Source organism: Syngnathoides biaculeatus, chromosome 1 (assembly GCF_019802595.1).
Source record: "Syngnathoides biaculeatus isolate LvHL_M chromosome 1, ASM1980259v1, whole genome shotgun sequence".
In the NCBI taxonomy this organism is placed as follows: domain Eukaryota; kingdom Metazoa; phylum Chordata; class Actinopteri; order Syngnathiformes; family Syngnathidae; genus Syngnathoides; species Syngnathoides biaculeatus.
Genome location: NC_084640.1, coordinates 2,735,644 through 2,797,546, shown reverse-complemented (window position 1 = coordinate 2,797,546; position 61,903 = coordinate 2,735,644). Strand labels below are relative to the sequence as shown.

General features: G+C 39.9%; 2 protein-coding genes across 6 annotated transcripts; both read left to right on the top strand.

The window, feature by feature from the left end:
- Positions 1-3,096: 3,096 nt before the first annotated feature.
- Positions 3,097-35,952, top strand: celf3a (cugbp, Elav-like family member 3a). Of its 2 annotated transcripts, none has more exons than XM_061825641.1 (14): positions 3,097-3,917; positions 4,624-4,775; positions 6,568-6,650; positions 19,987-20,035; positions 24,744-24,869; positions 25,379-25,458; positions 26,540-26,683; positions 27,569-27,713; positions 28,203-28,352; positions 28,547-28,606; positions 29,582-29,677; positions 30,031-30,174; positions 30,865-30,997; positions 35,806-35,952. In XM_061825641.1, the coding sequence occupies exons 2-13, from the start codon at positions 4,631-4,633 to the stop codon at positions 30,990-30,992; spliced, it is 1,350 nt and encodes a 449-aa protein (XP_061681625.1). In that variant the 5' UTR covers positions 3,097-3,917; positions 4,624-4,630; the 3' UTR covers positions 30,993-30,997; positions 35,806-35,952. The 2 variants fall into 2 exon arrangements, with proteins under 2 accessions (XP_061681625.1, XP_061681544.1); XM_061825560.1 differs by having other exon boundaries at positions 3,101-3,917; positions 24,741-24,869.
- Positions 35,953-40,528: 4,576 nt separating this feature from the next.
- On the top strand, positions 40,529-61,632 carry cers2a (ceramide synthase 2a). 4 transcript variants are annotated; one of them, XM_061825252.1, is made up of 12 exons: positions 40,529-40,904; positions 45,059-45,086; positions 51,769-51,939; positions 52,029-52,146; positions 53,863-53,981; positions 55,461-55,518; positions 55,670-55,720; positions 55,927-56,019; positions 58,480-58,608; positions 59,378-59,484; positions 60,026-60,179; positions 60,255-61,632. In XM_061825252.1, the coding sequence occupies exons 3-12, from the start codon at positions 51,770-51,772 to the stop codon at positions 60,411-60,413; spliced, it is 1,158 nt and encodes a 385-aa protein (XP_061681236.1). In that variant the 5' UTR covers positions 40,529-40,904; positions 45,059-45,086; position 51,769; the 3' UTR covers positions 60,414-61,632. The 4 variants fall into 4 exon arrangements, with proteins under 4 accessions (XP_061681236.1, XP_061681164.1, XP_061681099.1 ...); XM_061825180.1 differs by lacking the exon at positions 45,059-45,086; XM_061825115.1 differs by lacking the exons at positions 40,529-40,904; positions 45,059-45,086 and adding an exon at positions 49,657-49,963.
- The last annotated feature ends 271 nt before the right edge of the window (positions 61,633-61,903 follow it).

Sequence of the window (61,903 nt, the reverse complement as noted above, 5' to 3'; positions counted from 1 at the left end):
ATTGTGTGCAATGATTCTTTCTTTTGCATTAAAAATATCTGGACAAGCTTTTCGGAGAAAAAGAGCCCTGTTAAGAAACCACACTTTTTCATTGTGTCTTTGAGTGAAATAAACGTTACATAGCCTAAGGAAAACTACATGTACAAATTTGAATAAAACGTAGTCACAAACGACCAATCGTATGCACTTAGATAAAAACAAATTTGACCCTGCAGAAGTACCTGTAGTCTTCAAAATGAATTAAATTCTACATACAAAGTTACTCGACAGGAAAGAAGTTAAGTCAGGGTTTTAGTAAGTGTAGTGAGCTTTAGGAGCGCCTCCTTTTTTGATTATGCAAGAAAGACTTAGTGCTGTTTACAAGGCGATAATCTAAATCCTTTATCTTTCCCAATGATGTGATCAAGCAATATGTCTTCTACACTGTGTGAGGAATCAGTCTAAACATGATTCTGTGTTGCATTGCTCCATTTGATCCTGTTTCAATGGCGGTTTCCTATTTCATCACCCTCCCTCCCCTCCTGTTTTCATCCTCAGGCTCCCCACAGCCGCACTTCGAAGTGTCATATGTGATTGGAAGTTTTATCGGAGCATCTTCACTAACGCAGGTGTGTCAGTGGCACCACGGTGATTCCTCTCTTTGAATCCAAGGCCTGTAAGCCTCCATCTTATTGCATCACAGTCTTGTCAGGAGTTCAGTCGATGCCAATTGTTTGTTTACATGAATCGGGAGTGTGCAGTTTGCCCGCACATTTGTAAATTAAAAAAAATCTCAATCTAATCCACATTTTTTATTATTATTACCCTAAAATGGTTGTCAAAGTGTCTTCATTTTTAATAAATTACGTTTTGCAACCAGCTGTGTGCAAGAACTCCATATTTACTCCGTATTTAGGCTATATCTGATGTCATGCATCTCACTTAAATATCAGTCCTGAATATGATTTTTCCTCTGTCAGACCCGTTTATAGGCAATAATTTAAAAAAATGTAAAAAAAACATACAACATATGAAATAAAATCTATGTAGATTTAAAGAAACCAAACCTTATATACACATTTTACTGACCTCGTAATCAATAATACACAGTATAGGAAAGCATGTACGTGTATATACATACGTGACGATTTATAGGAATATTAATATATGAATAAACTGCATGTAATACTTTTGTATTATACGAGTTTTCATTGATAATATAAGAGAATAAAGTCCCATTTTTAATTTTATTGTAATAGTTGTAGATTTTCCGGCTGTATTATGTGACGAGGTGACGAACAGCATTTAGTCACCAGATGTCGTTGTATATCTTTCAAAGGGGGACAAGGGAGATGGGGGTGGGGTGGACTGGGGAGAGGGGGGCCAGCGTTTGTACAGCACGTATAGTACTTTATGTTCCGTCCGTCAACGTGGACGGCGATGACGTTCTGATAGATGCACTCAAGTGTTAGCCTGCCATGTAAGCCTCCCCGATACTCCGTGCAGGCTTATGGGGATTTAAGGAACAATGGCAGATGGCGGTCTTTATGTTAAAGCGCAACCGACGTGTTCCCCTGTGCTAAATAAAAAGCTCGTCTGTGGCTCCATAAAATAGTCGTAACGAAGCGAGCCCAAATCGTGACTCGGGTGCGAATTAAACGTATGCGCATGTCAGCCGTGTGCAGCCTTGTAGTCATGTGGCCTCTCTGTTTACATAGAGCCACTTTGCATTTAGGGCGTGTGTGCGACATGTGAAATCACAATTTTAGTGTTTTCACGATCACGCGGACGGATAGAAAGCGGTATTCGCTGTTACGCTGCATTGGGATGGTGAGGGCCAGAAGTTGTTGAAGCATTTCAGGACCACGGCCAGATCCACGACCAGAACAAAAGACGGATTTGCGTTGGTGGATGTCAGGGAGCGTCCATAAATGCCGTGTCAACGTGTAACGAAGATAAGAGCGAATTCTTAAACTCCCAAATAGGGCCTTTTGGGCTTTTTTGTACTAAAATTTTTATTTGTGGATACGAGATAGTCCAGATTTGGAAGACTGTTTAGGCATCAACTTTTTTCGGGGGGGGGGGGGGGAAATGTACATTTTGCGAAGATCCAATTGGCTAATCAAAGTAAAAAAGTTGGTGACTAGGATCAAAGGTGAAAAAAATAAAAGCCTGCTTTGATTAACCTGCAAAAGAGCAGCAGAAGATCTTTAAGGTTAATCCTTGGAATAGTACTTGTCTCCTCACCTTTAATTCTGGACACCCACTTCCTGACTGTGGTGTACCCTACTGTAGTTTCCTTGTCCACATTTTGCAACTGCTTTAAAATATTTCAAGATGGTTCCCCTTCCTATTCTTATATTAGACCAAATGTAAAATCTTAAATTGTTTGGTAATGTTATTCTGGCTTTTTGTATGTTAAAAATAAATTTTTTTGTCTAACATATGCACAAGCATGTAAGGGGTATTTTGTGTGTATAAATATCCTTGTATACTGTCAAACGACTTTCCAAAGTGCATTTTCAGGAAATTCAATGAATGCATCTTTTGGAAAACCCGTTTACATATGGTACAAAAAAATTCTGAAGAAATACAGCAGTGTGAAAGATGCTGCAACGTGTTTGGAAGGACCTGGACTACTGACTTAATGTGTGTTGTGTCTCAGGACGAGCGCATACAGTATTGAACATTTGTAAAGCTTTGTGAAATCAGCTAGAAAATCTGTCCACCTCACTATGTTCTTGGAGTATTGAGTATTAAATCTTTCACCATTTAACATGAAACCTCTTGAATTTAGTTTGGCCTTGTAGTTACTTCGCTATTTCTAAGCCAAATTACGTCATTTGTTTAGGTAGACCCTGTTTATTTTCTCCTCGTGGCCGAGACTTTACACCATTACTGCCCAGTAACTGTACATTAGGTTTAGTCGAATGATTTTGAAATTTTCATTTAATATCTGGCATTGATATTCTATAGTGCCTGTCATCATCACCAGTAAATCACACGGCACATAAAAAGGAACCATTGATACTCACATTCACATACTTGCGTCACTAATTTGTGTCTTTAGTTCCAAAATGCTTACTGAGTGTTGTTAAAAGGAAAGGTGATGTAAAACAGTTTTTGTAGGGGCAGGCATTAAATTAAAACTGACTAAATATTTGAAACAAAAAAACATCGGTGTGAGCATTAAAATTTAATTCGAGGTATTAGACGGAGGGCCAGGGAGAAGGAGATTTTTCAAAAGATCACTTCAATTATATTCTACTGTCAGGTCATACAGACAGTTTTAACTTGATTAAAAAGTGTGCTTGAAAAAAAAAGGAAAGTCTCCCTTTAAGACTGTGGAAATATTAGTAGGCGAGTGTGAATTGGGGGTGGGGGGGAGCACGTCTACTGAAAAAAAATAGAAAAGCAGTTTTATGTACATCGCTGAAACAATAAATGATAATAGTTTGGCGACGATCCCTGACGCTTGACTGGCTCCGCCCACTAGAAGGTTGGAGGGAGATGGACAGGGAGGGAGACACCGGTTTACGACGTCAAAGGAGTACACACACTGAACAAACGCTCAAGAGAGTCGCGCAGGAGAACCAACAGACTGCCACTTCCCTGCGGTCAACTGAAGGAAGCAGAAGTATTCGTGCCAGCATATTCAAGGTGCAACATTTTATTTTGGTCTTACATTTCACTCACAAGGGAAGGAAAAGACATTTCGGGAGCATCTCGTAAAGGAGGGAAAAACCAGCTCGAAAAGGAGGGGGGACTTGCTGATTCCCGAATGAAGGGTGGTCTTTAACGTTGTTTAAACTGGTTTAGAAAAATATCAACGAGCACTAGTCGTCAAATGAATTGAATCGTTGAGACTGAAGTCCGAGGCGCAAGATAGGAAGAGGTCCGCTGTTTTCATCGATTCTTTGCCAAGAGCAGCACCACAGGTAGGATTTCCAACTCTTTCTTTGTTGTTGTTGTTGGGTCTGTCACTTTAGTCCGAATGTGTGAAATGAAGTCGGTGTCATCGTTCGCTTCTTTTGACAGAGATTCTTGAGCCGCGGTGTCACACACGCTGTCACGTTTCTGTCAGGGATTAAATGTTGTCATTACAGGTTTTGTTTTCGCAGGCATCGTCATCTGTGAATATGGACGGTCCAATCACTAGGGTGGATCCAAAATGTGACATTTTAGTTTTACGCTTACATGTTCATGTAAACACCGTAAATAACAGGTGCAAATGTCACATTTACACGCAAACGTGTTCTTATTATCCTCTGCCATAACAAAGCCCCCCGTTTCCACATATTTGGTGATAATATATTAAATATGTATGTTGGCCATCACCGAGTTTATAGTCCTGTAATGTGCGTATGGTGGCTGTAATTTGAAATGCCATATTTTGGTTAAATCTCGTGTATTAAAGTCGACCCTTCAATCACATGTTGGTTGTTTTTGTTCAAATCTATCCATAAACTCATTCTCCAGGGCTGGTGGCATGAGGGTTTAGACTAGCTTTTGACTGAATTTTCCCATCTGCACCTCCCTGCCCAACCTCCTGTTTGCACCTCCTGTGCAGTGTGAAGTGAAGCCCGCAGGCATCTCCTTGCAGCCTCCACTCAGTGTGTTTATGTGTTTCTCGCTCCTCCACAGACTCTCAATGAAGGAGCCTGATGCAATCAAGCTCTTCATTGGGCAAATACCCCGAAACCTAGAGGAAAAGGACCTGAAGCCCATCTTTGAGCAATTTGGCAAGATTTACGAGCTGACGGTGATAAAAGACAAATACACAGGGATGCACAAAGGTAAGGGAGGTTTCCAGTTTGAAAGTACGATATTGAGTCCATAAAAGACTCAATTTGGTTCGGGTTTTTGCTTCCATGTTCTTTTAGATTTGCAGCTGCAACACAAGTCACAGTGTAAAAAAATAGATATTACTCACTTTTGATTGGCACTGTATTCGAATCCCGCTACATCATACTCTGGGGTGTTTACGAATGTTTTAGGTCCATCAGAAGGGCAAAATACAGCATTTAGAGACATCCACTAGGATGATTTACATCCCTAAAAACAATCATAATTAAATCAATTCGCTAAGTCTCTCAAAGCTGAACATGATCGTAAATGCAGAGATTTCAACAAGTTTATGAAATACTTGAACTCATCAGGTTCCTGGGATCGAGCCTAATGACTTGACAGTCACTCCACTACCTGAGTAGAAACCCATACAGCATATTACACACCCATTATGCTTGACAGAGTAGAAATGTAAGGTTAATAGTTATCCTCACTGTCATTTCAAATGCAAATCTCAGCGCGGGAAACAGAGGCGTCATATAAATTCACATAAAGCATCATTCACTTGAGAGACTCGTAGGCCAGGTGGTATTGGTCCTCCAACACCTATGACACCACCTCTGCATACATTTACATATTCATGATTGCTGGAACCCCTAAAAGGTTAATGAAGGCCGTTTTCCATTATGAGGGACGACATACATTTAGTTACAATGGCTTCACATTCATTACCTGTATGCAGATGAATCTTTTGAACTAATCACAGCTCGTTGTCATGTTTGTACTGTTATTTTTGTGTCAGCTGCAGCGGGTTGCTTTATTTTATATGGAGATAAGTGTTCAACACACTTCTCAATGTATTTATCAGTCAATTCAAGGGTTGAATAAAAAGTCTTAGTTCCTTTGAGTTAGGAAGGCTATTTCTATCTTTAAAAAAAGAAAAAAGAAAAAGCAAGGTCCAAAAAGCATGATTGGATGAGTTTGGGGGTGGAATAACAAGACTTGCCCATACAGAGATCCCTTTTCTCCAATAGGGTGACAATATTTTCAGTATTTTGGTTTTCTAAAACAAACACCTTCTGACAATATGTTTGACTTTTAACCGTACAGTAATCCTGGCCTTTAACAAGGCAAATTATCAGCAGCATGTTGCTCAGTCAATGACAGTTGGGCCCATCGAAATGCAAATCTCAGAACATTTTGAAATCACGGATGGATCGGAATTACAGGTCCCACAAGGGCTAGACACTTAGCCTCTTCACACCAGTGCTATTGTGAGCCACGGGCCCTTATCCACGTTACAGTTAGGGGGGGGGGGGATCCCTTTTTGTCAAAAAGGAAAGGGGGTATTCCACATTCGTACATTTTCACTTCCTGTTGGTGTAACGTCTGAGTTTCCCATTGCTATTTGTCTATAAAGTCTATGAGTAAGGATTGCTTGATGAAATGCCAATTTTTCCATTTCGTGCATTAAAGTTACCGCTAGTTTTACTGTTTTACAATTTCACATAGGAAACAATAATACTACTGTAGGAAATAGGAGGAAAATATTATTTCATTATTTGAGTATTTTCTGATTGTCTTTGTCTTGTAATAAAAACACTGGTCATAATTAAATTTTTGAAACAACAGCTCACCTGATGATGTTGACTTAGTCTCTTGTAAACCTCTATGTACTCTTACTTGGCTAAAAACCTCCCTCCATACAAGACTGCACGCCCAACACTGACATTACGCATTAAGTAGCACACAAATTTGACATTCAAATGACATGAGTTTAACATTTGTCCCCATTTTCAGGATGCGCCTTCCTGACGTACTGCGCACGTGAGTCAGCCCTCAAAGCCCAGAATGCACTGCACGAGCAGAAGACACTGCCAGGGGTGAGTGGGTCCTTTGTCTTTTTAAGGCCGTGCCAGCTCACATTAATGTAAAAGACAAACAAACAAAATACTCAGACAGTTTCAGAGTGACGCAAGGGAAAAAAACTAACCAAGTTTGACTTGTACGACCCAAATTACCCTTTAGCTGATATTCTCCAGTCGAAGGAAGCTGCTCTCCCTCTTATGCTTTCCAAAGGATGCAAGCAAAACACATCCATCCCCTTCTTTGCTGCGTGTTTGCGCCACGAGGCTTATGTTTCTCTCCCTTTTCATGTGCATCGCTTTCAACAGGCGGCACCTCCTTCTGAATTTGAATCAAAGACGCTATGCTGTATTAGCATAGCCAGGCAGCAGGTGTGCCAGCATTTCCGGAGCTAAATATGACATGACAGCCAAGTCTCTATAATAAGCCACAATATGAGAGATGAGGAGACAAGGCAAGGGATGACGTGACTGCGTGCACGCCCAACGTGCCTTCGCTTCCTCTTTTGCTAACACGACTTTATAACCAACCATTTCCTTTTTTTATTTATTTTGGTGGGAATTGACATCCTTTACTTCTATTTTCAAGCTTGTCTCCTCTTGAACGTCAGCCCAAAGACTTCTATTTTTTTTTTCAGTAGATGAGTAAGTTAATAAATATACAGTTCTATAGTTGAATGATTATCAGTTTTTGGTTGAGTAATTGTGACTATTCATGACCAATGTGTTTCTATATCCACCATGAGGCGGTGTTAATCACTGTTTGTTTAATTCCTTCTAGGATTACGCCCCCAAAAGACTTAAAAGATTCCCATTAATGGATGTTAAAAGTTGGTATGTGTCCCTGCAGATGCAATAATGGAAAATTTTATCCTGTGAATTTATCTTAAACATCTGACTGTACTTATTTTAAGGAAGTTTTATCCCCCCCCCTCCAAAAAAATATTCAACCAGACAAAAAGACTTGTTTTAAGACACATTGTTTTAGATTAAATTTTGTTTCAGATTGTGTTGGTGAAAACAATTTTTTTTTGTCCATAAAACAAGTGAACAAATCTACCAGTGGAAATGTTGCGAATTGACTCAATAAGATTCTTAAAATAAGATCTTATATCTTAAAAAAAGTCATTTTTCATCAGAACAAATAGATATATAATAAATAGATTCACGAAGGTAAGAGTTTGTGTTTTGCAGTGATTAAATGTGTGGGTTAGTTATTTCTCACTTAATTTTGCATGGATTTCGAGAGTACTGTACTCATCAAAATACTCGATCCCCTCCCGCCATTTCTAATAAATGTTTGCCTCAGTAGGGTCATGATTGACCTGGAGCATTTCCGAATTGACCGTGAGCAAGAGGCAGCTTACACCGCGGATTTTTCATCTGTCAGCGGCACAGCACATATCGACAAACTATTCTCACATGTTCACACTCACACCTACAGACAACTTGCAATTTTCAAATATCCAAACAGGCATGTTTTTGGAGTGTACTTACTTGTATGAGGAGCTGTAACATTTGTTGTATAAATCCCAAGTATTTCCTCGTATGGGATGATTTTGGACAGTTTACTTCCATTTTATATTGAATCCTAATTAGTTTTCCTATGGACAACTTTTAGGCATATACAAGCATTTGTATGTTTAAAGTAGCTTTAAATTAGGGCTTTTCCACATTATGATTGTTCAGTCTTGGTGGAGGTCTGCTGTTGCATTTACCTACATATTTATTTGTCACTTGAAGAGTTGCTGTTGTCAAGGCGGCCATTGCTTATTGTGGTATTTTTGGGACCGTTTGACATGGCAGGCTGCTAGTACAGTTGTGACCAAATTAATCCCATTGTTGGCGTGACAGTAGTGTGACCTTCCTGACCTCTCTTTGGGGATCAGCAGGTCCCACGGCTAAAGTTCCCCCTCCTCTTCTTTTTTACTTTACCAGCCTGTAATCTCTTACTTCTAAACCGCGTGTAACAAGGTTCTGTGTTCACTAACTCGCAACCCCCCCTTTTCTCTCTGCTGGTAAAAAAAAGACAAAAAAACATCTTATTAGTTCCACAGAAGCCAGACCTCCCCTGTCCTGCTCCCAGCTGTGGTGTAATTGTCATCTAATTGCAGCTCCACTGCCTAAAGAATAATGAATAATGGACTCCGGCACTTCATGACCAGCCCCGTAAAAAATAAAATAAAACGAAAACATGACTAAAATTAGAAAAAAGGTGCACCTTACAATATGCTAACTAGTACCCTTTTTGGACTTCATGGTGCATTATGTAAAGATGCTAGGATGGCATGAACAGGACTGTATCATTTACATTCCAGGGTGGGGTGGGGGTTTCCATTGTGAGTTGAACACTACTCCTCTCACAAAAGTGGAAAAAGTCATGCCGCGCAGTATTTTTGTTTGTTTGTATTTCCTGTTGGCCAATGGGCAGCGTATACTTCCTCGTTCCTGGCGAATGATTTGAGATGTTGGGAATTATACTGACAGGATTTTACCATTTGCATTCCGGAGTAGGAAAGAGGTTTTATAGTAAACTGGGAAAGTGTGTGTGTGTGTGTGTTGGGGGTGGTGGGGGTGGGTGGGGTGGGGTTGGTGGTGGCGTGTTTGGAGACAAAGTAAATTATTCTAGAGCTGCATTTTTGTTTTTCTGCCAATCCTGTTAATTGTATCATTGTTTGAAAATAATTTAAACTTCGCAACTGCATGAAGGAGTCTAAGAATAAAATAAACCACGCTCCTAATTATTCTTTACCCTGCTTTACCGCTAATTTAATTGCCCCACCACTGGTACTGTGTCTTACGCAGTTTTCATATGGAGGGTTATAACTATCCTGCTTCCAATACATGAGAGCGCCCCAACCAACCCCCAACCCCCACCACATGAGCACAATAAGAAGGCGGACGTTGACAGATGGCAAACAACAGCACCTGGCCTTGTGTTTAATTTCAGGTGAGAGTGTGTGAATCTATAAGTGAGATGAGAAAGGCTGAGAGTTTGGAGATGTGGATTGTTATTTTTATCCTTTCAGTCCTGAGCAATCATTTTGTAGCTTTTCACTATACAAATGTACATTTATCCTCCATTGAGAGTGGCCATTATTGAACAGTAACGCCATTTGTCGCTCTTGAGCGACGACACATCTTGCCTCATTTTTGTTCTATTAGAATGTCCTACATTGCCCTTCATGAAAAGTCACATAGTTGAATTAATATTCGCTATAAAGCCCCGCTCTGCATTTTTAATGCAATCACTATTTAATCACGTGACAAGTGGGAATGTGTGCGTTTGTGTGTGTGTGTGTAGGGGGATAGGAAATGTGAGCAGGTGTTCACACTCACACAGTTTAGTGAGGGATGTATTGCTTTTGTGTCTGTGTCTCTTTGCTTTTGTGTAGCGTGATGCATCCCGAGTGAAATGCAGACTCATTCATAAATAAGGGGAGATAGAGGTTGTATTATGGGATGTTCTTTCCTATGGCGCACTGGGAGTGTGTTTGAGCCGTTCATATGAGCGCAAAGAGTTGCCTCAGAGTGGAACATGTGACTAATTGTGACATCTAGTCAGCTATAAGGACTCAGACAGAGCAGGGTTGGGGCGTGGGGGTGTTATCAATAGTCTAAAATAAATTCCCCAATTATAGCACAGCCCTTTTATGCAGGGCATGGCGAGAAAGGAAATGGTTGGAGGCCGTAATTTGTACCCCTAAAGTTTCAAGCCGATAGGTTTGTTGTGATACGATCGTACTCTTATCATATGTAAGATTACAGAATTTGCAATCTAGCCAGGAAACAAACCTAAAACAACCCATGATGATGAATGTATCTGGAATCAAGCACACGTCCGCTCATTAGTATGAGTGAATATACAGATGCAAAGACAAGGCAGGGCTGTGACAACTAAAAAGGTCACTTGTCACTCTGCAGCCACTGTAAAGATGAATGCTGATTGGATTTTTGAAGGCTTTACATGGCTGAGAATAAAAGTCAAATTGCGCACACAGAAGCGGGTGGTGGGGGGTGGGCTACATGGTGGAAGTGATGAAACATTTGACAAAATGAACAGACGGTTGCAATACGAGGATGGCAGGGTTGTACGTACATTGAGGCAATGTGTTTATCAGCTTAAATGCAGACATCTGTTCCTGGGGAAATGTGTTTTGGAGTGTGGGGCGTTGTTTGACATGCAAGGGATTCACACAAAAGTTGAAGGGAGGGTTGTTGTGGTAGGCTCTTGGCACTTTGACCTTGGGCTGCTAATCTAAATTGTATGTGTTTAGACGTAGCACAATAGACTTATCGTGGCACAAGCGAGCTCAAACTGAAAATGAGTAAAGTTATCTTTACTCACATGCTGTACGACTGTGAGGGAAATCTGTCTAACACGCTTTTACGTTCCCTCTCTGCTCCACTGAGTCAAATCAAACAGCAGCTGACATGAATATTGAATTACTGGAAGAGATGAGAATTTTTTCGTTATTAAGTTTGTTTTTCAAATGGGTTTCAATTAATATGAAAACATACAAATGGCCTGTGCAAGTTCTCCTGAGTCAAAAAGTATGTCATATATGTGGGTGTAAAATCTAAAAATGGCAGGAACAATAAAACCCAAAATAAGATACAACTAGAATAACAGTCAGTTCTGCACAGACGTCCACAAACAACCCATCTTTATGAATTGTATGATTTAAAAATCACATTTAAGACCATATTTTTTTCCACTCCAGCCGTGTAGGTGCATCATGATCTGCTAAACCATAAATCTACCTTTATTCGATCCTTATCAAATGTTGATATTCTTTTGCTTGCCACATTTTACACTGAAATATATGAATAAACAAATGATGAAAATCATACCTTCTTCCATTGTGCTTGACAGAGGTGATTGCATACTTGGTTGCTGCATCAATCACATTTTATTGGGAACACATTCGACTGATTTCCACAAACATCTCCAGCTAGAAGGGCAAATACATTTTCGTGCATACCAGGAGAGAAGTGCAAACCATTGATTTTGTGCGTGTGCCTGTGTGTGTGTATAACCGTAACTTGTGCTGTCAAATGTGGTGGAATGGCTCAGGTAGTACAGTTGTCATCTCCAAACTCAAAAGCTAATGTATCGATCTTCAATCCACTCGTGACCATGTCAAAGTGTCCTTGAATGAGATACTGGATGCCTAATAGCTGTTGATATTGTGTCATCAGTAGGCAAATATGCACTTCAAGTACCTTAAAGGCAGAAAAGCGCTATACAAGTGAGAGCACAAGGTAATTTGGGCAGTCTTTTTTGTAATTTCTTAATTTTTGTTCAATAATGCATGAATCCTTAACATAAAAGTTGAAAATGAATAATGCTGAATTGGAACTGAGTCACTGATGGTGTAGTAGAACGCTTGCCTGACTTTGGTGTTCCCCCATTGTGGGTGCGAATGGTTGTCTGTGTCTATATGTGCTCTGCGACTGACTGGCAACCAGTCGGGGTGCAACCTGCCTCACGGCCAAATTTAGGTGGGATAGTTTAATCAGGATAAGTGGTGTTGAAAATGGATAGATGGGTGAATTGGGATTAACATTGTCAGAGAAGTATCCATGTAAATTAACATATATTGTTGTGGTTGTATTTTGAAGTGATGTACCACCACATCAAACTACAAGTATTTTCTAATATTTTGGAAATTCAGCTACATTAACAGCAAGAGCAATAATAGTAGTCATAATTAAGCACTGGGCGACACGGTGGAGCAGCTGGAAAGCATTGGCCTCACCGTTCTGATGACCCAGGTTCAATCCCAGCCCTCCCTGTGTGGAGTTTACATGTTCTGCCTGTGCCTGTGTGGGTTTTCTCCAGACACTCTGGTTTCCTTCCACATCCCAAACACATGCAACATTAATTGGACACTCTAAATTGCCCCTAGGTGTGATTGTGAGTCCGGCTATTTTTCTCAATGTACTCTGCGGTTGGCTGGCAACCAGTTCAGGGTGTACCCACCTCCTGCCTGTTGAAAGCTGGGATAGGCTCCAGCAATCCCCACGACCCTTGTGAGGATAAGCGGCTAAGAAAATGGATGGATGGATGGATGGATAATCAAACACTGGTCTGGTGGTGTACTGTATGTGCTCAAAACTTCTTGACATTAATTGAGATTCATTTTGACCCCAATGAAGCTTGATCTTTGCCGGTGGGTATGGCTTGAAAACCACAGGGCTTTGATTCAGATTTGATTTTGACTGGCAAGTTGACGGTGGTGTTCGTGCGACACAGAGGTGCAACGGCTTTAACGCTCTAGACTGAATCGAGTGATTGAATATTATTGAAGTGTGTCCTGATGAGCTGCCACTCTGCTTGATATCTGGGGTTTGTCTCGGAAGCCTGATTCATGTTACTGCTCATACTGCTGTGTGCTCGTGTGTGTGTCCATAGAACAATAAGAAAGCACTTCTGCGTTTATTGCTTTCAATCTGTGATGCTTTATTTGGACTCTAAGCAATCTTGCAATCACATTTATTTATCACCTTTATATTTGTATTTTCACATCTGAATATACACATTTCCACCTGTGCCTACTCTTTCCCCCTGGAGTGTGTCGACAAGGATGAAGACGGAAAAGTGGCAGCGACAGGGAGAGGAAGCTAGAAGGGAAGAAGGGGGAGGTGGCAGGTTGATTACGGTCGCGGGTCTCGTTGCCTGGAGACAGCTGGGACAAGGGATTCCAGGTTGCTAAGCGACCCAGCACGATGCAATGGCCAGCGCGCCTATGTGATGGAGCTAAGGAGAGATAGGGCTGGGAAGGAAAATTGTCTTTGTGCCCCACAGCCCCACCCCTCCAAACTCCCCCCCACCCACCCCCGATCCACCTCAAAGTCTCCCTCCGCGCTGTAAATGTTCTTGAAAGAGAAAAGGAGATCCACTGATATATTAGCCATTCAGAGTATTCAAAAGCAAAATTAAAGAGAATGGCGGTGAGAAAGATGCAACATGGGCGGAAAGAAGTGAGATTTACATCCTCTCTCCGCATAATAGGAAGGGAAGGAAAATGTCACCACTAATATAATCTTATGGACAGCATTTGGTGGGGGCTTGTATTATCAGAAACCTTTATTTGATTGTATATTCTATGAATTTACTCTGTAATAATCCCAGCAAAACCCCCTATAGTATCACAGAGCATGAAGATGTGAGAGAGTGTACTTCTAAGACGACGTCAAGAGAAGATCGATCATGTTTGTTTGGCCTCGTCATCGATGCATATATAACGTCGCTGTGTGTGTAGTGCACTGTTGTGGCGTTGATGAGGCATCTTTTGCTTGAGTGTTGTCTTTGCACAGTATTTTTGTAAACAAGCCGTACAGGGGAGGGGAGGGGAAATTAGAGTAGGGGAGGGGGAGGTAGTGACGGGGGAGGAGGGAAAAGGTTGTAAAATGTGTTTGAGATGAAGGCTCCGAGGGAAATCTGCTCTCAAGGCTAACATTCAACAGGCAAATCTGTCCCCTTTCCCGCCTGCAGTTTTTTTCTTCCTCACCATCCTTTTCTACATGTATCTAATCCTTCCATCTCCCGACTGCCGACCCATAAACACGCTTTGTCCTCTTTCATTTGTTTGTCTCTCATCTCTGCGTGCTGTTTACCTGATTTGCTGGTGGTCCCCGTTGCAGGTGTTGTCATGGCAATGGCCAATGCGAGCGAGGTAGTCATCCGAGCCCGGAGGCCGGTTGCCGTGCCGATCTGGAGTGGCTCAGCCTTGATGGCCTCCACTTCTCACTGTTGTCCCTCTTGTATATTTGGATTTGTATCTACCAGGGCCATCTGCTAGCCTGCCCTTATCTCTGCCATCGTGGCCCTCACTGTTTGCCTTTGTTGGCCACCACCACCGTTCAAACATCAAAGTGGAGATGATAATGATGTTCTACTCATCTGATTCCATTTCTTCATACTTTTGTTTATTTTTTCTTTTGTGTATATTATTCATATTAACTATGATGGTCGTAAAAATAACAAGATCCAATTCCCATTAATTTCTTCACTATATATAGATTTTGTGTTTCTGATTATTGGGTCTTTTTTTTTTTTTTTTTTTTTTTGTTTAAGAAAGTTTCTTGAAAAAATAAAAAAATATATATTGAGGAAATGTACCTGTCCAATGATTTGGAATTTCTATTTAAAGTACCAAACATGCGTCTTTCTCTTAAAAGCTGTGTAAAAGAGAATAAATCCACTGCTGTTTAAACAAAAAACAAAAGAAAAAACATTAGAATTAATCATTATTGAAAGCAGCATATTTTTTTAGAAAGAGCGATAAAAGATAAATACATTAGCACAGCAAACCTAGAAACAAAAGTATTGCCTAGTGCAGTGATAGTAAAAATACACAAGTGGGCTTCAGGTTTACGTTGAATGTTCGCATATGCCTGGTATGCTACTGTATCTTAATGTTAGTCTTGATGGTAGTACTTGGAGAGCTAAGTACTTTTTTGGGGATTGTGCTTGGTTTGAAATATTTGAAAATGACTACCCTAATGTAACATCAGAGGCCTGCTCTGAGCATAATACCATGCATAAAGGCAGTGTAATCTATGGTATTATAAGTATACAGGTACAGTCGGTATAAAAATGATAAGAACGATATAATAAAGCATCTTGTAGTTGGCGATTTTTCAGTGTAATCACATGGACATCCAAAGTACATAATATATAGCTTCATATATGTTTTGATTTTAATATCATACGATACATAATATATACAGTATATACTATTTCACATCCAGTACACACAGTTTAGGAAATATTTGTTTTGTCATCACTGAAAGTCTCCTGTTGGCAACAGAACTATACCAATAGACTGGCAAGTCTATTTATGCAAAGCAAACATCAGCTAATTAAATCTCCCCAGCAAAAAAATCCATTAGCTATATATTGCTCGAGTGATATTTAACTATAAATTCTCGTGCAATATGCTTCATAGAGCTTTCCATCTTCCAGTTAGTTATTTGTATGTCCGTCATACGCCAAATATAGTGAATGAATATAAAAGAATGTAATTTTAGTAAGAAATCAGGTCAGATGTTCAAAGATTGTATTTACAGTGCGAGTTTTGCCTCTTTAAAAGATCATCAAACAAATGTAAGTACCAGTCAAAGGTACAAAGAGAAAATTTAGTATTTAAAGTTTGATCTTATTCATAAACGAAATACAATTTTTAAAACTACCTAGCTCTATGTGGATAAAGTAATTGCCACATTTATTAAATCATGAATTAGCTTTGCCTAATCAATTATTTTCACTGACCACAGCCAAGTCCGAGTACCTCCAAACCCGTTCAGTCAAGAAATCACTTAAATTGAACGTGTCTGACAAAATTAAGTTGGCAAAAAAGATCTCAAAGATCTGATGCCACAATCCCAAGAAATTCAATTAACATGAGAAATAAAGGAATTGACATCTATCAGTCTGGAAAGAGTAAGAAAGCCATTTCTAAAGTTTTGGGCTCCAGCGAACCATGATGAGAGCCATTGTCTTCAAATGGAGAAGACATGAAACAGTGCAGGAGGTGTAGGGGGTGCAAAAATTAGTCCACAGTGCACAGGATAGACTCACCAGGAGGTCACTACAATACCCAAGACAACATCAAAAGAACTGTAGGCCTCCATTAAGAGGGAAAAGAACCTAAATGCAAAAATGCATTTGGGTTCTGCAGCAGGACAATGATCCAAATCCACCTGCAAGTGAACTTCTGAATGGCTTCAAAATCACCAAATGAAGGTTTTTCAAAGTATGGACTTGAATCAGACTGAAACACTGTGGCATGACCTTAAAAGGGCTCTTCATGCAAGAAAACCCTCCTATGTTGCTTAATTAAAACAGTTCTGATCGGAAGATAAATTTCTTTGATCTTAAACATTAAACTGAGGAAACTATTCCCCCCCCAAAAAAAAGAATATGACAAGGAGGTCAAATCTTTTATCATGGCACTGTAATTTATCTACCACTATCAACACGGTATGTAGCTTAATTCTAATTTACTATGTCCATATATGATTTTTTTTTCTTTTTTAGAAAGATATCAAATAAAATACCACTTACAATTACTTCTAAATATGATGCAGTGCTGTTACACTACAAATAATTCAGGTTGTTAATTGTCAAACAAAACACAATATCAGTCATCACCTACAGTATTTACCTAAATAAGGTAGCCAAAATACAGTAAAGGCAAATTATGTCTTTCATGAGATAGCCGAATAACGAAAAAGACTTTAGCAAATGTTTTGAGACTTCGGATCAACATAGTACATGTCAAAATGATTATTCCCACAAACTGGGATTTTTTTTGCATGTGTCTTTACAACCAGACATGAAAGTTATTGTATTGTATAGGAAACCGCTACACAAATCTATATCCTGGCTACAAAACTTGGTGAAATTCAATATTAGTAAAATGAGGGATTGTTTACTATCAGTACCTTCCTCAAGAGCGCCTACATTGTACTCACAATAGCTCATTGTGGACTGAGGTCCGATAAAGTGCCCACGTTGTGATAGCAAGGATGAACAATGATCACCAACATGAAATTCTGGTCATCAGTGTTTGCTTAACTGATTGCTGTATTATTTTGAGACTTTATCCCTACAGCAACTTTCCCCTTTCCCACTAATTGGTGCAATCAATGGGACCCCCCTCAGTGAGAGCCTCTTACAGCAGGTGTTGGTGTTATTTCAGATCTGAGTCAAGAGCAGTTGTGCATGCAGGTCCTGGAGGCCTAGAGCGATCAATAGTGTCTCCTAGTGACTGATCACGATGGATTAATCAGTGACACGAGATCACTGAGTATCTGAAATGTCACCAGCTCCATAATTAAGACCCTCATTAAGACACAGTTAACAGAGTGGCACTCTCCTCCTTGCGTGCCCCCACCCCTCAACACACACATTTCACACATCCATACATACACACCCCCATCCTCCATCCTTGTCTCCATATGTTCCATTATGTCTCTCAATCTGCACTTCTCCCTCTAAACCCCCCTCCTGTTTTTTTTTTTCTTTTCATTTTTCTCACTGCCCCCTTTCCTTTTTTTGGGCCTCTCCAAATGTGAAAATCACTTGTGTGTAACTTCATATATGGCTTGCTTAAATAAAAGAGCTGGCAATTTTCGAGAGAAAAAGTCATTTCAGAATCTTGTCACTTGCTGAAAAGGAAGTTTAATCCTGCTGTTGTGCTTAGCCACCTTTTCACTCAATCTTTCATTTCAATTTACTCCCCCCCCACCCCCCACCTTTTAACCCTCTACACCTCATCTCTGTCGGTCTTAGATTATCTTGGCTATAGTCTGATGCTGTATGCTCCTGTAATCCAGATTAGCTGGTGAGTGTTTTTAATCTCATCACTCGCCCAATCCCGTGTGGGTGGGTGTGCTTTTCCTGGTTTTGGAGCGATAAAGGCAGAAGGAACGAGTTGGGATTAGGGTGGATTCTGAGAGAGAGTCATGGAGAGAAGGTAAGGCGTAAGAGCCTTCAATTGTGGTAATGCACTCATGGGAACACTTCATTAAGTATAACTAATAACATCTAAAACCTGAGCTGTAGTACTCCATTTTGATTGAAACCATTTGAGTAGTAGTCATCAATCGATATGTTTATTGTGTCATTGTGCTAACGCTTTCTATTTACCTTTTTCATGTATGGATAAATAAGGTAATAATAAACCAGCTTCATCAATGCACACTATTGGATGGAACAAATGGATAAACTGAGAGACGAGGTTAGACAGGGATCCCCTTGGATTGATGTTCGCAGATGATAATGTGATCTGCAGTGAAAGCAGGGAGCAGGCGGAGGAACAATTTGAAAGATGGAGGGATGCACTGGAAAGGAGAGGAATGAAGATTAGCCGAAGTAAAATGGAATATATGTGCGTGAATGAGAGGGGCGGAGGAGGAAGAGTGAACCTCCAGGGGAGAAGAGATCGCGAGGCTGAATGACTTCATATACTTGGGGTCAACAATACAGAGCACTGGTGAGTGTGGTAAGGAAGTGAAGAAACTGGTACAAGCGGGATGGAACAGTGGGCAGAGGCGTCTGGTGTTCTATGTGACGGAAGAGTCTCCGCTAGGATGAAGGGCAAAGTTTATAAAACAGTGGTGAGGCCGGCCATGATGTACGGATTAGAGACGGTGCCACTGAAGAAACAACAGGAAGCAGAACTAGAGGTAGCAGAAATGAAGATGTTGAGGTTCTCCCTCAGAGTGAGCAGGTTGGATAGGATTAGAAATGAGCTAATCGGGACAAGTCGAATGGAAAAGAAGAAGAAGAAGAGGGACAGCCATAGTTGGATGTTTTGGAGACAAGGTTAGAGAGAGCAGACTTAGATGGTTTGGACATGTCCAGAGGCGAGAGAGTGAGTATATTGATAGAAGTGTGCTGAGGATGGAGCTGCCAGGCAAAAGAGCGAGAGGAAGACCAAAGAGATGGTTGATGGATGTTGTGAGGGAGGACATGAGGACAGTGGGTGTTAGAGAAGAGGATGCATGAGATAGGCTTAGATGGAAAAAGATGACACGCTGTAGCGACCCCTAATGGGACAAGCTGAAAGAAAAAGAAGAAAAGAAGATCAATGCAAACTATTGACACAATAACAAATACATGAAATATATCAAATAAATACATTTCTGAGTGTGGTAACTGCCTGATATGCTTTATTTGTAGTTACAAAATTGTTGACACAATCTATAGATGCGTTAATATTGGATTGGATGCAGGTGTACCTAATGTTGTGGCCAGAGTGACCCCTTGCCCATTCGTAGTTCACCGTTCACCAAATAGACAAGGCCCCACATTAGACATATGGCGCCTTACAATGTAGTGGACGTTATGTGCTCACTGAGTTCCAACATTTGCTAATCGTGTTCTGCAACTTGTCGAACAAAGTACACTTAAACACACTGGTTACACTATTAGCATACATGCTAGGAAGTGTTTTAGCGTGTATGTAAACTACCATGTGATGGCGCTCAGGAGGCAGTGAGGGACAATTGCATTTTATATCTGTAAAGAGAAGCTTCCATTGGCCCACACACTGCCTGTGTAGGTAGGTTGTTACTGACGATGATGTACACACTCATGGCGTCACATAGAAAACCAAAATATGGGAGACTGATGACAAAGATAACCGTTCACATTATAACCATTCACATGATCTAAAACTGGTTTTGGGGAAATAACAGCTTTCACAAGAAGACAGAAACATTTGCAGCATTTTTTTTTTTTTTTACCATTTTATGTCTGAACCTGTCTTATTTTTCTTGGACTCTCATAATGTTTGAGCATTGAAACTGACTGAGTTGCATGTTTATTTGTTTCTAGATGAACCGTCCTATCCAGGTGAAGCCAGCAGACAGTGAAAGCAGAGGGGGTAAGAGACACCTGTGCCCACCTCCAACACACACGCATACACATTGTAGACTCCATCTCCCTGTGACCCTGATCAGCGGTGAAGAAAAATGACAGATGGATAAAATGGGACTTTGTCTTCTTCTTTTCCTTTCGGCTTGTCCCGTTAGGGCTCGCCATAGCATGTCATCTTTTTCCATCGAACCTGCATCTTCCTCTCTAACACCCACTGCTCTGATGTCTTCCCTCACAACATCCATAAATGTTCTTTGGTCTCCCTTTCACTCTTACACCTGGCAGCTCCATCCTCCGCACAATTCTACCAATATACTCACTCACTCGCCTCTGGACATGTCCAAACCATCGAAGTCTGCTCTCTTGAACCTTGTCTCCAAAACATCCAACTTTGGCTGTCCCACTAATGAGCTCATTTCTAATCCTATCCAACCTGTTCACCCCGAGAGAGAACCTCGTCATTATCATTTCTGCCACCTCCAGCTCTGCTTCCTGTTGTCTTTTCAGCGCGACCGTCTCTAATCCGTACATCATTGCTGGCCTCACCACTGTTTTGTAAACTTTCCCCTTTATCCTAGGAGAGATTCTTATGTCATGTAACACACCAGACACGTTCCGCCAGCTGTTCCGACCTGCTTGGAGCCGGTTCTTCTCTTCCTTACCACATTCAACATTGCTCTGGATTGTTTACCCTAAGTATTTGAAGTGCTCCACCCTCTCTATCTGTTCTCTCAGGAACCTCACTCTTCCCCCTCCACCTCTCTCATTCACACACACATATATTCTGCTTTACTTTGGCTAATCTTCATTCCTCTCCTTTCCGGTGCATGCTTTCATCTTTCTCATTGTTCCTCCATCTACTCCCTACTTTCACTGCAGATCACAGTCATCTGCAAACATGGTCCAAGGGAAATTCTGTCTAAACTATCTGTCAGCCAAGCCATTACCACTGCAAAGAGGAAGGGGCTCAGAGCTGATCCCTGTCCCACCTACACCTTAAATTCTTCTATAACACCTACAGCACACCTCACCACAGTTCTGATGCCCTCATATATGTCGCATTTTATTGTGACATATTTCTTTGCCACACTATCTGTACCACAGTTCCTCTCTTGGTACTTTGTCGTAGGCTTTCTCTAGTCTCTCTCTACTTTTCCACTTGCATCCACAAGCCAAATAATGCATCTGTGGTACTCTTTCTAGGCCTGAACCCATACTCTTGCTCACAGATACTTACTTCTGTCCTGAGACTTGGCTCCACTACTCTTTCCCATAACTTCATTGTGTGGCTCTTCAAATTCGCTCTGCAAATCGCCTTTGTTCTAAAAAATGGGAACTAGCACACTTTTCCTCCATTCTTCAGGCATCTTCTCACCCGATAATATTTTGTTGAACTAGTTGATCAAAAAGTCCACAGCCACCTCTCCAAATTGGTTCCATACCTCCACAGGTTTGTCATCAAGACCAACTGCCTTTCCATTTTGCATCCTCTTTAGTGCCTTTCTCACTTCCCCCATACTCATCATTGCCACTTCCTGGTCCTTCACACTTGCCTCTTCTACTCTTCCTTATCTCTCCTTTTCTTCATTCATCAACTTCTCAAAGTATTCTTTCCACCTATTTAGCACACTACCAGCACCAGTCAACACATTTCCATCTCTATCCTTAATCACCCTTACCTGCTGCACATCCTTCCCATCTCTATCCCTCTGTCTGGCCAACTTGTAGAGATCCTTTTCTCCTTCTTTCTGTCCAACCTGGTGTACATGTCGTCATATGCCTCTTGTTTAGCCTTCGCTACCTCTACCTTTGCCTTTGCCTTACGTTCTCATCTCGTGTCTCCTCAGTCCTCTCAGTGTCGCACTTCTTCTTCGCTAACCTCTTTGCTTGTATGACTTCCTGTAATTTGGGGTTGCACCATGTCTCCTTCTCCCGTTTCCTACCAGCGGACACACCAAGTACTCTCCTGCGTGTCTCTCTAATCACCTTGGCTGTAGTAGTCCAGTCTTCTGGGAGCTCCTCCTGTCCATCAAGAGCCTGTCGCACCTCTTTCCAAAAGGCCGCACAAGATTTTTTCCTTTCAAAGCTTCCACCACAATGTTCTCTGCTCTGCCTTTGTCTTCTTCATCTTCCTCCCCACCACCAAAATCATCCTACACACCACTATCATATGCGGTCTAGATACAATTTCCCCTACAGTCAGTAGCCTACTTCTGATTACATCACCTGCACAAAATATAATCCACCTGCGTGCTTCTACCTCCATTCTTGTAGGTCACCCAGTGTTCCTGCCTCTTCTGGAAATAAGTGTTCACTACAGCCATCTCCATCCTTTTTGCAAAGTCCACCACCATCTGTCCCTCAAAGTTCCTTTCCTGGATGCCGTATTTACCCATCACTTCTTCATCGCCCCTGTTTCCTTTACCAACATGTCCATTACAATCTGCACCAATCACAACTCTCGCTGTGTCTGGGATGCTCAGAACTACTTTATGTAGTTCCTTCCAGAATTTCTCTTTCAACTCTAGCTAGGTCACATCCTACCGTCACATCCTACCTGTGGAGCATAGCCGCTGATAACATTATACATAACAACCTCAATTTCAAATTTCAGCCTCATCCCTCTATCTGATACTCATTTCACCTCCAACACATTCTTAGCCAGCTCTTCTTTTAAAATGATCCCTACTCCATTTTTCCTCGCATCTACTCCATAGTACAATAATTTAAACCCTGCTCCTAAACCTCTTGCCTTACTACCTATCCACCTGCTCTCATGGATGCACAATATATCAGCCTTTCTCCTAATCATCATGTCAACCAACTCCTGAGGTTTTCTTGTCATAGTCATAACATTCAAAGTCCCTACACTCAGTTCTAGTCGCTGTGCTATCTTCTCATTCTGCTGAAAAATCCGCTTTCCTCCTCTTCTTTGTCTTCGACCCACAGTAGCTGAATTTCCACCAACGCCCTGCAGGTTAATGTTGCCGGGGGCAGGCGTTGTTAACCTCGGCCACGACCAATCTGCTATAGGTATCTTTAAATGAATACTCATATTTGTTTAGCAAAGTTTTAAGCCAGATACCCTTCTTGACGCAACCCTCTGCATCCCTTCGGGCTTGAGACCGTCCTACAGATTGCACCGGCTTCTGACCCCATAGGGCTGCATTGATGGATAAAATAGCGACTGAATTTCTATTTTAGAGATTAATGCCACCAAACTGTTTGCACCGTCAAGAAATGTACAGATTACATAGCTGTGCCTAAAAGTGTGGCTTGTGCATGTAGTCTGCCATTTTAGGTGGCTTTTGGTTTCTTTTTTTTTTTCCCACAGAACTCATGTTATCGATTGGTGAGCAACTGCTGAATTCAATTTCTGCTTCAGTCCCTGCGTCCGTAATGCTGACTCACTGTCACATTACTGAGATGCAAACACTGTGCCACCTTTAAAATATTCGCAACGAATAAAAGATTAGTCCCTTTGACAACAACATACCTTAGCTCAATATATTTTCCTGGATTTTGTCAGCTCTCTGTTAACAGTTTTCAATGTTATATGCAATCTCATTTGCTGCACATTAACAATGGCAACTGAGGTGTACATGCCTTGTAGGAAATAAGGCAAAACATGCAGACACATGACATCAGAGATTGAGCCCTTGCTGCAAGATTTATTTATTTTATTTTTATATTTTTGTGTCAAATCTTGAGAGTCACTGCGAGATTCTGTTATGTTTTAATGTGCATTTGCATTACTGCACTCTGGTGGTACTTCTAAGAATAGCACATAGTGCAACATTGGAAAGACCATCTCCATCCATCCGCTCTCTACACCGCTTGTCCTATTCAGGGTCACGGGGCGCTGGAGCCTATCCAAGTTTATTTTGGGCAAAAGACAGACTAGATCCTGAACTGGTCACTAGGGCACATACAGAGACAGACAACCATTCAGACTCACATTCACACTCAATGAGTGGGAACTGAAACCAATGCCTGGATCAAATTCAGGCGAATTAATGTACCATTACACCATCAGTGACGGTTAGATGCACTTTCAAAACAAATTTGTGCCTTTATCATCACTGTCAATTTGACTCAGTGCTTGAGCAGTCAAGAGTTCAACATCATAATGTAATGACTATGTTATAAGATGCTATTATACCTAATAGATTAAGTATACCTGCACCATCCATCCATCCATCCACCCATCCATCCAATTTCCGTACCACTTGTCCTCACTAGTGTCGTGGGTGTGCTGGAGCCTATCCCAACTATTTTTAGCCGATAGGCAGGGTACACCCTGAACTGGTCGCCAGCCAATCGCAGGGCACATATAAACAACCATTCGCACTCAAATTCACACCTATATGTGTCAAACAACAAGGAAAGAGCTTGTTTTATTTGAAGCCACCCACTTTTCAAGTAAGCAAAACTATTGGAACATGTGACTGATGGGTGTTTCTAGTTATTCATCACCAATCTGTAACAAACATCTTCAGTATACAACAAAAACAAAGGAATTGACCTTGCCGTTCTAATACTTTTGGAGGGAACTACTGTATATGTCTACTGAAGTGTCCCTTGAGTATAGATGACCACATAAGATGCATAGTGTATCTCCCCATCCTATCTATGTCCAGTTCACGCTAACATTTTCTAATTATATCGCTCTGTTTTGTCTCCATCCTTTTGATACCCTCCTTCTTCCTTAGAAGACAGGAAGCTGTTTGTGGGCATGCTGGGAAAGCAGCAGACTGACCCTGACGTGAGAAAGATGTTTGAACCCTTTGGCAGCATCGAAGAGTGCACAGTGCTCCGTGGGCCCGACGGTACCAGCAAAGGTAATAACTCCCAAATCTCTGAAGCGCACATGCCGAGCAAAGGGAACTGTAATAATGAAATTAAACATAACTATTTGCTATTTCTAAAACACATAAATGTTTGATCAAATGATGGCAGTTTTGGAGTGACTTCTGGGGCATGAATGTTAAGACTCCAATACTTTGCCCTCACATGAATGGGACTGATTATTGTGTGTAACAATACTAATGATATTTGCCATGTAAATCAAAGAGTGATGACTGTTCAAACATAGAAACAAGGTATTCTTGTCTGTTACCTCAGGCATGACTAATTGTGCAAAAGGTTTTGTGGGTCATTGCTAATGACAGGAGTGGAGTTTTACAGGATGTGATTGATGAAGCAATGAATGTTTCCTGAACCATGTTTAATGATAGCAAATTTACTGATGAAGTGCTCGAATTAAAGGCGGCCCCAAATGTTTTTTTAAATCTACTACCTATCCACTACGTGTAAGGCCATGCTTTTATGCTGTCATCGTCTCTCCTAGGGTGTGCATTTGTAAAGTTCCAGAACAATGTCGAGGCCCAGGCTGCTATCAATGCTCTGCATGGGAGTCGTACTCTACCAGTGAGTCCAGTACCCACACGTGCACATTTGAATCATTTTCATATAGTTTGATCAATAATGCAAAATAAATGGCCTATGCAACTTCCTTTTTAAAATTAAATATTACTCATCGGAGCATTTGAATTAGACAGTTGTTATTCATCAAATGGCCATAATTTTTAGTAAGGGAGAAAACTTTTAACTTTTAATTCCAAAATGTCCTCTCTGTTTGGTGTCTGAAATGAAGTTTTATGATTTGTAACATGTCTTCTGAAAATGCTAGTTACTATTTTGAATATATAGGATTCTTTTCCCCCTCCTGTTGCTTAATATAGAACACAAATACATCGTAGTGTCTTCAGAGTTCCTTTTTTTCCTTCTCTTATAAACAGACCTTGTTTGTCACTCAAGCTGTCTACACCATTAATCCTACTGGAAAATATGATTATTATGTTGCCGTAATACACCAGAGGGATCTCTGAGGTGAAGTGCCAGGATGAGACAGCCATTTTACATCCACACCTGTCTCCATGTGCCCTATCTTGAAATAATGCCAATATCGGCCCAATACTGCTTCTTGGTATTGGTACATGCCCAACCCTATTCCTAAATACTCAACTTTGTCTTTAAAGGGGAGATTGTTTCCCAAACCAACTTTTTCTAGTATTTGGGATGAAGTGATGTCACTATAGTATCTCAATAAATGTGAAATGTGAATTAAAATCGCCTATGCCTTCCTGAGTTCCAGACGATTTTCCACCGTGAGGCCTGGAATCAGGTCATATGAATGTCTCGAGCTTATCTACATCACGAGCAAAGATCTCTGCCGAACCTTTCCACTCCCACACTATAGCTGTCAACATAACAAAGTGGGTCTTCTACACACAAGCAACCAATCAAAGGAAGGGAAAGGGTTACTGAATAGTCTCTTTATTTAGCCTTTGTCACGTTAATACAGTATGTTAATAGTATTATGTTTACTGTATACAGTGCCAGTTTCCAGCTAAAATTCAACTGACAGCTGTTAAAATGATACTTTTTTTTGTGCCATACAGTCGTTTTTCAGCCAATTTAGATTTTTTTTCCCTTCTTCTCCTCTTAGGGAGCGTCATCCAGTCTGGTCGTTAAGTTTGCCGATTCGGAGAAGGAGCGGGGGCTTCGACGAATGCAGCAGGTGGCATCTCAGCTGGGAGTCATCAGTCCCATGACCCTGCACCTCGGAGCCTATAACGCCTACACGCAAGCTGTGAGAAACACGCGCTTATAAATGCAAATACAAGACTTTTTTTCACACTTTAGAAAGAATTAAAGTTTTCAAGTGAGAGCTAATATGAAGAGCAGTAAACAAGTAATTCTCCCATTATTACATGTAACCACATCTCTATTTGGCCATTTACACAATGTAAAAATACAAGTTATGTCTGCCTTATCGAAGACAATAATGCTCAGTTTGACAATGAATAAGTTTTATTAATGGAGCAATATGTGCAATAATAGGGATGAGGCTTTTTGTGGTGTACTGGTGCATCTCATTCCATTATGTAAGGGATTATTGATTTTTAACCCCACTATTTTTTCCCCAACATTTTTGAGCCAGGGTACATACTGTATTGAACATAGGAAAAAAATTCCAACAAGCTAAAACATCACAAAATTTATGTGGTGTTCATGTTTCAGTGTGAAAATCTGGAGATGTTAGTTGAGCACAAAGCTATTTTTCTTTGGAATGAATGGAAACACGTCAAACACACGTTAATTGTAAATTCTGCCATTTAAGTGGAAAAGCATGTAACTGTTGTGCTCGTTACTATACGTAGACTGACGAAACATTGTGTAAAATAAATGAATAATTTTCTGACAAATTGGAACATTTCTCATGATAGACATGATAATCTCTCACGACGCACTGATGTGCAATGGATTGCACACTGGTTGGGAATCAGTGAACTAGATATTATCTTAAGTAAAGCTAAATTTCAAACTTAGTTTAAGATGATAATATTATTACACAATCTAAATTAAATACTACACCAAAATATCCCATGTCAGTTGATGCTCATGCCCTCTGACTAAACATAGAAATTGCCTTAATTTTGGCCTCCTGTCAATGGCAAGCTCTTCCAACCCCCAGTTAATGCAGCAGCAGGCCCTGGTAGCCCAGTCAGCCTACCTCTCTCCTGTTGCCACGGTGGCGGCCGTTCAGATGCAACAGCTGGCTGCCCTCAACCCCAGCAGCATCATCGCCACGCCAATCGCGTCCATCACCCCCTCCTCAGGTAACCAGAAACACCTGGCGCAGCCATTCATCCGTGATTAGATTTCTGCTTGAAATACGAACCTATGGTGAGAAAAGAAACATTGGTCTCATCACATTTACCATGGAAATAAACGTTACGGTAATTTTCTTACTTATTTAACTGTGTGCATGCGTGCATATGTGTGTGTGTTTGTATGTATCTGTGTGCGTGAGTGGTAGGATGGAATTGATTTTAAACACTTTGAGGTGCAGATCATTGTGTAAAAAGAGCTTTATATATAAATATAGTTTGAGTTGATCAATGATCAATGCTTAACAGATTTATTAGTCTTACTCTCAATGTAAGGCTACCGACCGCACTGGCAATCGACCATTTTCAGTATTTATGTTTCTCTCCTGGTCTCCTCATTTCATATTCTTTCCTTTCTCAAAATTCAATACTGATTGCATTTGACAGCATTTTCCCTCTGCACATGTAATATTTAGATAACTTAAATATTGTCGACAGGTACCAGCACTCCACCCTCCATCACTGCCACACCTGTTCCTCCTCTGCCTCCACCAATTGCAGTGAGCACCTACCCCTCTGTGGCAGCACCACCCAACGGCCAATCAGCAACTGAGACCCTGTACACCAACGGGGTCCATGCCTATCAAGGTACTGTACGACCACGGGATTCTAGTCACCGTTTTTTGAAAGAAATGCCTCTCCCCAAACTCACAGGCTCCTGCACTTATACGCCACAACAAGAGTGTAATTACAAGCAAAGAAAATGAAGTGAAAGCGCTGCATGTTATTTGGAGCGTGCTGATGTGCATAAACCAATTGATGGTGATGTTTTTGTGTCACAGCTCAGAGTCCTGTGCTGGACCCCCTGCAGCAAGCTTACACAGGCATGCAGCACTACACAGGTGAGGCTCAGTTGGCATTTGCTCAACAGGTGCACAATGTAGAACTCAAAATGTTCTCATATCGTGCGCCTAATGTGATGTTCAGTCATGTGAATGTACTTCCTGTTCTATAGCATTTATAATGCAGCATATAATATAGTACTTGGTAATAGTGCAAACCCAATGGTTTAGTATTTACTGAATTATTAAAGGAAGGCAAAATATTATTTCTATATTTCAGCTGTACAGAAACTTTGTCTCACACCCAAAAATGAAATGTTTAAATCTTTCTGGCTCTCCCTTTCCATTTTACACAGGATGTGTGACCTGAATACAAAAACCTCTTATGTAACATAAAACGCTGCCAAACAACCTGTGCATTGCCCCATTTCTGGAAAAAGCCATCTTTTTTAAGTAAACACCCAAATTCCCGTTTTCTTACAATTGTTTTAGTGCAATCAATCTTATTTAAATGTGATTTTGAAATGGTGTGAACAGGAAAGTTTGCACGAGTCCACAAAAAGATAGCAAAAACAGCACAGTTTCGCTCACAGAGGCAGCCTTTCATCACCAAGCTGCCCAATTACACTTGTCATTTAGTGTGCAAATTTGTGTGTGGGATATGTTGTGGATGTTATACACTGTACCACCTATCAGAAGCTAACTGGTAAGGCTAATCTTTATGTCCAACACTGCAGCATTATGCTCATTTTCCAGCTTACTTACTTTCATGGTTTTGCAAATGGGCCCACCAAAATATTTACCTTGTACAGTAAGCGGCTGTAATTACAGGGAGCTTTTCATTGTCATACTGTATGATACCGGTATGTGTGGCGTTAGATATCAATCATAACACACATCATATATATATATATATATATATATATATATATATATATATATATATATATATATTTTTTTTTTAGGTAGCAGTCATAATTGCTAGTATCCTGATGTAATTTTCATATCTTTTCTGATCTTTCTCCTATATCGCAGCCACCTATCCTGCTGCCTACAGCCTGGTGGGGCAGCCGTTCACCCACCAGCCTACTTTGGTAGCTCAGCAACCACAGCAGCTACAACAACGCGAAGGTAGATTCTAAAAAAATGTGTGTGAATATGGAACAATCTCAGACGTGTTTTACAATATCATTTGGCACATTTCAGATTCCAGATTATCATTGTGCAAACAGTGATGCAGTTCTGCTGCTTTATCGGGACTTTACTTTATCAGTTTCTTATTTGCCTGGGTTTACATAATGATTACTTACCGGTATTCTCATGGACCAGTAGTGCAGTTTAGTGAGGTACAATACCATTGTAGCACATCGTAATACTATTTCAGCATACAGTACACTGTATGGAGTAGGGTATTGCCGTAGAAAATCTAAAATATTGCCACAGCACCCAGCCCATTTTTTACCTTTTTATTCTTTGTTGTAAAGGTCCTGAGGGTTGCAATATCTTCATCTACCACCTGCCACAAGAGTTCACGGACTCGGAGATCCTGCAGATGTTTTTGCCCTTTGGAAATGTCATCTCAGCCAAGGTCTTTGTTGACCGCGCCACGAACCAAAGCAAATGCTTCGGTGAGTCACAGAGACGCTGATAACGATTATTATGATAATTGTTCTCAACTGTGTGGTATTTGGAAACTAAAAAGAAAAGACAACAGATACTATACAAACATTATATAGGTTGGTGTTTTTATATATACACACACACACACACACACACCACACACACACACACACACACACACACACACATTGGTTCTGAACATTCATTTTACGAACAGTGAAGTGAAATAGAATCATTTCCTGCAGCACACCTGATAATCTCTCATGGCACAGTAAATGTATTTTTCAGTACTTTATGAATGAGCTGTGGCCAACCAAATAGTGAACCCAGTATGGCAGCTCACCACAAACTTACTAAGTGTCCAGTCACTGAGAATTTCATGACTCTTGGACTGTTTTACGTAATTGCCATACTTTCAAGCACACGCAAAGTTATGATAGCACTGACTGAACAAGAAATAACTGGCATGGACATGTTTGAGGATGTACATGACGAGTGATGAGTCATACAGGAACTTATTTTTCTTGAATGGAGATGATGATAGCTGCAGCAAAATGCTTACGGCGCTTGTCGGTTTCTGCTAAGAAACCTTAATTTTCAATGTGTTTTACATGGTAGGTGTTTTGCGGGGTTAGTTAATGCACCATCGAACGTTGCCGTGACAGGCACTATGAAATGATTCTTTTTTTCCCCCTCAGGTTTTGTGAGTTTTGACAACCCATCCAGTGCTCAGACTGCCATCCAGGCTATGAATGGGTTCCAAATAGGCATGAAGAGACTGAAAGTGCAGCTGAAGAGGCCCAAGGATGCCAACAGACCTTACTGAAGGAGGTGAGCTCCACTTCAGGATAAGAGATAGACAGCAGCTAATGCGTGTGAAGATTAAAGATTCAGTGAATGTAAATGAAAGCTCAGGTCGTCTCAAGTGCCCGATTTTCATGTGGGACATGTCAATAAGCTACAGTAGATTAACTTTAATTAGGTGAAGCGCTTACTGTCTTTTATGGATGCATTATAGGCATCAGTTTTAATGTGTTAGTCTTCTTTTTTTTCAATAGGTATCTTGAGAAGTAGAATACGGTACATTTAGATTAAATATCCTGTGTTCTGTCACACCTTTGAATGCAACTGCTGTCCATCATTAATTTTTCTTTTACTTTTCATTTATTGTTTTTGTGCTGTGCCATATGCCATTTTTCCTGAAACAAAATCATCCCACCACTCTCAAGACTGTCCCGTCAACATACATAAATCGTGGAGACGTGCGTCGCTATGGCTACGGTTTCTTAGCAACCGCTAAAACCTCCCCCCTTCCTTCTCACTGCGTTGTAAGTTAATTGGCCTGTGTTGGTTGCTGTGGCGATATTGCCTGTGATGGTTGCCATTAGCAATTTTTCTTTTGGGGCCGTTGCCTTGATTCACCATGCTCACCTGCATGGGGGGTTACTGTGGCGACCGTGAACTGTGTTTGGTCCATTGTGAGTTTCCTCTTATTATTTTGTCCTGGTTTCACTCCTTGCAAACACTGATCGATAACTCACTTTTACCTCCGCATCTGTAAGTAACTGATTATCATGACATACTTTTTTTGGTGATCTATTCCTCCAAATTTTAAATCACAACCAAATTTTACATTCAATATGGATGTTTTCTTTTGTTGTTGTTGTTTTTTTTGATAAGTTACCTTTTGTAATCTGTCATGATTATCATTCTTACACTTTCCCTTTGTTTAGCTGGATGGTGTGGTAGTTTTCCGTGAAGTCTTGAGGGGGTTTTTGTTTGGTTGTAACCGCAATTCAATGTAACTTTTGTGCCTGAACTTTGGTTGTTGTTTGTGATACTGGAGATGTCATGAACATGTTTAAATACATAAATAGCAGGCAGGATAATATTTGTGTATGTCGGTAGGCGTGTGTTTGTGTAGGTGAAGTGAAATCTTGAGTATAAATGTCTGTGTGAAAGATAATATTAGTAATTGTTAACTTTACTATAGAAAGTTTTGGGTCAATCTGTTTTGTTCCTGTGACATGTGCTGCTGGTAGAGGAAAAGCATTCCTCTTCAGGAATTCTGGGGACCAAAAAAACAAACACTTTTCAATGAATATGTTGATCTGAAATTAATTCTCTGTCATGCTCATGGAAACAGTGTATCTGCAAATCACTAGCAAGACAAAAGGAGACATAAAAGTTAGAGATTAAATGTTTTACTCATTTGTTTGTTTTTGTCCAAATGTCCAAATACATCCAAATCTAAAAAAAAAAAAGAAATTAAATTAATTAAAATTTAAATGACCCTATCAAATTTAAAAGCTAATACGAGGGCTTGGGCTGATTTGTTATACATGTTGACAGTAACAAATGACTTCCAAATCAGACTCGAATAAATACTCCTTGTACTATTCCGAAATAAAGATATCATGTCATAGTCCAACAAACAAAAAAAATCCTATTTGATTATTTGGAAAATATCTATTGAGCCGGAAAGAAAGAGAGTACCCTATTGCATTTTGGGTGCCACTTCTCCTTCTGGAAAAGTTTTTCTTTTTAGCTTTAAATGGTTTACTTTAAGCAGGATCCCTTGCGCGCAGTGTCGTAAGTTAGAACTTGGGTTGGTTTTGTACCTATTGGTGCAGTAAATGCTCAGTGCATGGGACCAGATGCTTCCTTTGTTTATTAGCTGACTGGCTAGCTGGCTAGCTGGCTGGCTCTCGTCATCTGCCACGTTGTACTGGATCCTGCCCAACTTTCTCCCATTCATTCTGCCGTGATCGGCACCTTTACGACTTCGTTTTAGGCGCTTTCAAAAATATCCAATGCAGCTCCTCGGGTGGAGTGCTACGGCTATTTGGGGCTTACCGACTGTAAGAATGAACTACAATCGAGCACGTGTAGAAACTGCAGTAACTCAAAGTTACGTTGACTATAAACACAGGCTAAAAATCTGTAACTATTTTGTATTTTTCAAGTACTGTGTATACAGTGTTGCAGCTCTTGTTATAATACAGTAAGTTGTATATTGTAAAATTCATTTGGAATTGAGTCCAAAAATTGGGATTTGATGATACAGTGAACAAAATAAGTATTTAAACACCCTCAATTTTGTCCTATTTTGAAATCAAGGAGGGGTCTGAAATTTTCATCTTAGGTGCATGTCCGTGAATCCGGAAATCCACAATGTATGATTAAAAATATATATATACTTTTTTTTTATATTACTGCTTCAGTAGCCTTTTGTTTTCAATTACTGAGGTCAAATGTTACCTGTAGTTTTTCAGCAGATTTGCACACACTGCAGAAGGGATTTTGTCCCATTCCTCCACACAGATCTTCTCTAGATCAGACAGGTTTCTGGGCTGTCGCAGAGAAACAGAGAGTTGGAGCTCCCTCCAAAGAGTTTCTATTAAGTTTAGGTCTGCAGACTGGCAAGGCCACGTCAGAACCTCGATATGCTTGTTATGGAGCCATTCCTTTCTTATCCTGACTGTGTGGTTGGGGTCATGGTCATATTGGAAGATCCAGCCACAACCAATCTTCAGTCCTCTAACAGAGTGAAGGAGGTTGTTCCCCAAAATCTCACAGTAAATGGCTCTGCTCGCCCTCTCCGTAATACAGTGCCATTGTCCTGTCCTATGTGCAAAAAAAAAAAAAAAAAAAACAGCCCCAAAATGCTTCCACCCCTGTGCTTCACAGTAGGGATTGTGTTTTTGGGATGGTGTTCCTTGCCATACATGATTTTAAACCATGACTTCTTAGTGTTTTACCCACAATAACCTTGTACAGTGGTGCCAGCTCTCTTCACATTACTGTCCAGCTCCTCCCATGTAGTTCTGGGGTGATTCTTCACCTTTTTTAGGATTATTGATATGCCACATGGTGAGATCTTGCTTGGAGCCCCAGTCTGACTCTCATGTTTAGTTTCTTCCATTTTCTAATAATTGCTCCAACAATTGATCTTTTTTAACCAATCAAGCATCAATTTTCCTGAAGCCCTTCGTAGTCTTGTGGAGGTCTGCAATTTTGTCTCTGGTGGCTTTGGACAGCTCTTTGGTCTTGGGAATTGGAATCTTACTGATTGTGTGGGGTGGACAGCTGTCTTTATGTAGCTAACGATGTCCAAAAGGCATTTCTAACTTAAAATAAAAAGTGGAGTCTATGTTGACTTTTTAGAGCCACACTAGCAGGTCTTTGGGGGCCAGAATTTTTGCTGATTGGCAAATGTTCAAATACTTATTTGCATCCGTAACGTACAAATAAAGTATTTTATTAAATATGTAAAATGTGATTTCCAGATTATTTTTTTAGATTGTCTCTCACAGTAGACATGCAGCTAAGATAAAAATTTCAGACACATTCAAGATTTCGGATGGGAGAAGTTGGCAATACTATATAGTACACTAAAATACATCTTCCCTATATTGTGTCAAGTAAAAAAATATGTATGTCAACAAAAAAACATATATAAGATCTATATCACAACGCAGTATATTAAAGCAGATAGTCCTCCTCAAAATTGTGGTTGTGTGTGTGGGGGGGGGGGGGGAGTGGCAATATTCATTGGCTGTCATTCAGCTGTCAGCATGTATTGCAAAAGAAATTGTGCAAGCAAAAATTCAGTTTTACACCAAGAAAAACAGACGGGGATATCATTGTAAATTGAAAAAGAAAAAAGAAAAGAAATGAAATAAAGTTGGAAGTGGCCTTTCACAGTTCTGTCTTATGCAAATCATCATTTTGTGACTCTTAATGTGAATCGCTTTTGCAAGCATATTTGGAGAAATAAGCAAATAACAAAAGATTTGCTTTTTATTTAATATCACATGGGTGGCAGCCACTCCAAAGACCCAACTATTTCTTGTATAAAAAGCAAATTTGTTCATATGTCCTCTTTAAGAATGTCATAAATGATTCAGTAACCTGAATACATTGACAGTAAAACAAACCAATTGTAGAACATGTAAATGTCATTTTAAAAAATAATCCACATCATCATATTGGAGAGGAATAGCATCTGTATGATATGTATTTTTTTAAATCATACATTGTGATGTAGTATACTTTGTAGACATTATTACATTTGTTCAACATTTGTTCTTCAAATTATTCATAGAAACTTAAAGTGATGAGGTCAGAACAGCTGGCAACAAATAACAAGAGGTTCATAGGAATATTTACTCACGATTTAAAAAGGATATAATATATGTGTACTTGAATCTGCAGATGCTCTGTTTTGGGCAAGTCCAAATGAAAATGAATCTGGTGGACGATTTGGCTTTTAAATATCTCCATAGCCAACACTTACAAAAAGACATTGGAGTCACTGCTCGCCAGAATTCCTCCCGTGCATGTTATGAATTCATTTGCCTGCCAAAAGAGATGAAAAGCTACTTTTGTTTAAACGTGGATATACGTGCAGCATCGACTGCCGTTTCAGTTGCATGAGCAGTATAATTGAATACTGCGACTCTCCTGCAGCATCAATGCAAGCAATGACTATTGACTGTTGACTTGTATTGAGTATTGACTTGATTGTTTTTTTTAAGAGAATACATATATAAATATGTACTTACTCCATTTGCTTTAAATGTTTTGTCTTTTCTTTCTCTCTCTCCCTCCCTCCCTCTTTGCTTTTTTACCTCCAGGACAATTTAGGAGTTCAATCAAGAAAACCACCTCGGGATGTCCCAGCCTTGTTTGGTTGTTTTACCAGCCATAATAGCACATAGGAGCAACACAACACACACACACACACACACACACACACACACACACACACACACAAACAAACAGTATCATGTTTGAAATACATTTAAAAAAAAAAAAAACAGCAACTGCAGTAATATCAACAAAAACATCAACAGAATTTATGGCAACAATATCAGAAGTGCTCCAAGAGTTCCTATCATTCCATAGTTGGATTCATTTATATGATCTAGTGTAAATACTCTGTTGGCAACAAGTTCTTATCTACATGTTTAAAAAAACAAAAGCATATCACTGATGTGATACTATTAAACAGGGTCCCGCTGTATAGTGTGATTTGTGATCTAGAAGGTCGGACAGTCAGCTCGGAGGGAAAAGAATATATTCTGTATGATTACCATTGGTAATTTTGTTATGTAGAAGTAGTTTGATTATTTATACTTAAATTAAGATCATGTTCTTAACCGGGGAAGAGAATTGAATGGATTTCCTCACGCTGTACATATCTTAGTTGGGGGGGGGGACGACAAGCAAAAACATCTTCAAAATATCTGCTGCCACTACTGTTCAACTTTACCAAGTGGGAGAACAGGATTGGAAATTTTTTTCTATATTTTTTTTTTAAATCTTTAATTTATTTGGTAATGAATTCGATGGCAGGGATGTAATTTTTGATTTAATTTAATGAGAATAAAGAGGATTCATTATTCCTTCAAGACAATGAATACCCGTATTATAGTTTTTAATTACATGTAAGGAAGTAAACAAAAAAAGCATTGGTTCTTTATTTATTCTCTGCAATCTGTTTTAAAACATCTTTAAAAGAAAATAAAGTACAATTTAGAAAAAAAAAACTCATTGTCATGTTCTTTTTTTTACAAAAATGGTATTATTCCTTTCTAAATATAAATTAACGTTGTGCTTTAGAAGTGTAGAGAGAACAGCAAGACAGCTGTAAAGCAAATAAAACTGTTGTGTATCACAATCTTTAAGAAAACTATTGAATCGACAACTCAAGTCTTACTGTGAATTAATGTCCACGCTGTATGAATATGGAGTAGTAGTAGGGAACGCTGGAGAGACAGCTGGTGTTTGCAGATATAGTCTGCCAAAGCATTCTGGGTTTGGCCTGATGTGTCTAAACACGCTCGCTTCTATGGCATTTCAGAAATATGAGCGGGGGTTCATTTTTAAGAACTCACTGCTGTGGAGAAAATTAAAAGTTGTATACTATTTGTTACTGGTGTTGAGGGAGAAGTATACTGGTGTACAACTATATAAACACATTTGATGGGTGACCTAAAATTGACCCTTGGGGAACACCGCACTCTATTTCATGTACCTATCATGTGAACGTGTATCCATTCTGGGAATCTGCATTATACCTGATGCCATTTAAACTCTTTAAATGGACTGTCTCCGTGCTGTGGTTCATCTTAAAACCAGATTGATATTCATATAAAATATGAGATCAATTTAAGAAACAATTGGTGGAAACAAACGTTTTTCTACTATTTTATTGACAAGTGACAGTGAAGGATTCCACAGTCCCATTGTAACAATGATTGGAAATTGAGTGGTATAATACAATATAGATAACTAATAAAACTGTATAGTACACAAGTTACTGGTAATTTGAATGTTGATTGCATATGCATATTATTGTGCAGTATCCAGGAACTATTTGTCTCAAACATAGCAGAATTTTCTTATATACATTTAGTTGGATTAATAGTGTTACTGTCACGACCCATCGGAACGGAGGTAGGACCCAAATGCAGGACTCGGGAGATACAAGGTAGTTCGTGGAAAAACGTTTATTATTCAATGGTCGGGGATTGGGCAGGCAGTCAGGTGCAGGTGTGGTAGTTGGGATGTCGGGCGTCGAGAGCAGTTCAGTGGGCAGGCAGGAGTCGGTACACGGGAGATTGATTAAAGCAGGCAAGAGCATCAAAGGAGTCAGGCTTACGGGGTTGGTCGGAGAACAGGCGAAGTCGGTACAAACGGGTTGTCGATCAGGGATACGAGAGTGCTAGAACGGGACATGAACCTCAACGATCTGGCGGAGAACCAGTCGTCACCGGGTCCTATATATACAGGGGATAATAAGCCCGCATGAGGCGCAGGTGTGTCCCTGGGCTGAAGTGGCAGGATCATGACAGTTACTATTATTTATTTTATTGCATTATTTCTTTAATATAAATATAAGGTTTTCTGAATTTAAATATCCATATACGAGTAGACACTTTGTTCTCACTCATTACAGTATTTCAGTGTACCAGTAGAACAATTACATCTTACTTGTAAAGATTTTTCCACTGCTCATGTCCTAGTTTGCCAAATTGTCTTACTAGTAGTTTTGTTTTTTCACTACTAGTGTCCTGGGCATTCTGCTGCCGTACTACTACATGGATCTTAATTTGAATATCAAGTATATTAAGTAGTTTTTCATAGATGGCACAGTGATGCATCTGGTTAGAGCATCTGCCTCACAGTTCTGAGGTCCGGGGTTCAAATCCTGGACCGAACCTGTGTGGAGTTTCCATGTTCTTCCTGTGCCTGGGTGGGTTTTCTCCCAGATCACAAAAACATGCAACATTAATTGGACACTCTAATATTGCCCTTAGGTGTGATTTTGAGTGTGACTGTTGTCTGTCTCCGTGTGCTCATCGATTGGCTGGCGACCAGTTCAAGGTGAACCCACCTCCGGCCTTAAGATAGCTGGGAAATGCTCCAGCGGCCCTTGTGAACATTGTGAGGATAAGCAGCTCAGAAAATGGATGGAGGGATGGATAGTTTTTCATATTAGTAGCATGCTGATGTCACAAGTGCAGTATTGCCTCACAAGTAAAGGCTCCGTCACACCATGACGTTCTGGTCAACGTTCTCTGAACATTTCAATCGTTCTATTTTTCAGCGTTCTCAAACGCGGATGACACATCTGGCGTGTGATTAACGTGTCTAACGCATGACTTAATGTGTGTCTAACGCACGAGAAGCGTGTAACAGTGACCAAATAAGATACCCCTAAACACCATTAGCGTGTGTTAACGTGTCACTGGCACGCGACGAGCGATTTGTCAATGTTAGACGAGTGTGTTGAGCGTGTGACTAAACGTGTGAATAACGACAGAATAGCATTTTGCTGGCGTGTAATTTTTACAGTGAAACGGGAACGAAAACGTTTTTAAATTTCATACTCACTTCAGTTGTACTCGTGAGTTTGAACAGTCAGCATCATGCCGCCTAGACGAAAAAAAGGTGGGGTGCGGACTTCAGCAACTACCGCTGCAAGTAAGAATACAAAGCATCGGTTTATATACCCATATGCATGGACGTTCGGGAAATGCTCGAATGACGCTCAATGGACGCCAAAGGATGTTCGTTTGACTTTAGTTACACGCTGTTGTGCGCTAGGGAATTGTTTAGTGGTCGTTGACAGGTCGCCAGTGAGTCGTTCACTGCAAACCAAACGATTAAATAACAATCAAGTAACGACTGACTAACGATAGCCAAATGCGTGCAACGCTCGGCGAACATTAGTAAAAACGTTCCACGAACGTTCTACAGCGTTTAAAATTAAACGTTGATGAACGCTGGTCTCGCTGAGAACTTTTGTGCATGTTCAAAACTTTTTTTCTGGACCGGCGTTCTCCGCCGATTCCCAGTGATCATTGACGTTCACTAGCGTTCGAACAACACTCTTCTCCCGCTCTCCCGGCGACTATGCACGACTACCAACATTTCCTCAAACAATATAGAACGCTGACCAGAACGTCATGGTGTGACGGAGCCATGACTGAGTGCTGTTTGACCCTCCCCCAGACTAATTTCAGCATGAGTATTCACTCTTTGGGTACTCAGTGATGCTGAATACCACCAGACCATTGGATACATCAAATTTCAATTAACACAATGATATAATGTGTAATTGTAAGTCTTTCTCACACACGAGGAGTATTTATTTACTCAATGTCAGAATTTTTATTTATTTTTGATTTTCTTTGTGTGTGTTGTTGTGGGGTGGCTAAGTATGACTAGCTGGTATGGGCAGCCTTTTTTGAGGCCCCAATACATTCAAATAAGGCCAGTAAAGGCCAAAAATTTGTTACATGGGATTAAAATTGTTTTTCCATTACAGTATACAGCTCAGTTGCATTGAGCCTTTTTGAATCGTTTTTTAAAAACACATATTTTGTTACATTATTAAACTTCTGCGATATATTTTATTTGAATCATTTTTTAAGTGCAAGGCTGATGTTCAAACAACCTTAGGTCAAATGGTTTATAATGTTAAAATCCTTTTAAGGATGAAAGCCTCTGTCTCGTCTGTTTCGGTCTACTATCGTATTTTGAGATCAGTCATGATAGTTTTTTTCTTTTTTTAATGCGGTAATTGGTGTATATAGTTTGAGAACCACTCCACTAAGATGCAGCCGTTGTATTAGTGCGCTGGATTAACAGTTAATTTCATTTTTTCCCACAGGTCATAGACCGTACATGACCACTGCGTATCAATGATATTTCACATATATTTGACTCGATTCTTGCAAGAATCCGGTGGTATAATTGTTTGTAGTGCCCTCTACAGGCTACAAAAGCGAATAGCATCTTCAGTGAGAGGAATGATCAACCCTCATCCGAGGCTTACGTCACTTTTACCAGCCTGCTACCCGCCCACCGGCTCACTTTAAACCTAATCCCAACTGTAATGTTCACTACGTCCACCCACTTGTTTGACTGATAGTTGTGCGTGTTCACTGTGGTAGTACATAAAAATTCAACATAACGATCTCGGTTCTTCGATAGCCTTAAAATTCTCCATTTCAAAGGAAAAGTGCAGCGGAGTGAAAGTGCGACAGTTTTTTCCGCAGAGATGAGGCGAACCTGAGCTGCATCGGAGGGGGAAACGGGCTGTTGGCAAATCATTGAAGGTTGAATGTCTTGAATGGGGAAGCGTGCATGAAATTCACTCATCTTTGAACGGAAAAGAGGACAAACTGCTGCAAACATATTGCGACGTACAAAGTGTTCAGAGGTGAGTTTGCCAGTACCGTTACACGAAGGACGCCTTCTTGAATTCACTCGGGCCGTTTATTGCCAATAAGATTCAACACTATTTCCACTGGGGCGTGCGTACTATTTGAGACCTAGTTTGTCGTGTCGTGTAATTAAAAGTATACATAAAAGCTCGCGTGACTGGAAAATTAACAACAGGCGGAAAAGAGCTAAACATCAAAGTTGAGCTAGCTCACAGAGCCTAGCTTGTCCTCCTTTCGGTTGTTTAGAAACGCGATAAGAAAAGACCACTAAACGTTTTAAGTTAATTTGCCCCTTGCTGAGAACATTAACATAAACCTATTTGGTTTGGAAAACTGGTCCATTAGGTTCGTTCCGGTTGGTACGAAAGAAGCTTTCTAACGCCAAATATGACGTTCCGCTTCAAAGTTTCATGCCTTTTTCACGTGACGTGACCATTTAAGGCTCACAACTTATTTGATCGCTATCGTATTTCTCAACGTGTGGTTCCGCTCCAAGGAGACTCCCATCTTGCGCCACCCTAGCTCTGTGTTCGTGCGTGTGTGTATGGACGGAACCGCTCCCAAAGATTTTACGCAAAGTACGCAGAAAGCTGTGACTGACATAGAAACTTTGAATGCCAATACTAGGATGCTCCAAACTGTCAAGTATAGGTTTAGTTTCCATATATATTAAAGTACAGTCGTGCAGTAAATACAGCAAATATCATCTTAGGGCTTTATAGCAGTAATTTTTCAGTTTGCTGTGGTATTTCTGGGTCTAGTGCAATACCCTACAGCAAACATAGTTTGCTTCATTTTCGGTGGGTGAAATATTTTGCATCAACAGTTAAATGTTCGAAAGTCAACCATGTTGCAATTGTAACATTTTGAAAATGAGTTTTCAGCACTCCCAGATACTTTAAACAAACGAGAGTCAGAATGTGCTTGCAAGCTGTTTCCTCCTAGTTCATGTTTAATGTAAAACTCATGCAGCAAAATAATTTTTAAAATGTTTTAACACCAAGCTGTTGAATCAAGCTGTATAATTTCATTTAGCTGTATAATTTCATTTAATGAAAGTCTTAAATCTTTATGCTAACATACAACCCTAGACACCTTTTAAGTAGGCCACCACCAGAAATGTCACAGTAATTCTGAACCTACAAAAAATGAGTTAACATACAAAGCAAAAACACATTAGCAGTACATACAACGGGAAAGTCCATTTATTTCAATAAGTTGTTTAATAAAGTGAAACTTGTTAGTTAACTGCACATGAAGGGAAATATTGCAAGCCTTTGTTTCAATTTTGATGATTAAGACAAAAATACCACCATAAAAAAATCCAGTATTTTAAATAAATAATTTCTTGTGAGGTGGCACAGTGGTTCAGCTGGTAAAGCGTTGGCCTCACAATTCTGAGGACCCGGGTTCAATCCCGGCCCCACCTGTGTGGCGTTTCCATGTCCTCCCTGTGCCTGCGTGGGTTTTCTCCGAGCACTCCGGTTTCCTCCGACATCCCAAAAACATGCATTAAATGGAGACACCAATAATTGGACACACTAAATTGTCCCTACATGTGATTGTGAGTGTGGCTGTTTGTCTAGATGTGCCCTGTGACTGGCTGTCAACCAGTTCACCATGTACCCCCCTCCTGCCCGTTGACAGCTGGCATAGGATCCAGCACTCCCCGCAACCCTCATGAGGATAAGTGGCATAGAAATGAAAAAAGTGAAATGAAATACTGAAGTCATCGTACTTTTTTTTCCCCCCCCGTGGTAGGTGGGGGTGGGTAAATCAGAGGCAATTGTGTTTCAGCCTGTAAGAAATGTAATATAAATCCATTTTAAAAATTCACTCAAATCATTCCACATCAACATCACATGTAACCATTGTTTAATAAAACTACTACTTTTGATGAGATATGATGGAGGTGTAGAGTTTAAGCATCCATTCAACCCTATTAGCTTTAGTAGGGATGCCCAGACTTTCTTTTCTACAGCCACTTCATCCAGCTCTTCTGGAGGGATCCTGAGGCGTTCCCAGGCCAGCTGAGAGACGTCTCTCCAGCGTGTCCTCGGTCGTCCCTGGGGTCTCTTTCCCGTGGGATGTCCCTAGAACACCTCACCAGGGAGGCATCAGAACCAGATGCCCCAGCCACCTCATCTGGCTCCTCTCAATATGGAGGAGCTGCGGCTCGACTCGGAGCCTCTCCTGGATGACCGAGCCTCTCACCTTATCTCTAAGGGAGAGCGTGGACACCCTGCAGAGGAAATTTATTTTGGCCGCTTGTATCCAGTGTCTTGTTCTTTCAGACTGAGGATGTAGAGCTGTTCCACGTCCATGACGAAAACAGCATTGTTCCTCCTGAATCTGAGATTCCACTTCTTGATGGACACTCCTCTGGAGCAGCCCTGAATAGACCTTACCAGGGAGGCTGAGGAGTGTAATCCCCCTGTAGTTGGAACACACCCTTTGGTCCGCCCTATTAAAAAGGGGCCCCACCACCACAGTCTGCCAATCCAGAGAGACTCTCCCCAATGTCCATGTGATGTTGCAAAGGTGTGTCAACCAGGACATGGCAACAACATCCAGAGCCTTTAGAAACTCCGGACAGATCTCATGCAGCCTTAGGGCCTTTCCACTAAGCAACTTTTTAACCACCTCGGTGACCTCAACACCAGAGGTAGGATAGCCCACCTCAAAGAACCTGGACTCTACTACTACTACTACTACTACTACTACTACTACTACGGAATTGAGTAGGCCTTTGAAGTATTCTCCCAATTGATTCCCAACATCCTGAGTCAGTGACCACCAAAGCTACATTCTGCTTGGCCAAGACTCAGTCGCTTGCCTTCAAGCCCCACCTCCAGGCCTTTCTCCAAAGGGGTTTATGGAGCTGTGCTTTGTCCGGTACCTCACGTAGGACCTGTTTGCCATGGTGACCTCACAATGGTTTTGATGTCCCAGACACCTTTGGTCTTAGGATCACTGGGACACTCATGATAAAAGTGACAGCTCAAGCCTGGCATTTGTCATGCCCTATGAGTCTAAACACATTGAGACATTTGTGCATAAGTCATTTTTTAAGTGCCTGAGCTTGCGTACATTCCACAGATTTTTACATCGGCCAGGGTTAGTGAGTGACATTTCTTAAAAAGATGAGACAGACACAATTGGAACCATCGCACAGCCTACACATGCTGGTCCAGCATCAATGTTCATGTGGATGCTGGTTCCTCTCGCCCTGGCTACGTCGTCACTGTCGAGGAGGGCGCCTGGCTCTCCTCCCACTGGGCAGCAACAGAGAGATCGTCTGACCCAGCTGCCAAGAAAGAGGAAAAAGGGAGGGAAAAAAGAAACTGTTACTGTGACAGTTTACTGTATTTTCATTACCGGAAGGCACTTCGTATTAAAAGGCGCAGTCTGAGTTGTGGTTGCAATTTCTGTATCTAACACGTACTTAACGTGCACCTTATCATTGGGTGCAGACGTAGTGGCGCTGACGAGCCAGTGAGGAAACTTTTTTTTTTTTTGTAAGCAGAAGAAGAAGCTTCCCATTTCCCCCTCCCTTCCACAATGACCTTTGCAACCAAGTCACCAGTCAAATGGCATCCTCACTAAATTGTCACACCAAACCAAAAATCATTCCACCGCAGCAAAGAGAACAGCCCAACCAGCAGACAACAAAACAACCGGAACGATGAGCAAAGAAATAATTGACACAAAGCATGCACTTCAAATGCTATTTACGTACATGTTCAGCACCGCAAAGCATGCTGGGAGTGCCTCCCAGTAATGCTACAATACACGGTCTTAAAACATTGGATAGCCTGAATGCACACTATTTAAAAAGCCTGTTGCCTTTTTAAAAGCAAAACTGAGTTTGGTTGTACTTTATGGAAGTATTTAACAATGTATGTAGCGGTACTCACGTTATTTTTTGATTAATCTTCATCCACAACTCCAAAAAAGTCCTCATCTGTATCTTAAATAAATAGCTGGGCAAGTTTTCCATCAAACACTGCAGGTTCCCTCACGTCATTGTCTGTCAGTCTTGTTGCCAGGCGCAATATCTTTCTAAAGTCTTTCTACAGTATTATTGATATGTGTAGCTTATAATGTAAGTGCATTCATACTTTGAGTGCATTGTGTTCCTCTCACGCAGGAGAATATAGCACAAAGAATTGCTGAAGGTGAGTTGACGTTTCCCTTTTTAACATTTAATTGTCAATAATGTAGAGGAAAATAATAAATCAAACCTCTTAACATTAATTTTGATAACTGAGCTACCTGTGAGGTGAGTCTCTTAGGACGGACGGACGGTCATTATACTTTTTATTTTTAGCATCCACTGCACTGTTCAAGTAATTATTTTGCAAGAATGCTCATGAGCTCCTGTAAGTAGTTCAAAGTACATATCTGCATTTACTGTGCCCTCTTTAATTTAGTTTTTAGTTTCCATAAAGTAACCCAACAGATTGGATTTTACGTTGATTCGCGTTGAGTGAGTTGGGTATGCCAATGTGTGTTACCTGGGCTTGGAAGTTTGCCTTACAATTTCAGTAGTTTGACAGAAAAACATTCTGTGTGTACACATGGATCCCATAATTCAGGGATGCCAAACTCATTTTTGTCACGGGCCACATTGTGGTTACAGTTTCTCTCAGAGGGCTGTTACGACTGAAACCATAAAAATCTTTAATTGCCTCATTATGTTTACACATCAAATTTATGAACTAGTTTTGGAATCAGAAATCAAGGGTAATAGATTGAACAACTATTGTTGATGTTTGGTAACCCAAAAATGCTGGCATGAGATAAATGTTATCATTTATCAATTTGAAATTTTTGTACTGAATTTAATCATGGAAGTTAACAAACATGATTTGCCTTCTCGGAACACATAAAATCCTCTTACGGGCCGCACCCGGCCCCCGGTCCTCGGGTTTGACAACTTGCCGTAATTCCTCAGCCCTAAATTATAACCCAATCATTAACATGTTTAAATCGAAAAAAAGAGTGCTAAATTTGATCTCTTGTTTGTTCAACAGTGAGCCATACATATCGATAGACAGATTAGTGATTTTAGCGGTGACAAATGGGATGCAAGGAGGCTCAATGAAATCCTCATGATGATTAACATAATCAGATGAACTGAAGAGTCACAATTACTTTATAACTGCCATTTAATAGGTTTTAAAGTCCAGAGTTGTGATACTGCAAGACTTTGTATGGATCGATTGCCAAGCATATACTTACGAGCCGCTGCCACGCCAGTCCGAAGGTACTTACATGATGACAAGTTGGACTTATCTGCATGGTGTACGTACAGTCATGACTGACCAGAAGGCTCTTTAAAGCGGTCACACCACTGAAGGGAAAATATATATTACGACATGTAGAACGAGCCAGCTAGTTAAGTGCATGTCACAATTGCGTCAGGTAACCAATGATGTGGACGAAGGGGCTTGTGTTCTTATATCGTCGGGAGGGGCATCTTGCTGGGCCCTGATTTAGCCATTCGCCCAAAAAGTTGAGCAATACTGAAATGTTGAAAATAACATTTCTTATAACTTCACAGTTGAAAAGTATATGGAATTGTCTTCCTCACATTTTGAGCAATTATCTTGAAACGTATATATTTCAAAACAAATCCATTTGCCTTACAGCAGGGTTGTCACACATACAGCCCATAGGTCAGAAATGACCTGCCATGGATCCAGTCCAAAAGATACTTTTCACGCGACGTCATGAGTTACATGACTTTTGGTTATGACGCCCACTAGACGGCAATACTACAATACAACTTGTGTTTTTTTAGTGATCTTTTTGTGAATATTGGCTTGCTTATAAGCGTCTTACGGCCTTTTCATCATGGTATTTCATTGTGTGGCTTATGGTTGTAAGAACAGACAGAAAAAGGGGTCTGACAATTCAGGCATTGTTTACCTTTTGCTGGGCATTCAGCTAATTTACTGTGGTATCCTCCACACTTGTTACATATTTTTTATGGAGGCCTTTGGGCTGTCAATATGCCTACTAGCACCTGCAATGAAACTTTGATTTCCAGGTTTGCGGTGGATAACATGAACCTCGTGGCTGTCGCTAGCCATGGCCTTTAACGGCACTTTTGCTAACCAGTGGGACCAGGCTATGCCGATAGCTTTTTTCGAACGTGAGCGCTGGCGCCTGGCTGAGTAACTTTTCGCACACACTCGGTGAGTTGGTAGTCAAAAGTATGTGGTCTCTGACCATCTCATTGCTGTTTGTGTAGTTACAGTCTTTAACCAACAGCTTGAGTTCTGTCACAAAGTGCTCACATGAGTCACAGTTACATTGAGACTTCTCGTGAAACTTATATTTACCAAATATGGGGTTTGTTTTCGGAGGGAGGTAATCAGAGAATTTTTTTGTAATAAGCAACTTATCTTTGTCTCCGGTCAATGTCCACGTATTGCTGACATCCCGTCCTTTATCGCCGATCCACAGCAGGAGGAAACTGGACTTTTCCTCCTAAGCTCTGTTTTTAAGCGGTTCCGTGAAGATGAGTACGGCATCTCTCTTGAATCTCTGCCATACATCTGGTAAATTGGAAGAGTTGGAACACCGAGCGCCTCCTCGTTCTCTTCAGTTTTTTTTTTTTTTTCGTGAGTTCTTCCCCCGACTCCGTAGTTATACTACCGGCACTCTGACACCATGTTATGATCTTGCTGTCATGATATTGAAGAACGTAGACGTGAGTCGAACTGTACTTTTTAACATGGGTGATATTTATTTCGCCCCCCACAACCTCCCTAGCTCACTTCCTTATCGTCCTTTCTCGTCGCTCCCCGCTGATGTCCCCACAATCGAAATTAAACCACACTTGCTATATACGAGAAGTACTATAGCTCAATCGAATAATAAGGAGACAATACTTGCTCTCGAGTTTCACATGTGCCTTTAGTTCTTTATTCCTCACTCCAGCACAAGTGCTTCAGTCACCTCTGGTTACAGTGTTCATTTGTCAAAGGATTTTCAAGATTGAACGATAACCGTAGCCAAAACATTACAGTATACACTTATCGCCTTCTAGTGTAGACATGATCTTCCCATCCATAATGGCGGCGTAAACAAAAAACACGTTGTCAGCATGACGTCAATGAAAAGTACCTATCCAATCCATTGGGTATTGTTTCGTCTGTCAGGCATTTAGGCATACACTCTTATTATAAAACTTATTTTATTTTGACACAAGCCTTATAGAACTGGAATTGTCGAAATTACTAGGTGAATGAGAAAATAGATTCAGTTCTAATCCATGTATGTGTATGTGCTGCAGCAGATGATGCACCAATTCCTATCCACTGCCGATACCAAGCCCGGATAAAAATGTGGGTTGCGTCAGCAAGAGCATCTGGCGTAAAAACTCTTCCAAGCTAATCATGCTAGTGAATCAATGTTGTGACCACTGACAGGAAAACAATCAAAGTCACTTCTTTATTGAGATGTGGTTGCTAATTTGATGCATGCTAATAAAAGGAGATGGGCTGATAATTGTTTACGTAAACGAATACCTCGTATAGATTCATTGTTTCTGTTAATGCTCAAATTTGGGGCTGTTAGAGCTTATTAGACCATGAATGTACAATATCAATGAATAAATGAGATTCAAATGAGTTTGACACCTCTGCTTTACAAGTTTTTTTTTTTATCTAACATTCGTATCTATTAGTTTGGAGCAGGTTGAAGCACTTAACTATTTTTAATGCCAGTTTCCCAAAGTGTTTGTTTAGAAAACTGCCCAAAACGGCATGCAGTTTTTTTTTTTAAATCGGTCAGTGACAAATGTTTACTTCTTAAATGTTGAAGGAGTTAAAATCCAAGTTTTATACATTTTTCCATTGTGAGAATTAGCGTTTACTAGACACAATTACAGGGATAATGAATAGAAATATTTGTGGGAGCAACCGTTTAAAATAATCATATTATATTTGTAATGTTTCCGGGATCCATTTTGTGTGCTACGCAAACATTTGCTATTTAGAAGCCCAGCGGACCAAATACCAGCTCCTTTGCATCTTGAGCCATCTAAAAGCGAAGTAGGCAGGATTTGTTTCTCGAGAACACGTAAAAACAATCGTTCCATACGTGCTTTATTTCAAAGGGACATAGTGTCTCTTCCTCACATAACATCTTATTGGAATCAATTATTACATAATCTTGACTGGAAAAGAATCTGGATCTTACCAACTAGATATATGATTAACAACAAAATAAAAGAAGTATCTTTTAAGTTAATTCATCAAATTTATCCTTCCAAAATATTTATTTTACAGCATTGTAAAAAACAAATTGATACTGATTGCTCTTTCTGTTCAAACTGCCCTGAAGATAATTTTCACTTATTTTGGTCTTGCCCTGTCTCCAATAATTTCTGGAAAGATGTTTGTATTTTTATTTCTACTTTTATTGACAACAGTTTTACTCTTTGTTTTGAAAATATACTGTTTGGTTTCACGTCTTTTACCTCGTCTAAAAACAGACACTATTATATGATAAATCTTATAATTTTACTAGCTAAATTTCATATTCATAAATGTAGGTGTATAAATAAAAATCCTTGTTTTATTTTCTTTCAAAATGAAACTAGACAGTATATTCATACCATTAAGAATTCTTTGAACGCTAAAGCCATTAAAACGGTAAATTTGTGTAGTTTATTTAATGTTTTTCTGTAGAATGTAATCTTGTTTTTGACCCCCCTGGGAAATTGTCTTCTGCGTTGAATTGTATTGTTCTGTTTAATGTTCAATAAAGGAAAAAAAAAAATTAACTGTGTGCACTTGGCGGAAAGTCGCCTTATGACGTTCAGTCAATTGTCATGCCTGATCTGACTCAATATGGCGGACGCACTTGGAGGCAGAGTCAATACCTGTTTGACACAAATAGAGCGCCTGCGCATGTGCTGCGACGAAGGCGCAATAGGAAAACGTCACCCCTCCTTTCGGAGGGTGCCGCTAAATTTGTGCCTCAAACGTCTCACTCATGTCCAGAACATTTGTCTGGCGTCTCCCGCGGATGGCTCAAGGTATGGGGTCATGCGCACGCGTATGATTCCCGCGGCTACATTTGTTTAGGGGCGTTGCGTTTTTCTAAGCGAACACAATCGATTTGTATTTTTTTTTTTTTTTTTTTTTTTTTTTTTAGGGGCGTTGCGTTTTTCAAAGCGAACACTATTTGTAGGGCTTTAGCTGCACAAAAATGTGTGACGGTGGAGGGGGTCTTCAGGAAATCCGACGTGGTTTTCCTGTTCGTATCAGAGACGTTGTGAATAGAGATGACTTTGTTTCATCTCGGACTGTTTTCAATTGATGTTCAGTGCTTCCTCGTGGGTGCAGTCTGTCAAACGCGAGTAGCTGTCCAACTGGTTCGCAATTAAAGCTGCAGATTCTACATTAAATGAAAGCACAAAGATTTTTGGATTATCTCCGCCAAGGAGGTAATGTTTTCGACAGAATTTGTCATTTTGCCTTTGAAGAAATTAATTTACCTAGATTAGTTGGATTTGTTTTCACGTTTTATTTTTTGTGATTTTTTTGTGGCCTGAACCTAAATTGTGACTTGAGCTAAAAGTATGTTACACTGAGTATATATAGCGTATTGTATGTATAGAGTCACTGTATATTCTGAATAATAATCTGATTTGAAGACGTTCCCATTTTGTGATACTTGGCCTTCTGTTATATATTGTCTATCTTTTTCTGAGGAAAAGTGGAATATAATATCAATTGTATTGCATTCTGCACATTCACAATTACTCCCAACGTGTTTGTGGTACAAACTTCAAAATCTATATACTAAACGTTTAACCTGTAACGATACACCATGGCACGCGCCTTGTAATTCTTGGAGTTTGTCCCGCCAATCGAGATATACCCAGATCAACTAACTGTGCTATCACACATAATGTATCCACCAATCCACTTTCTGAGCTGCTTATCCTTACGAGGGTCACGGGAGTGCTATAGCCAATCCCGGCTGTCATCAGGCTGGAGGCAGGGTAGACCCTGAACTGGTTGCCAGCCAGTCGCAAGCCACATGGAGACTGACAACAGTCGCTCATTTAGGTCTGCAGTATGTGAGCATTCCGGCTACCTGCTTAAAACCAGGGTTGGAAATCCTAATACTGGGATGGACCCAGACCTTTTTCGATAATACTTCAAAGAACTTCCCCAAGTTAGGGACCCAATGTCAAACATGTTAATGCACCTTATAAGACACCACCCTACAATTCCTTTTTTGTAGGGTATGGAAGAAATGGGCACAGTCTACATTTACTTATTTAGGTTCAGAAATTATATACTTATACAATCATCTGAGCCGCCTATCCTCAGACATGAAATAAATCAGTATAAAAACAATTTTACTGGTAATATAGTGAATATATTTATACTTATAAAATATTTATTTTTAAAAATTATCTTGCATAGAACGTCTTAAATCAAGTTACACAGGAAATCTTAACTTTAGTTGTTGTCACAGTCCTAGTACTCGATCCGTATGGTGCATACATAGATCTTAAGCTTGATTTAGATTTTAAGATTGAAGCGGATGCTTTTTTAAAAGTTTGCGATAACTTCATTCCGGAAGAAAATAAAAGACAAGTTAAATTCATCTTGCACGTTCATCATTCTATATTAAGAGTGCATCAGGCTTGTTGAAGGAAGGAGGATATCAGCAATGCCAGTGTCAAATGTTATGGAATTACTGGTCTCCAGTCAAAAATGATAATGACAATACAGTCATAGGATACTGTCGGGGGTAGGTAAGATTCAAAGAACTGTTCTTATTAATGTCTTACTTTGCTGTAACAACATTTCCTTGAATTTCAAGGATGTTGTCTTGGCTAAGCGAGCGGCTATGGGCAGACTGGCTTTGGTTTCCTGAAGGCTTTGGTTGGGCCGACATGAAGGAACCCAATGTCGTTCTACCTCAATTACAAGACCTTTGGGCTTTCATTCCTATTGCCATCTGCTTCCTGGTCATCAGACCGATATTTGAAAGGCAAGTCATTGTCACACTTCGTGACTGCATTCTATTTGCATGATAATCTATCTGACGAGTTAGCATGTATGTGCTTTTGATTTTTACAGATGGATAGCAGTTCCTCTGGCGTCTCTGCTGGGAGTGAGGGACAAAAAGCGTGTCAGCCCTCCCTTGAATCCTTTACTGGAGGCCCACTTCTGCAGTATATCCAAGCACCCCACACAGGTAAACAAAAGAGCGCAGCTACGTACTTTAGTGTTATTTGGTAGGAACACAATTACCAAACTACTAAATCTAACTTGCAGGTGCTCCCAACTACAACCTTTCTTTTTATCCAAAACAAAGCTTTACCTTGACTCTTTGGTTGGGTGGTTTGAATCCAAAAGTGAAAGTTAATATTACAATATTAGGACAATATTAATATACCGATCATTGTGCAAACAAAATAAAAATAACAATGTACAATGGTTTAAGCGTTTGAGCCAGAACACACACAGGTGGAATTTGACGTGTTGGGAGGAACGTGGCGCTGACGATGAAACAATAACAGTCCCATGAAATGGACCGTGGAGATTTGTTGCTTTTCTGAGGAGTTGGTTTAGATGTAGATAATATATAGCAGGTTGCCAGACTTTTTTTTTTTTTTAAACACCCAAGTTGTACTTGACAAGCAGCAAAGCTTCTCGCGATCCACCGGCGGCGGGGGTGGGTGGTGTCTGTTGCACGCGCGGATCGCTGTAAATAGTAACCGGGAAGTGTTACACGTATATACATCCATTCATTTCCTTTCAAATTTGGGTGTGTTTTCTCAGTTTTGGTGCAGAACAAGTTAGCATCTTGCTTTAGCTAGAAGGAATGGTCTGTAATGCGAAGCACCGGCGATATCAGGGGATGGGTCAAGGATGTTTCTTTCAGTTTGGCTCTGAAAGCTGGCACATATCCAGATTTTGCTTGGATTTCAAATGTTCTTTATTTTCAATTTTTTAGACTTTGAAATCCTGAGTGGTGTTCTGAAAGTGAAGTGGCTCATTGGGTGAATTAAAAATTGACATTGTTTTTGGAATATTGTCTCTGAAGTAATTTTTCAAAACATTGGTGGGGATACATTTTTTTTTTTTTTGGTAAGATGCAATTTTGTCAATAGTCCCCGAACAGTAAAGTAGTCTGACTTCCATCAATAGATTCTCCTATATTGGAAGTTAATCTTCAAACACAACTTTGATTTATTCTGTGGTGGAAAAAGTCTGTGTACATAGAGGAATGGAGATGGTGATTGATGGTCAGGTCGGAATCTAATGACTTTCAAGAGTTAAATTTAATAGTGAAGTGATTGCCGTTTTCTTTTGGGGGAAGGGTGTTGCGATAAGGGCATTGAAAACTTGGAAAAAAATTTTGTTGTTGAGAATTAGTACAGACCTTTAAGTTGGATATGCAGAACTGGATCCATTCTAAAAATATTAAACTGTGAACTTAGACAAAGTTTGGTGGATTTGTTCAGGACAAGAATTTGGATTTTGTTGTTAATGTGTTATTAGGGAATTTTTTTTTTATTCACAAATACAAATATTTCAAGATAAATCCCTGTTTAAAGTATTGGTTGAAAGAGTTTCTGCTTTGTTACAAGTCTTTGAGGTTTCTAAAAAAAAAAAAAAAAAGAAACCCGTAAACTTGTTCCTCTTCATAGTAGATTTAATTTAACTGATATTTATAAAGCCATCATTTTTATTCCTGAATTCTATAGTAAAATTTTACGCAAGGCTCATGATGTATAGTATGTGTTATATTTGAGGAGTGACTTACATTTTTCAGTTTTTTTTTTTTTTTTTTTTTTCCCATTTTAAAAAAACAAACTACCACACTCCACATAATGTTGACATACAATAGTATCGGAACACTCGTGCAAAACGCTGACCTCTTTTCCTCTCTTGTGCTTATTTTCAGAGCTCCTTAGAAAAGTTAAGTAAGCAGACAGACTACTCAGTCCGACAGGTCCAACGATGGTTTAAGCAGCGGCGCAACCAGGACCGACCCAGCAAGATAAAAAAGTTTCAGGAAGCCAGGTAGCTCGAACTCTTTTACTGGATATTTTAAATACAGCAATTACATTTTTTTCCCCTTTTGAGCAGTTACACCAACAAATATTTTTTTATTTTACATTAGGCAATCACAGTACCACAGCTAAGAATGTTAAAATGCTACTTAAACACTACATGTTGAGGTTTTTTGATGTTCAAATGTTACTTAAACATTACTTGTACATGTTTTATGATGGGGACAATTTGAGCCAAGTACAAATTTCATTGTCTTAAATGATCCCATACACTGGTAGCCATAACGCTGAACAATATATTCAGTTAGGAATGGATGGATACTCGCCATAAATGAGTATGCGCACTTTGAAAAGTAGACATTAATTTCTCTGTGAATCCAGCTCTTCTGGGGGTATATGGAGGCACATTCTCAGACCAGCTGAGAGGTATCTCTCTGGCGTCTCCTTCCAAAGTGGCTCCCAGTGGGACATGCCCAGAACACCTCACGAGGGAAATGTTCAAAAGGCTTCCTAATCATGTGTACCAACAGTTTCCAACGGTTTCCGACATTGCCAGCACAACCAACCACCATACGGTGACCCCTTCTCTCAGCCACTACATAGCCCCATGTTAGCATTGAATTCCCCTAGCAGACCGAGGGACTCCCAGCGTGGGTGTGCTCCAGCACCTACCTGTAAAAATACAGTATCCCAAAGGAGTGGATGCTTTTAGCTGCTGCTTAGTGCATACCTAGAAAACATAGCAAAGACCCATCCCATTCCCCTCAGTCAAAAGTAAGATCATATGACCTTAGAAGATTGTTTTGTTTTTTTTTTTGCGTGTGTGCGTGTGTGTGTGTGTGTGTGCGTGTGTGTGTGGGGGGGGGGGTCCCTTTCCTAGGACCCATTTCCCCTGGGGGAAGCTAATAACGCATAAATCCCATAACAACTTAGATCTTAAGATCATTAGGACATCAAATCTCCCCCAGTACGGTAAGTGACAGTTCGGGGAGAAGGATTATAGGAATAAAATATATAAAATATGGTGACCCAGATGTCCACCAGCACCACACAACAGACTGGTATTGATTTTGAAAGATCCACTGTGATTTATTTACAAGTCTTTCATAACACCATGTTGCACCTTGTTGTTGGTCTGGTGTATTCATCTTTTATTTTTTTCTAACTTATTATGCATCTTTTTTTTAAAATGTTTTTTTGTCCAGTGTTATCTTTTTATTCTTCTGGTTGTCTTGTTTATCAAATGGGTTCTGGAATTTGAAGTTAAACAAACAAAATAATGGTTAGCAGTGGGAAGGCAATGTATTCTCGATTGTGCCGTTCATTAGTACAGAGATACAATGATTGGGTTTCACTCATATGACATTTTTTCTTTTCCTGACGTAATGTAGAAGGAAGTTATTAGAGTTAAGTAGAGGTAAGGGAGATACTGTTGCACTTCAGTGCCAATGAATGAATCTTTGGTGTGACAACCACTTTCTCTTTTCAGTTGGAGATTTACCTTTTACCTTTTTGCTTTCTTTGCTGGCCTGGCGACCCTTATTGATGTGAGTCTGAAGTTATTACCCCATTGCTAATATTATTAGCATGGCAACATGTATATTGATTTCCACCCAAGTGGAACCTAATGGATAGCTTTTTGGAATGTTGCCCACAATTGTACTGGCTGCATCCTAACAGTTGTCTCTTCCCTCTTAGAAACCATGGTTCTATAATATGAAGAGGATGTGGGATAACTTCCCAAAAATGGTACGCTAATCTATCGGGTGGTTACTTTACTTTCATTTTCTGTCAATAATTTTTTATTTGCATATTTATTCATTTTAGTCCATGCTTTTTTTATAGCCAGCTTTTCTGGCTATCTTGTTCATTGAATCAATGAACTGATACTGAGGTTCTTTTGTAACCCTTTAAACATCTGTGTTTGTCTTTTTTTGTTTTGTTTTTTTATCTAGCCACTCTTAGAATCTCAGTACTGGTACTACATGATTGAACTGGGCTTTTATGTATCACTGCTTGTGAGCGTAGCGTCAGATGTCAAGCGTAAGGTAAGCATGTGGACTGTTTCCTAAATATTTAGAACACAAGAATCTTAGAGTTTGACTTCTATTTTGATGCATGGTTGATTTTGAGAATACCAAACTAATTTTTTCACAAAGGCCTTCTATGTCATCAATGGGTTAGCGTCATGAGAGACCACACTTGGGTGGTGATGTTTTGTGGTTTTTTTTTTTTTTTTTTGGTCACTTAAGTGCTCTGAGTTAATGTGTGACTGGAGCAAGCAGGGCTGGAAAACATCATGTGTAGCCAACAGCTGTGCCATTTTTGCACACAAGGCAGAATTGGTGAAAGCAGCAGTTCATCAGTGACAATTGTTGCATAGCTTCAGTGCACAATCTGAGAGATGCGACTGCCTTTGCTGCTGGATGTAATTTAAAAAGGACATATGTCTTTTATTTTCCCATGTGGTCATACAGTATGTGTTTTGAATTATGAATCAAGTCTTGTTGCTGCTCGAATTCAAGTGTCTGAGAAAGATGGAGTCGATATAAATATGCCTCATTATTGCATTAATGGCTGTAATTAGGTCAAGTGGGTTTTCAAATCATGTTTGGACACTATACAGTACAATGTCCCAATGTATTTAAATGAAACAATTAGAGGCATGTGCAAACTTTGAGCGTGAAGTGAGTCGACTGAGCAAAAAGATTGCACAAAAAATTGAGGAACTGAAGCATTTTGAAATCCATTCGTTTCCGGGGCTCAATAGTAATTGGAGTAATAAAATAATTGAAAAAGTTTTCTCTAATACATGGTTGAAAGACGATTGCTTGCAGTGGCTGCTTACAGTCTAACTTGTGGACATCACCAGATCCTGTGCTAGGCCTTTGACCACAGCAGTTTTCAGTCGCAGTTTTTTTGCTTCTGTCTGAAGTTTCATCTTTAATAAGTGAAATGCTTGTTCAGTTGAGTTGCGATCAGATGATTGACGTGGCCATTCTAGAATATTTCACAGATTTTGCCTTAATAAAGTCTTGGGTTGTTTTGGCTGTGTTTTGGGTCATTGTCCATCTGTATTACAAATAGCGTCCACAATGTGACTGGATTTGATTGGATTTGAACCAAGAGTATGTCTCTGAGCACCTCAGAAATTCTACATCTGCTTCTCTCCTTTGTCTAATCATCAATTAGCATTACTGACCTCATGACAAAGCTTGTATAGATGACGTGGTATGCTTTAGGTCATGAGCTGTATCGTACCTTCTCCAAATTTTTTTCTTGCTGTCATCTGGTTTTGCAATGCGTATACTAGCCAATAGACTTTTATATTCTTAATTGATAATGTCTTAACAAAGGAATTGGCAACACCTGCCCATGAAATGGGCTTTGAGTTCATTGTCCAATTAGTTTTGGTGCCTTTAAAAAAAAAAAGGGGGGGGGTGGCACTTTTTAAGGAGCTGAAACTTCTGAAACCTTCATCCAATTTAAATATGGATACCTTCAAATAATAAAATAGCTGAGTCTGCACTTTGTGGCCATTAAATAATCGTAATGTTTCATCAAATAGATGTAAAAAAAAAAAGGTGAACATTTAAAAAAAAAAATATATATATATATATATATATATATATATATATATATATATATGGTGCCAACTACAGTTTTTTTTTGTAAATGACAGTGGTTGAAAGGAGATAGCCCAAGGGAGCTTTAGAATGAAATGCAATATTAAAAGACAGCAGTCGCAAAACCAATATGGTACTTGTCAGTTGCGTAGTCGCAATGTGTAACTCAAGTTAAAAAGAATGTCATATACTTGTCATGTAAAACACTACCTTTTTTCGTCACTTGTAGCATTATGGCAGGCAAGCCAGCAGTGAGTAAGTCGACAGCACAGTAGTGGTCTTTTCGGGGAGGCTTGTTTCGTGGATCTTTGTCAACATCAGTCTAAAAGCAAATGCTAAATAATTTTAAGACATCTTGAGGGCTTTCACTTTTGAAAAGCTCTATTAAAATGTTGCAATAGTTCAAGAGTGACATCACAGGACATTATGCACAGATCCTCAGTGCTTTGACATGTTGAGAATTGCCTTTGGGTGCTTGTCGCATGTTTTAACAGAATTAACTAAAGTGACAATCGGTCAGTGTGCTCAGATGCTGAGTGGTTTGATGAGATTTTGTTCCATTCATCCATTTTCTTCAATGCTTATCCTATACAGGGGGATTTTGTTCCGTGTGATTTTACCTGAATGATTTCTGTGGTTTTCCGGGATGCTGTGGTGTTGAAACAGGTTTAGCAACTGTTGGGTTATTTTGCTTTTCCCCTTGATTTATATAGATTTTTTTAAAATGTTCTGGAATGATGTCTAACCCACAATGTTCAAAAGTATGAGTTAATCATTAGTAAAAACAGAACACCAGTTAGCTTCCCATCAGTAACTGATCTTTAAAACTTGATCAATAAGTCACTAAGCACAGACCTTTTTTTTTCTCTCGTTTCTTTGCAGGATTTTAAAGAGCAAATAGTTCACCATATTGCCACCATTGTGCTGATCGGTTTCTCCTGGCTGGTCAACTACATCAGGGGAGGGACTTTGATCATGTTAGCGCATGACGCCGCTGACTATCTCATGGAGGTATTACACTTTGCTCTCACGCATCATAGTACGTTTCTGTGTTTTAGTTTGACTTACGTTATTAGCTCAAACAATACAACATATAAACCTCCACTCTTTTTTCAGCATCTCAAATGTTGTAAATTAAACAAACCTATCTTGTTATCTTCTTCACATTTTTTTATATTTAATCATTTACTGCACGCATGCTAGATGCATGTAGAAGGAATTTGCAACTTCATAACGTGTTAAGAAACCTAACATAACATCAATGCTACCCTTTTACAAAATTCAAAATGATTCCTACATTGAAAAATTTTAAGTTAGTTATTTTTTTATTTGTTCAATCAATAGCTTTGAGTTGGATATGGCTGAAGCTAATTGAAAAAGACTTGTAATGTTAAGGTGATTTTCACTTGTTTGGACCAATCTAAAGTATTGTGGTATATTCCAACATCTCCTTCTAAAGCATTAGAATCAATCACCTTTAGAACAGGTATTATGATGGGAATTACATATCTCTGTGTTAAGAGATTATTAATTGTTTTCAACATAGAACGTTGTCAAAATGTAATGGAAATAATCTTTTTAAGTCACTCAGTTGCACAAAATTTTTACAGATAGATTATTTTCGCTTTTTTTCTGCTTTCAGGTAACATCAGTCATAAGGTCTCATAAACCAAATAAAATTCAACCAATTCATTGTCTTCATGCTGGGTGTTGTCTGCCATCTAGAGGTGAAAAATTGTCATGTTAATCCTGTAACATGGCTTTCTTTCTATCTTCTCAGTCGGCCAAGATGTTCAACTATGCAGGTTGGAAGAGGACGTGCAACTTCATCTTCGTTGTCTTTGCTGTAGTTTTCATCATCACCCGTCTCGTAATTTTCCCCTTCTGGTAAACATCCTATTGCACAAGACTTTCTTCTTGTTTTTTATAGGTCTTTGAGTGAATACGATTATGAGGGGAAAACTGGTGCACAACTGACTCGTCCAAGCAAAGCTCGTCATGCTTGGTGATGTTTTGAACTAACTAAAGATTTCAAAAATTTTATTGGATCTATTGTGTTTTGGGGCTGTTATTGAATACATGTATTTCTTTTGTGCGTCAACACAAAAATCCCAAAGTTGGCCTTTGTTTCAGCTTCTGCTACAATACAGTAAATTGCACAGCTGTCAAGGCCATTTTTTCTGTTACAATAAACTAGAAATGTAACAAGCGGATGGAACTGCCTGCCAAATAGGCATTGTATCAAAGTACTGTAATACAGTATAAATCTACGATTTGTCATTTCAGCATCAATGCTTTATTGTGTGTATTAAGCAGAACAATTTCCATCATGACAAAAGGCACATTATCCACCATCCTGGGCTGGTTCAATGGGCTTTTGATGGTGAATGTAGGTGGCTGTGACTGCTCACTCTGTTTTCGTGTGCAGCATCATACATGCTACGCTGGTGTACCCTTTGACCATCTACAAGCCCTTCTTCGGCTTCTACTTCTTTAACGGTCTGCTGCTGTTACTGTTGGCTCTGCACGTCTTCTGGGCAGCGCTCATAGTGCGCATGGTCATCAAGTTCCTCCCTGGAAATGTAAGAAGCATGCATTGGTCTCCCCTAAAAGGGCCGCTACACATACAATTTCATGTTTTTTCCCCCCATTGATAGGACATTGTTGAGGATGAACGCAGCGACAAAGAGGAGACCGAGTCTGAAGAAGAAGATGGCAGCGCCGAGCGGACCAGAACATTGAAAAATGGACACAAGAATGGTCACATTAACAACGGCCATACCCCACTTAACAACAACCGTCAAAAAAAGTACTAAGTGGACTTTGAGAGCTGTGCAAGGTTGGGAAGTCCAGGCCTTGCATGCATCCCACACTTGAAAGCCAAAGAATAAGTTCGTGGCATGTAAAGCGGAAACACGAAATCTTTTCCCACACTGTTCAATGATAAATAGTCCCAATTCTGATCACTGGAAATTGACCAACGAACAATGGAGACCATCATTATCAAATAATTGTTGCTGTGTGCCGCTCTGCTTGTAGCTTTAAGGCACGTTACTGGAAGGTTTTGTTGTTGTTTTTCCTTCTCTCGGGGTTCAGACAGACATACCCTTCCCGCACAGCATCGGGTCAACACTCCTATAAGTAGTATTGCCTTCAAACTTGACTAATTACACTCAAGCCAGATACAAAGAAGGCAGTTACTATGGACCATTTCCTGATTCAAGTCAATTTACTGACACGTAGTAGTAACTTTGTTGGAACAATGTGCAAAGCAAAATACCGTGTGGCATTTAAGAATTTTAAGTTTGCGAAAGTGAGCCGCCAAGGTTTGATTTGCTCCTTTATGGAAGCAAGTTGTAGTTGCTTTGCCTTTTTGGCAACAAAACCTGCACACCAGTCCAAAATCATTTTAATGTTATTTTTGTTTATGCCTAATATATATTCTTAGTTTTGTGATTTTATTTGCTTTGTTTTATTTGTTTCCAGTCCTGTTCAAATGAGAAAAGTAACTCCTACCCAGTTAAAGGCTTCCTTCTTTATGGGATGGCATGGAGTCAATGGAAAATTATTTTCAGTGTTTTCTGTAACCAAAGATGCACTTTATGAATGACTTCCTTTATGGATCAGTTTAATTGTAGTCAGCCCATACAGGTTTACATTTGGATCTCAATGTAATTCAGTTTCACCAGAGGTTTGGGTCCCGGTTGTTTTTTTTTTTTTCCCTATTTGTCAATGTTTTGGTTCCGTTTTAACAAAGAGAACTTGATTTGTTAAATCATATAGTGTTTAAAGGAACCCATCACCAAAGTGTGGTTTACAAGTGCCTTTAACTTTTGGATTATGAGTTGTTACAAAATGCCATCTTTTGTACTCTTAACACAATACGGACTGTTGCTCTGGGCCAATACTCAATCCCACTTGTTTGCTGCCACATCCCATCCGCTCCTTCTAAACAGCTTTGCCTCAAAAGTGTTTTTAGTCTATGTTTTGCTGTTGTGTAATGTCAAAATGATTAAAAAAATATATTTGTATCGACTCATTCGTTACCCATTTGTGGAGTTTGAGTCTTAAAGTCTGCAATTTACCAGGCTACTTGGAGAATGGTCTTTGTCCCCTCTTGACGTAATGAAAATTTGAGATGTCAGTGCTCTCTACTGGTAATGGCGAGTACAACAAAACCCACAAGGTAGTGTTCCAGTGCATATTGTGTCAATAGATAATACATACTATATGCAGTGATTGGGGGGAAAAAAAATACTAATGGACTGATTATGCAAGTTGTCCCGCTTAAAAGATGTAATTTTCT

What these genes read in the sequence shown, in the direction of transcription:
- celf3a (XM_061825560.1), top strand. Translation starts at nt 4,631, where the DNA reads ATGAAGGAGCCTGATGCAATCAAGCTCTTCATTGGGCAAATACCCCGA. An exon ending in GCAGCTACAACAACGCGAAG is followed by an intron (nt 29,678 to 30,030) that starts GTAGATTCTAAA and finishes TTTGTTGTAAAG; the next exon opens with GTCCTGAGGGTTGCAATATC. An exon ending in GAACCAAAGCAAATGCTTCG is followed by an intron (nt 30,175 to 30,864) that starts GTGAGTCACAGA and finishes TTTCCCCCTCAG; the next exon opens with GTTTTGTGAGTTTTGACAAC.
- cers2a (XM_061825115.1), top strand. Translation starts at nt 49,776, where the DNA reads ATGGCGGACGCACTTGGAGGCAGAGTCAATACCTGTTTGACACAAATA. An exon ending in ATCAGACCGATATTTGAAAG is followed by an intron (nt 51,940 to 52,028) that starts GCAAGTCATTGT and finishes TGATTTTTACAG; the next exon opens with ATGGATAGCAGTTCCTCTGG. An exon ending in TATCCAAGCACCCCACACAG is followed by an intron (nt 52,147 to 53,862) that starts GTAAACAAAAGA and finishes GCTTATTTTCAG; the next exon opens with AGCTCCTTAGAAAAGTTAAG.